Genomic DNA, 72,089 nt, shown 5'->3' on the forward strand with positions numbered 1-72,089 from the left:
CCGTACTACTACTGCTATAAGCTTATTGATACAATAACAACACTGCCACACAAACACATACAGATACCCAACAAGACCACCACCCCCCCCCCCAACACACCTACACCACCATATACAAAAAAAAACATGTATATTCTTAATAGATTTCAAGTGTCTTGTATCCCGTCAATGAGGTGATGTGAATAGAAGAGATCGCAACTTCAGTCTCAGCTGGTCAGTCACCTGGGACAGAATTAGGGGCTAAAAATGGAAGCAATTTTCCTCTAAGATGAGTCAGTTGAGAGTCTCAGGGAGCTGGGTTTAATGACACTCTAATGTGGATAAATTTACCCATTTCAATGGGAGACCATGGAGGGGATAATTTTTTAAATTATAATCGGTGGTTAAGTTAATTTGAACCTGAACTAAGGCCACAATCAGACATACAGTATGTCACTGAAGAACTTATGTCTGACGGGAGAGAGGGAGGGAGGGGCGGACTGGGACAAAAATTCTGCCCTGGCATCTTATCCACAACTGCGCTCACTTTAGATTAGGGACTGCAAAAATACTTTACCAATGATTAGTAAATAGTTTATTAATGTGGGAGTTATGATTAATAAATGGTGAACACTATTTATAAACGTCTTAAATGTTGTTGTTTTTTTACAGACTCTTAACATTAAGTTACCCATCCTAGTTGTGACTGAATAAACACATATTAGACAAATAAGAAAATCATAGAAATGATAAATGACCATTGGCTTTTTTAATACCATAACAGCCTAACTACAAATTTTAAATTATTGCCGTTCATGTGTTCCCCACTGCCCACTTAGCTAAGTGTATAAATATGAGTCTAAATATAATTCAATGGAAGAAAACAGAGAGAGAGAGAGAGTAGTTGGTAGAGAGAAAGAGAGAGAGAGAGGGAGAAAGAGAAAGAGAGAGAGAAAGAGAGAGAGAGAGAGAGAGAGAGAGAGAGACTGACAGTTCCTTAATGTTTTGGCTGCATGATACAGCCAATGGCTACTTTAAAGGACCTCTCTCTCTCTCCCTTTCTCTCTCTCTCTCTCTCTGTCTCTCTCTCTACCAACTACAATCTCGCTCTCTCTCTCTCTACCAACTACTCTCTCTCTCTCTCTCTCTCTCTGTATCTCTCTCTCTGTATCTCTCTCTCTCTGTCTCTCTCTCTGTCTCTCTCTCTCTGTCTCTCTCTCTCTCTCTCTCTCTCTCTCTCTCTGTCTCTCTCGCTCCCTCTGTTTTCGTCTATTGAATTCAATATAAAACCTTCTGTGTTTGTCATAGATCGATGCCAGCAATAGTTTATGTGGCTGCAGATAGATTTCCAGCATTGTGTTTCATTTGACATTGCTGCGAATGCAGATATTTCTGCCAAGATGTGATGGGCCTTTCAGTTATTGAAATAGGACGGAAAAGGGTGGGACTTTCCAGCCTCCAACAGTGGAGGCTATGTAATGTAATCCGACACCAGAGTCACGTGTTACTACAGCTCATAAACTAAGACCCACTCGCTGGCTGAAGAGAGAGATTCAGAAGCGAATAAACATTGATAAAACAATTAAAATAAACAGACAGTCCCCGAATTGACCTTTAGCAGAGAATAATTTAGCAAGACTGCACTGTCTTTTGCAGCAGCAGCTAGTATAATGGCTCCGCACAGACAGTCACAGTCGTTGCTCGCTGATCAGACAAATGCTCAAATATATTACTATCACAACAGAGAACTTGCGCAAAACTCATTAAAACAAAGTCTTAAGAGGCCCATAGGCCAATTCCGACCAGTCCACCCAACTAAAAGATGGTCCGACATCTGCCAGATGGCCAATCCGCCTTGTCTGTGGGCCCATGGTCTTTGTTGGATTTTGAAGAGGGCAGGAATTTATGTATGTCCTTTTATTGCATTGTAAAGGTGAGGTGGGGTGGAAACAATGTGAATCACAAAAGGGCAAATGAATTAACGATATAGAGAATGAATTGTTCCTGGTCATTGATCCCTTGTTCTGAATCTTGCTCTGGTTGGCATACCATTCCAAACCATCCATACCATTCCAAACCATCCATACCATTCCAAAATGCTGTCTTCATGCAATTCAATTGAAACAGAAGAAAAGTAATTAAAAACTGCAATCATCCATCATCAAATATCTTTTGTCTAGGACAAAACGACTTCAGCAAAGATGGGTTTCGCCTTCTTTCTATGATAATAGTCATAATAAACAATGGTCTTCTCTCACAATGACCTACCAACGAGAGCCTTCTACTGGGTTTGAGCAAAAGTGCATTTTACTGTGCAAAGGTGTTCAACTATGAATTAATGAATCACATTTTATTTTCGTGTCAAATCGGCAGTTGGCAACTCAATCCTTATGGGATTAATTGACACATAAACAAACTATAGACCTGTTTGACATGGACATTTTAACCAGGTATGTACTGTATTGTAAAGCTAGTTCGACAAACATAAGCTTTCACTGCTTGTATTGTGAATGCATGTTGGGACTGGACATCATGCAGTACAGATATATTCAAGTTCCCCTCCTTTTGCTGCAATGTGCTCATAGGTCTATATCACTCAAAACCATTGGAGCCAGTGACTCACATAAACCATCATATCACCCCTGGGAAGGCACTATGCAGTTCAGTGACATCCAATGAAAAGATCCATCTCCACTAGTTAGTGATTCCATTGACTGGCCAAGATGACTGTGAGTGGCATATAATAGGCAGAGTGTTCTTGTGAGGCCATTACTACATCTCATTGTCCTTGAGATCCTGGATTTAGCTCATCAATTGCGGTGAAAGATTGCCCGTTTCAAAGGGTTTGATGTTTGAAGCGACACTAGATTGGTGGTGAAGGTCGTAGAGGTGGAATGGTGGTGTACCATACCTTAAATTGACTGTAGTATTACCATAGATTTAGCATGAATTGTATGCCATTTAATAAAGGAAAGGATCTCTATGATTGATCAATTGGATGAAAGCTTGTATTGGTATAGTAGTAGCAGAACTGTATATGGAAAGACAAGGCCGTGAGTTTTTCCAGACCAAGTCAGAAACTCTGGGTCCTTCAGTGAGGATTTTTTCCAAGTCAGGTCACATGGTCATGGAAAAACTAAGGGTCCAAGAATAGAATCGGTTCTAATACAGTTAAACCCAGGGTTTGTGTTTGAAAGTCCATCCGCAACACACCAGATGCCCACACACTGTGGGTGCCTCCAAAATGGCACCCTATTCGTCTGGTCAAAAGCAGTGCACTATATAGGGATTAGGTTGCAATGGCTGTTACTGCTTCCAATGACTGACCTGAGGTCATAATTCTAACTCAACTAGTAGGCTGAGTCTTCAGTCAGCATTAAACACTGTTTTCATCTGAAAGGAATTGCATAATGGTTAGCAATACAATTGGGGGTAATAGCTATTAGCATTCAGGTATATGGGGATGATGAGGCTTAAACAATGACAGAATCAAAAAAACAAATCAGAAACTTGAATACTCAAATGTGTAACAAGCAAAAAAGCTTATAGGGATTCTGTCCTGTGGGCTCTCAAAGATTAACAAAAAGATTGGAATCACAAAAACCATACACAAATAAAGACCGGTATTGATTAGTTGCATTCTGCTAGTTTAATGTGACTTTAGTTGAAACTTTATTCACAAAACTGCCCTTGTTTCCTTGCTCACATTCTGGGCTCTAAATTTCAGCTGGCGTTATGGTAGCGCTTAGTGTCAAACGCACGTTAGTTTGCAAGTTCGTTATGTAAAAACTTTCCAGCCCTAACACCAAAGTTGGCAATGTACCTGTCCTATATCAGCTCGCAGGCGTTGAGGTGTGTCATTAAAAACGTGCGCCAATACGGCAATAATTCAGTGAGCACAACTAGGGACATTTAAAACCGACCAAAAACTTAGGGATAACGCAATTGGTTATGGCACTGATTTTGCCAGCGGAGACCCACACAGTAGCCTTATGTAGGCTACATCACCAATGTTTTATTAAAATATCACGAGCAGCAAAAACATTCAACAGACATTGTGCTTTTTATATAGGTCGTTCTCAATAGAACATCACAATACGGTGTAGAGTGTTTGATTTGGGTGCTGGAGGGCAATGAGACCCCCAGCTCCACTAAAACCATTGACAACTGTCAAGACCCGGTTACGAAGTCGGGTCTCCGGTGGGAGAAACAGTCACTTAGCAAACTGAGCCACTAATAGTCGGCAGAACCCAGAAGATGAGGCAGACACAGCAGTACTTGAGACGGTGTTTTAATAAAGTAAAAAGGAAAGTTCAGGCAAAAATATAAATCCACAACGTCAAAAGTAATTCCAAGAGAAAAAGGTCATCCTCCAAGTCAAAAGGTAAATCCACAAGGTGGTAAGCAGAAAGCAGAAAAAAAAGCCTCAAAAGATAATTTTAAAAAAATGAAAAGAGAACAAAAACAGAGTACCACAAGAGAGTCCAACTGGAGCAAGAAATGTTCACAGCATCGCTGGGGCTGGGTGCTAACATTCAAACACAGAGCAAAGAACTGAGGAAAACTAAGAGTTTAAATACATTCAAGGGAAACGAGGCACAGGTGCAAATAATAACTGGAATCAAGGGAAAACAAGGGTCAAAATGCACAATGGGGGCATCTAGTGGCCAAAACCGGAACAATCTTGGCCAGGTGCAAATAATAACTGGAATCAAGGGAAAACAAGGGTCAAAATGCAAAATGGGGGCATCTAGTGGCCAAAACCGGAACAATCCTGGCCAAATCCTGACAGACAACTACTATTTTCAAGGGATTGTTTAATAAATGTTAACTATTTGGTTTAATATCATCACCTCTTGAAGAGCAGTCAGAACTACACATTTCCAATTATTCCATGTTTAACTCTATCATCTGTGTTATACAGCAAGTAACTGCATGCTTTCATGATCAGTAAACATCAGTTGAACATGTAATTTTTGATAGGTGAGGGAAGCCTATCCATTTGGCATGTAGCTAGCTAGATAGTAAAGCAAACAACATGTCATTTAGCTTGCTTCATCAGAGATGAGGCTTTTGGAAAGAGCTAGACATCGTCAAGTCCTCGTCATGGTTAAGTTGTCAGTCGGACATCTGTCATCACCATTACAGATGACATGAAAATCAGAAAATATTTGGATATAGCCCTGTAGTTTATCCCCTGACAGTTACCTTAATTAGCCATATTGATGTGATCTGTTATTAGAGAGCTAGCCAATTTACTGCGGTCAAACTATCCTGGAAATGAAAAAAAACTGTGTCAAGCCATCTGCCCTATAGAATTTGCATGCACGCAGAATATGCTTGACAGGGAGAGACACTCCAATATCTGAACCTCTCAAGAGATTAAGTGTCGCCACACGATAGTGAATTGTGATATGATGATGTGATACGTTCATACCCAGTAACTTCATTCAAAAAGTGAGACAAATTGATTTGACTTGATTCACTTTAATTGGATGTTTGAGTGATATAAAATAAAAGTGAACCATACCTGACGAGTGGTTTAGGTTCATTTCCCAGGCTCTGACTGTCAAGCGCATTTGCCGATGTACTGTTAGTTGATGTTTACTTTGCAAGCTACTGGTAGAAACTTTGTACAGTTGACTAAACATAGTGGTAATTAGACCCAATGCACCTTTTTCTCCCAACAACGTAGGCCAACCTAGCGGGGTTAGCTAACATTATCCCCTTTTCAACATTGTTTTTAAAGAGTGTTTAATTTCCTATAGCTTTTGCTGACAGACATGATAGTCTACTTCGACTGATGGACAAAGTCAAATTGGCACTGCGGTCAACCTAAATGGAAACCTCGGTCAAGCCATCTGCACTGTAGAATTTGCATGAACATTATGGTATTATGGGAAATGCTTAACAAGGAGAGACGCTCCGATCTCTCAACCTCTTCTAAACAGATTTAGTGTCGCCAGTGAATTGTGTGATGTGATATGTTTATACCCAGTAAGTTCATTCAAAAAGTGAGACAAATTGTATTGACTTATTCAATTTGTTTTATTTTTTGGTTCGGTAGCAATGCACAGCATACACGGAAGTATATACCTTCAGACGGAAGTACAGTTGAAGTCACAAGTTTACAGACACCTTAGCCAAATACATTTAAACTACATTTTTCACAATTCCTGACGTTTAATCCTGGTAAAAATTCCCTGTCTTTGGTCAGTTAGGATCACCACTTTATTTTAAGAATGTGAAATGTCAGAATAATAGAAGGGAGAATGATTTATTTCAGCTTTTATTTCTTTCATCACATCCCCAGGGTGCTTTGCTGCAGTAGGGACTGGTGCACTTCCCCGAATGCACTGTATATACACTGAGTGTACAAAATATTAAGAACACCTTCCTAATATTGAGTTGCACCCCCCTTATACCCTCAGAACAGCCTCAATTTGTCGGGGCATGAACTCTACAAGGTGCCAAGCGTTCCACAGGGATGCTGGGCCATGTTGACTCCAATGCTTCCCGCAATTATGTCAAGTTTGCTGGATGTCCTTTGGGTTGCAGACCATTCTTGATACACACGGGAAACTGTTGAGTGTGAAAAAATAAACAGCAGCTCTTGACTCTCTCAAACCGGTGCGCTCGGCCCCTACCACCATACCCCATTCAAAGGCACTTAAATATTTTGTCTTGCCCATTCACCTTCTGAATGGCACACATACACAATCCATGTCAGCAAACTCAATGGATTAATAGAGAACTACTACTCATCTGTCTATGTTATGGACTAGAAATATTTTTACTGTACCATTTTTAAAAGAGAGGCCTCTAAACTACTTACATTACATACACGATAATGGCATTTGCAGTGCCTTAAGAATGTATTCATAGCCATTGATGTATTGAACATTTTGTTGTGTTACCACCTGAATTAAATCGATAAAAACATTTTTTGACCCACCTACACACAAAACACCATGATGACAAAGTGAAAACATGTTTTAGACATTTTTTCAAATGTATTGAAAAAGAAACACAGAAAATATTAATTGACATAAGTATCACCCTTGAGTCAATACGTTGTAGAAGCACATTTGGCAGTGATTACAGCTGAGTCTTTCTGGGTAAGTCTCTAAGAGCTTTCCACACCTGGATTGTGCAACATTTACCCATTATTATTTTCAACATTGTTCAAGCTCTGTCAAATTGGTTGTTGATCATTGCTAGACAAACATTTTCAGGTCTTGCCATAGATTTTCAAGTAGATTTTATTCAAAACTGTAACTCGGCCACTCAGGAACATTCAATGTCCTCTTGGTAAGCAACTCCAGTGTAAATTTGGCCTTATATTTTAGGTTAGTGTCCTGCTGAAAGGTGAATTCATCGCACAGTGTCTGGTAGAAAGCTGCATGAACAAGGTTTTCCTCTAGGATTTTGCCTGTGCTTAGATCAAATCCATTTATTTTTTGTCCTGAAAAACTCCCCAGTCCTTAACGACTGCAAGCATACCCATAACATGATGCAGCCACCACGATGTTTGAAAATATGGAGAGGGGTACTCAGTAATGTGTTGTATTGGATTTGACCCAAACATAAACACTTTTATTCAGGACAAAAAGAGAATTGCTTGGTCACATTTTTTTGCAGTATTACTTTAGTGCCTTGTTGCAAACAGGATGCATGTTTTGGAATATTTGTATTCTGTACCAGCTTTCTTCTTTTCGCTCTGTCAATTACGTTAGTATTGTGGAGCAACTACCATGTTGTTGATACATCCTCTGTTTTCTCCTATCACATTCATTAAACTGTAACTCTTTTAAAGTCACCATTGGCCTCATGGTGAAATCCCTGAGGGATTTCCTTCCTCTTTTTTCTTCACCATGCTCAACAGAACATTCAATGTCAGTTTAAATGTTTTTACCCATCTACCAATAGGTGCCCTTCTTTGCGAGGCATTGGAAAACCTCCCCGGTCTTTGTGGTTGAATCTGGATTTGAAATTCAGAGCTCGACTGAGGGACCTCAGATAATTGCATGTGTGGGGTACACTATTATTGCGCACATAATGAGTCCATTTAACTTATTATGTCTTATAAAGCACATTTTTACTCCTGAACTTATTTAGGCTTGCCATAACAAAGGGGTTGAATACTAATTGACTCAAGACATCAGTTTTTTATTTGTAATGAATTAGTATTTAAAAAAAGAAATAAAACAAAATTACACTCTGACATTATGGGGTATTGTGTGTAGGCCAGTGACCCCCAAAAAATCTAAATTGAATCTATTTTAAATTCAGGTTATAACACACCAAAATTTGGAAAAAGTCAAGGGCTGTGAATACTTTCTGAAGGCAATGTATATTTTGGAGCAGTAACAGCGAGTAGGCGTTCCCCTTGCTCTTTATATTGGACCGTTTCCAGCTCACCTGAAAAGTTTGGATGTGCATAAAACCCCCCACAGTCTACGTAGTTTTAGGCCTACAATTATATGCCCACGGGAAGCAATTATGGTGCCTGTAACTTTATTTAGACATAGGCTATTTCAAACCAGTTGTTTTATTTTATTCTAATTTGCTTAGAATTATTTGCTGTCTTTTTAAGTCTTATCATAAATTGCATGGATTGATGCGCCAAAGATTAATAGAATGACACATTTATAACATTAATGTGCACCAGTTTTATTAAATGATCCTTTCAACTACTACTACTAGTTTTATTGTATTAGCCATCAATTGTCCCATTAACAACCACCCATGTTAGCAAACTTATTTAATTCTAAACTTCACATTTCTCTAGTATAAGCTACTTATTGTAATGAATGATATCAGTAAAATGCCTGCAATAAGTGGTCGGTATGGTCGGTGTTGATAATTTTCTTTATAATTTTTGTTTAGTCTTATCAATAGTGAATTCAATCTTGCTTATTGACAACGTTAGGCATGTCCATGGCTCAGACATAATGCACTTTACAGTAGGCCAATATCAGTGTGAATGCTATGTTATCAATATATTTCCATATGGAAGCCATGCAATTACTGTTCAAAAACATGTTCAACATGTTTTGCAAATATGGGATAGATATACATTTAGTTTCTGTAGGCTATTTAACAAACTAAGCTACAACGGACTAACATTCAAATTGGAGTTGATGACAATGCAATACATAAAGGACCGTAAATACACAACTTGAAGCAACCACATATTTAGCCATGGAGCACGTCCCGATTGGCCCGTGAGGCATCAAGCCTCGACACACCTTCAACTGCTTACACATTTACCTTGTTTATTCAAGTTGCTGCGCCCCTAATTCTGGTTGTGAAAATAACAAAAGTATTTGACACACCCCTGAACCTATAGCGACCGCCAGAGCTTAAAACTTGACCAAACCGGCCCCACGCGTGCATCCGCCACCTTGCCATTTTTGTCTATCCCCACCAGACGCATTCAGGCAGATTAAAATACCAAAACCAACTGAGAAGCAACTCTTATTAACTTTGGGACAGGTCGGAACACACAAAACATTCATGGACATTTAGCTAGCTTACTGTAGATAACTCATTTGTCCTGGGAGATAAACAGTGGGTTGTTATTTTAACTGAAATGCATATGGTCCTTTTTTTTGTTGCTGGATCTTTGTAAGCAGTTTGGATGAAATAATTAAATAACGCTTGGACATGTAATGTGGCCGGTCTAGTCAGCATGTTAGATTTACCATTACATTGGGTTTGTTTAAATAGAGCCCTCCATGTCTGAACCATGGTAACTTAGTCTGGCACTTGTATTGAAATATTATATAATTTAGCATTAAATATTCAGCAAGTATTCCAACAGGGCTATGATATTATCTGCTGTCACCATGACAAACACATTGTGCCTCCCACAAAGGACAAGAAACACACAAACACATAACAGATGAAGTATTTTTAAAGATCTTTTGGGGCATAGGTAGGGCTGTGGCTGTCACGAAATTGTCGGCAGGGGATTGTCAAGCAAACAACTGGTCTGTCTCAGGCAATTGACCTGTTAATTAACATAAACACATTTAGCATCTCCTGGCTTCCACACATAGCCTACAAGCCATTTTAAAATGACTATGCCAAATGGCTGTGGGCTACACTAGTTCATTTATCAGACAAGATTTGCTTATAATTCTGTGGCATTATTTTATATTATGAAGAATACAATTAATCCTGCCCGAGATGGCATAGCAGTTCAGACGTCTTTTGTCCTCGTCGTGTCGTGTCGTGTATATATATATATTTACAACTTTTTTCACATACATTTTATTTTTATTTTCCATCACCTCATCTTCAATACACTCTCCTGCAACCCGCCTCACCAATTTATATTTATAAATAAGTATTATTTACCTCAAATCTGCAATCCTCCAAGAAGCTAGCCAGAAACTCCAAGAAGCTAGCCAGAAACTAGCCAGAAGCTAGCCAGGAGCTAGCCAGAAGCTAATCAGAAGCTAGTTAGCTTCTTTACTGGCAACTCGTTAGTATTCAGCTAACCACGGTTTGTGGTCATCAGCTATCCTTTAGCTCGAAAATCTATCGCCAGTTTTGTACGGCGCAGCGCGGCTCGGAACGGAACATACCGGACCAATTTTTCTCTCCATGTCCCTGAATTTCAACTGCTCTCTGGACATTCACTCCCGGATCTCACAGCTAGCTGGCTGCTATCCGTGTGTCTATCTGCTTTCGTCGATTCCGTAGCAAACATCAATTACTCCGGAGCTAGCCAGCTCCGTCAATCACTCCTGAGCTCCGTCAATCACTCCTGGGCTGCAGTCACCTATCCGGACCCGTTTTACTGCCTACGCGGAGCCCCACCGGGCCTTCACAACTGGACTGCCGACGTTATCTACCCGAAGGAGATCCGGCTGGCTCCTCCGTCGCGACGTTACCTGAACGCCCATCTGCGGCCTGCTAACCGTTAGCTGTCTTACCGGCTGCTCTCAGAATAGACAATCGGACAATTTTTTTTATTTTTTATTATTATTATGTTTCTTCTTGGGCCTCTATAACTATATCTATTGTTTTTATTTTTTTGTTGTTGTGTGATTTGGACTAATCCCCTCTACCACACGGAACCCCACTAATCTACTGACGGAACGCAAGAGGTGGCTAACAACAGACCTCCATCCTATGCTAGCTTGCTACCGATGTCCTGGCTAGCTGTCTAAATCGCCGTGACCCCCAAACCAACCTCTCCACTCCCTGGACCCTTTTGATCACTCGACTAAGGATGCCTCTCCTTAATGTCAATATGTCTTGTCCATTGCTGTTCTGGTTAGTGTTTATTGGCTTATTTCACTGTAGAGCCTCTAGTCCTGCTCACTATACCTTATCCAACTTATTAGTTCCACCACCCACACATGCAATGACATCTCCTGGTTTCAATGATGTTTCTAGAGACAACATCTCTCTTCATCACTCAATACCTAGGTTTACCTCCACTGTATTCACATCCTACCATACCTTTGTCTGTACATTATACCTTGATGCTATTTTATCGCCCCCAGAAACCTCCTTTTACTCTCTGTTCCAGACGTTCTAGACGACCAATTCTTATTGCTTTTAGCCGTACCCTTATTCTTCTCCTCCTATGTTCCTCTGGCGATGTAGAGGTGAATCCAGGCCCTGCAGTGCCTAGCTCCACTCCTATTCCCCAGGCGCTCTCTTTTGATGACTTCTGTAACCGTAATAGCCTTGGTTTCATGCATGTTAACATTAGAAGCCTCCTCCCTAAGTTTGTTCTATTCACTGCTTTAGCACACTCTGCCAACCCGGATGTTCTAGCTGTGTCTGAATCCTGGCTTAGGAAGACCACCAAAATTCAGAAATTTTAATTCCAAACTACAACATTTTCAGACAAGATAGAACTGCCAAAGGGGGCGGTGTTGCAATCTACTGCAAAGATAGCCTGCAGAGTTCTGTCCTACTATCCAGGTCTGTACCCAAACAATTTGAACTTCTACTTTTAAAAATCCACCTCTCTAAAAACAAGTCTCTCACCGTTGCCGCCTGCTATAGACCACCCTCTGCCCCCAGCTGTGCTCTGGACACCATATGTGAACTGATTGCCCCCCATCTATCTTCAGAGCTCGTGCTGCTAGGCGACCTAAACTGGAACATGCTTAACACCCCAGCCATCCTACAATCTAAACTTGATGCCCTCAATCTCACACAAATTATCAATGAACCTACCAGGTACCCCCCAAAAGCCTTAAACACGGGCACCCTCATAGATATCATCCTAACCAACTTCCCCTCTAAATACACCTCTGCTGTCTTCAACCAAGATCTCAGCGATCACTGCCTCATTGCCTGCATCCGTAATGGGTTAGCGGTCAAACGACCTCCACTCATCACTGTAAAACGCTCCCTGAAACACTTCAGCGAGTAGGCCTTTCTAATCGACCTGGCCGGGGTATCCTGGAAGGATATTGATCTCATCCCGTCAGTAGAGGATGCCTGGATATTTTTTTAAAATGCCTTCCTAACAATCTTAAATAAACATGCCCCATTCAAGAAATTTAGAACCAGGAACAGATATAGCCCTTGGTTTTCCCCAGACCTGACTGCCCTTAACCAACACAAAAACATCCTATGGCGTTCTGCATTAGCATCGAACAGCCCCCGTGATATGCAGCTGTTCAGGGAAGCTAGAAACCGTTATACACAGGCAGTTAGAAAAGCCAAGGCTAGCTTTTTCAAGCAGAAATTTGCTTCCTGCAACACTAACTCTAAAAAGTTCTGGGACACTGTAAAGTCCATGGAGAATAAGAACACCTCCTCCCAGCTGCCCACTGCACTGAAGATAGGAAACACTGTCACCACTGATAAATCCACCATAATTGAGAATTTCAATAAGCATTTTTCTACGGCTGGCCATGCTTTCCACCTGGCTACTCCTACCCCGGTCAACAGCACTGCACCCCCAACAGCAACTCGCCCAAGCCTTCCCCATTTCTCCTTCTCCCAAATCCATTCAGCTGAAGTTCTGAAAGAGCTGAAAAATCTGGACCCCTACAAATCAGCCGGGCTAGACAATCTGGACCCTTTCTTTCTAAAATTATCTGCCGAAATTGTTGCCACCCCTATTACTAGCCTGTTCAACCTCTCTTTCGTGTCGTCTGAGATTCCCAAAGATTGGAAAGCAGCTGCGGTCATCCCCCTCTTCAAAGGGGGACACTCTTGACCCAAACTGCTACAGACCTATATCTATCCTACCATGCCTTTCTAAGGTCTTCGAAAGCCAAGTCAACAAACAGATTACCGACCATTTTGAATCTCACCATACCTTCTCTGCTATGCAATCTGGTTTCAGAGCTGGTCATGGGTGCACCTCAGCCACGCTCAAGGTCCTAAACGATATCTTAACCGCCATCGATAAGAAACATTACTGTGCAGCCGTATTCATTGATCTGGCCAAGGCTTTCGACTCTGTCAACCACCACATCCTCATCGGCAGACTCGACAGCCTTGGTTTCTCAAATGATTGCCTCGCCTGGTTCACCAACTACTTCTCTGATAGAGTTCAGTGTGTCAAATCGGAGGGTCTGCTGTCCGGACCTCTGGCAGTCTCTATGGGGGTGCCACAGGGTTCAATTCTTGGACCGACTCTCTTCTCTGTATACATCAATGAGGTCGCTCTTGCTGCTGGTGAGTCTCTGATCCACCTCTACGCAGACGACACCATTCTGTATACTTCCGGCCCTTCTTTGGACACTGTGTTAACAACCCTCCAGGCAAGCTTCAATGCCATACAACTCTCCTTCCGTGGCCTCCAATTGCTCTTAAATACAAGTAAAACTAAATGATTGCTCTTCAACCGATCGCTACCTGCACCTACCCGCCTGTCCAACATCACTACTCTGGACGGCTCGGACATAGAATACGTGGACAACTACAAATACTTAGGTGTCTGGTTAGACTGTAAACTCTCCTTCCAGACCCATATCAAACATCTCCAATCCAAAGTTAAATCTAGAATTGGCTTCCTATTTCGCAACAAAGCATCCTTCACTCATGCTGCCAAACATACCCTTGTAAAATTGACCATCCTACCAATCCTCGACTTTGGCGATGTCATTTACAAAATAGCCTCCAATACCCTACTCAACAAATTGGATGCAGTCTATCACAGTGCAATCTGTTTTGTCACCAAAGCCCCATATACCACCCACCATTGCGACCTGTACGCTCTCGTTGGCTGGCCCTCGCTTCATACTCGTCGCCAAACCCACTGGCTCCATGTCATCTACAAGACCCTGCTAGGTAAAGTCCCCCCTTATCTCAGCTCGCTGGTCACCATAGCGTCTCCCACCTGTAGCATACGCTCCAGCAGGTATATCTCTCTAGTCACCCCCAAAACCAATTCTTTCTTTGGCCGCCTTTCCTTCCAGTTCTCTGCTGCCAATGACTGGAACGAACTACAAAAATCTCTTAAATTGGAAACACTTATCTCCCTCACTAGCTTTAAGCACCAACTGTCAGAGCATCTTACAGATTACTGCACCTGTACATAGCCCACCTATAATTTAGCCCAAACAACTACCTCTTTCCCAACTGTATTTAATGTATTTATTTATTTTGCTCCTTTGCACCCCATTATTTTTATTTCTACTTTGCACATTCTTCCATTGCAAAACTACCATTCCAGTGTTTTACTTGCTATATTGTATTTACTTTGCCACCATGGCCTTTTTTGCCTTTACCTCCCTTCTCACCTAATTTGCTCACATTGTATATAGACTTGTTTTTTTTACTGTATTATTGACTGTATGTTTGTTTTACTCCATGTGTAACTCTGTGTCGTTGTATGTGTCGAACTGCTTTGCTTTATCTTGGCCAGGTCGCAATTGTAAATGAGAACTTGTTCTCAACTTGCCTACCTGGTTAAATAAAGGTGAAATAAAAATAAATTTTAAAAAATTAAACAAAGCTGAATAAAATAGAAAGGACATTTTCTCCAAAGGATTTGAGGGAGTGTCACATGCGTCTATTCTGTGTTGAGCGCTTAACAAAGAAACAGGTCCTCCTATCTGCTTAATTTAGAGTTATTAATGTAACTTTAGTTGTTCTACAAACGTTGGGCTACATGTTTTGATTTATAAATACATTGTAATTCTTCCGTATGAGACTAATGATGATTTGAAAAAAGTTACTTGAAAGGCATGAGCTCAGCTGTTTTTTGTGCAGGCTGTACACACTTCAATAGTCACTTCTTCACAATTTGACAAGCACTTGAAAATGCCTCGAAGTTCACAGTGGCATTCCCTTTGTGGCCGTAATGCACACTAAAAAAATCCATGCCTTTTACATCCTGGAGTGTTGCGTTGTGCCCTTCTCCCTGAGTGTGCTGTGCAATCCGATGAGACTCTCACTCATACAGCTCTCCGTCACGTGATTGGGTCTTTCTCACAGGCTACAACTTAAGGCAGACACATCAGGGACAGAACTGCGCGTGTCCTTATCCAATTCCGAGGTGCATATTGAAGATATTGTATGACCTGTCCACATTTACTTTTCGTCAGCCAACAGGATAAGTAGGCCTAACGGACAGCAAAAGCACTAGCCTATGTGAATCTACCCTCCTGCTAGGTTCTAATGATCATAGTAAGAACTCAACGGACACTATGAAAGCTCAAAACAAGTTTATTCATCCCAGAGGATCGAACAGCTGTACCGACAAATACATGGTTCCACCAGTGGTGGTATACACACCCCACTTTGGGTGGAGTCTCCTCCTTCTCGCTAAACATTGTATCTTTATTGTTAGGCAGGAAACTAAGTGATACGGGCAATAAACTGTTCCTTCCCCTTAACGTGACCTGGACACCCTTCATCGCTAATTCATGGCTCTCTCCCCTTATCAATGCCGGCCACATGTGATCGTTTTCCCTACACTCAGTACATTCCAAGCTTAATTGCACCTTAATATACCTTCCTCCTAACCTCTGGTGTAGACCCTAGACTATGGCACCCCTCATGTCTCTAGCATAACTAATGATTAATAATATTTGAAGTTTAGAAATCCAAATTCATCACCTCCATAGTACAAAAATCAACCTATTCTATTCTGTGCAAGAAATAAATATTCCAAACATAGTCTGGGACAGTTGTGGGATGTGATAGTGGTTGTATTCATTTGGGATCTAACATCCCAAAAATATTTTTATGCAACGTGGCTGACGCAACAGATCAGCACTTTCAGCTTAAAATGTTGATAAACTATTAGGCTCTCTCTTCACATTATATGTGCAGCAATGCGCACATGGTAGTAGGCTATAAGCACAAACGTTACACTAGCGGAAAACACCATTATCAAAAGTGACCACAAATGCAGTTATGAATGTAATGTTTTTAACTTTAGTTGTGATACAAACCTTATTAAAACATACAGGCCTATAGGCTAGGCTACTCTGTCATGTACTTCTAGAAGTAGTGGGTGGAGGAGTCAGGCGCAGAGAGCAGGGTAGTTGATATGTGGAATGTTTATTCCCAAAACCACAGTGTCGGTCAACGCCACACACACAGGCGCAATAAGACCCAGTCCAAAACAAGTGTCGGTCAACGCCACACACACGGGCGCAATAAGACCCAGTCCAAAACAACAGGACGAAACGGTTCGAGAACAAAATACTTCCCCAGAAATCACACACATCAAATAACAGAAAACAAGCCTGCACAAAACCGGCGAGCCTACCGGGTTTAAAAAACCAAAACCTAAACAAGAAACAGGTGCAACTAATCAGACAAAACTAAATGAAACAGAAAAGGGGATCGGTGGCAGCTAGTAGGCTGGCGACGACGACCGCCAAGCGCCGCCCGAACAGGAAGAGGCACCATCTTCGGCGAGATTCGTGACATACATGAGGTGTGCGACTATGATTCGAAACATAGGGGGCATCATTCACAAGTAATAATTTAGAATTCACAAGTGATAGGCTAATATTGTCACTCATCAGACTATTCTTGATTTAATCTGGTCTTTACATATACTAAATAATATGTGTGTGACATTTACTTTAGAATGGATCATTATCATGCACCTGTATGGAAACGGGCAGTGGGAAAAAATACATGTCATCTATGCACTTAAATAGCGAAAGGAGGACACTTTCCCCCCGTGGTTTATTTTCAATTTAAGCAATGTTCTTAATATTAAGAAAGTTGAGAAATAAATATAGTAGGCCTAGCTTATAGAAAGCTGATGGGATCCTCCTCTTTTAATTAGCTGTTTTCTCCCACAATTGCATAGCCTATAGAAATGTAGCGTAACATGAGCTGATGGGCTCTCATGAAGTGTTTGATTAGATTTTCGAATACATTTTGCATTGATGTCAGAGTGATTAGAGACAATAAGTGTTGAGTACCAGGCAGTTAGCAAGTTTGGTAGGCTACTAATGACCAGCAGCAGCACCAGAGCTTGGAGAAGCCTAATTACCATGACTAAGCGGTCACGTAGAATTTGACTGGCTTCATGACTCGTGTCCGCCGGTGTGGCGGTAATATAGTCACCACAACAGCTCTAGGCATAGGGAAATGTACCTTAAAAAAAAAAATAGGCAGAGATCATATAGTACATACTTACAGTACCCCCTAAACAGTCGCCTTAGTAGGCTCTCCCAAAGTGCTGGTTGACTTTGACTGTGCTGATGTAGACAACCAGATTAATAAGGAAGAACTGTCTCTGTTCCTCCAGCAGCACCACGTCCATCTGTACCTACACACAATCATATGAAATAATATAATACATAAATTAGTATAATTATTATTCACTTTGGTAGAGAAACAAAAGTCACGGCGGCATCTGCCAATAACTGATCATTGAATAAAGCTAAAAACACACCTTTCCCTCTGCATCCTTGTACTTGATCAGGAAGTGCTGGCCCTGGTAGTCATAGGAGAAAGGCTCCTCATTGGCCAGCACCATGGAGACAGGCGTGCTGACACACCAGAAGGGTATCTGGGACTCATCCAGCAGAGTCAGGCTCATCATGCAGCAGTTCTACACACAGAGAGGAAAGAGAGAAAAACATCTGTTATTTCATTGCTATGTCAACGTTAGGTAGGCCTTATGACAGGTGGTTGCTGTAAACTAAACAAGTGAGTCAGTGTTCCTTTCCTGTACCTTCACAGTCCCCTCCAGAGCATCAGACCTCCAGGGCAGGCTGACCCTGGCAGAGAGAGGGGTCTGCCGAGACTGGTTACTCCTGATGATGGCATTCAGCTGGATGAAACCTTCATTGATCTGACCTGGAAAACCACAAGGACCACATCAAGACATCAACAGCCTATGGTCAAGTAGCTGTGTAGAGCAACTACAAGGCAGAGGAATGAAGACTTGACACAGTAACTTGATCGAGGGCACACAGTACTGTAGGAAGTTTCAGTAGACTTGATATTAAACAGTGTCACTAAGCTAAAAACCCAACTCGATCATTCTCCTCAGGAGCCCAGGCTTCTCACCTTCTGTTTGAATGCCTGGGGAAGTTCTCCTCAGTAAGAAGCTACAAAGGGGTAGAGTACGGTGTCTAGATGGAAAATGAACGCCAGCGCTTCCATTCAAATGTAAAATACAACACTTAAGCTCTCCAGACTTCCAATAGACGTGTCAATAAGACGAGATTTGGAAGGACGGCCACGCGAGACTATGATAACCCTGAGCCCTGTAGACAATGGTTTATTAACCTTTCCGGCAGAAGAGCTGAGGGAAGTGGCCAGACATGATCTCCGTCACAGTGTTGTGGAGGGTAATGTGTAGCGTGTAACCATGGAGACCGTAGTTTGGGTCCACATCATCAAAAAGAGGCTTGTTCTCTGGAATGGTGTAGGGGCTGGGAGAAAAAGTGATAGAGAGATGAGAGACAGAGACACAGACCGAGAGAGAATGAATGTAAAACAGAGGCCTATAAGACCATTCCCACCTGTCACCAGGAGAGGGAGTTAGCACACCATCTGCAAGTCTACAGCTCTGTCACATCAACCCAAAGAACCAACGTAGAGGCAGTGTGCAGTAGGCACACATCATCTTAGACATTTCTTATTTTATTCGGATCCCCATTAGCTGTTGAAGCAGCAGCTGTTCTTCCTGGGGTCCACACAAAACATGACAAAATACAGACCACTAATAAAAAAAGAACAGCAACAGAAATATAAAACAAAATAACATTTTAAAAAATCATGGGAGTGCGTGTGTCTCTTCACAGTCCGCATTGTTCCTTGTGTTGTTGTTTTATATGTTTTATTTCCAATTGATTTTATTTATTGCCTCGAGTTACTTTTCTCTATACAGTACCATGCGTCTCCCTGCCTCTGTTCTGACTTGGGGACTGTGAAGCGACCCCTGATTGCGTGTCTTGTGGAGTATGTATGGGTTTTTTTTGAGCTGACTGAACAGACATCTCGGTACATTCCTCACATCAATACTACTTACAAAGCAGTGATGCAGTCAATCTCTCCTCCACTCTGTGCCAGGAGAGACTGTCATGCATGTTATTGACATTGGCCCTAAGTGTACATTTGAGGGCCAGAAGAAGTGACTGATTTGTGTGCCATTAGTTTATCATTGTCAATAGCTGAACTCAAATTGGTTTATAGATGTTAAATATTGAAATTAACTATTTTCTTGACTCTCAAGAGTTTGAGAGTAGAGTGCCTAGAGTACACTTGGCAATGGGAACTGCAACAACACAAGCATTATATAGAAACTAACAGACTAATGTACTTTTAACAAATAAGCAGCAAAAATAATATATGAATAATGTATAACTCTGGGTTAAATAGTGGAACAAAGAATCTGACCCGTAGTCATGTTAGGGGACATCGGTCTTCAAAGACACTTTGAAGCAGCCAGCGGGCCATCTGTGGGTAATAAAGCTATGGAAAATGGTGAATACAGAGAGTTGCGGCTGGCCTGGACCCGGGTGGGGGCGGGGGAAGACAGGGGCTGCATACCAAACAGACGAGCCCAGGAGACTCCTTTCCAACAGCCTGTGGTAGTGGAAGGTGGCCATCACAAAGGCTATGGACGACTGGCCCTGTGGTGAGAAACGGGGAATAGACGTCATCATTATTCAATCATTAAGATCATATTATTCCCCTCCTAATCATCATCCTCTTCCTGATCATCATAATTATTATCATCAGGGAATAGAGAAACACCATCATTACTCAATATCTTCCTTCCCCTCAGAATTATCCTCATCATCATTGGGGAATAGACCAATACCATCATTATCACCCTCGTTATCATTCTCCTCTTCCATCATTATCAGCAACAGATCAACTCATCATCAGCACATACTGTGAATGTTGGCCTACCCTCCAGATGCCGATAACGATGCCTGGCGACAGCAGCACCAACTTGACCAGTCTATCTCCACCAATCACCTGGCTGCTCTTAGAGATGGTGTCAATATCCAACTGAGCCATCAGAGACCTCCAGCCTGGCCTGAAGGGTGGAGGTGACAGAGGGGACAGAGGGAGAAGGGGAGAGGGCAGTTGAAAGACGAGAGCTCTTTTCACTCAAAGGACCAAAACCTCCCAAATATGATCTGATATTGGATGGCTAGAAGCACGGGTGGTAGGAGATGGAGGGAACAAGAAAGAAATGGTGAGGAGGGAAAGAAAGCAAACTCACTTGATGGCGCTCGGGCATTTGAGGGGAACTCTCTTGACACCGTGAAGCTGTATGGTAGAGAGTTGGTGGAAGGAGGGCCATGAACCATTGGTCCAGCACAATGTCACTGACGTGTCACTGTAGTAGGTGTGGCTCTGTTCAAAAGTCCCCTCACAGACCGACCTGTCACACACTGTGATCTCCCAGGCCACACGCTGCTCTCTGAAACAGAGAACAAGAGGAGAACAATTTAATGAAGTGATACTGACATGGTTTTCATACATTTTAGTAGTTTTCAATACGGTCTGTAGCCAAAACAAAGTTTATTGGTCACGTGCACATGGTGCAGTGAAATGCTTACTTGCTAACCCTCCTCCTCAATGATGCAGTACAATATCAATCAAGAATCAAATACCAAATAGAGAAGTCCAAACATAACAAGTAATAAAAAGTAGAAGGAAAAAATAAATAAAAAGTTATGAGAAGTACAGTATGTACATAATATAATATACAAAGCATGATTCAGTGTCAAGTCACTAGATCTCGAGTCCGAGTCCCTAGCATTCCAGTCCAAGTCCGAGTCCTTTATGCTCGAATCATCAGAACTTTGTTAGTAGTCAAAGATACATTTTGTAACGTAGAAAGTTGGATATATGACTGTTTTGAACAGCTAATACAGTAGCCATCTGACATTTGCTGTTGTAGCTATAATGTTGAATAATGCAAGGGAGAGAGACTTTCTGACAACAAAGTCACTACTGGTTGAGTCTGGGTCGAATCACGCGTCACGAATCCGAGTCAAGTCCGAATCTTGGACTCGAGTACAACAACAATGATATGATTTCTAAAATGTGTCAAATTATGATGACTGTTTCTGTATATGTTGTTCTGACTATGTCAGTATTACTTAATGGAAAACATATCTATCTTTCTGTAAACTGTTTATGACTGAGCCCATACAATGTAAGCCAAATAAATTCCCATTCTACCCTCATTGTTCAATAAAGCATTTGAAGGAAGAAACCAACCAATGTGTTTTTGGCTATTGAAATCACAGCATTGACAATGACCCGCTAAAACTGAAATGACTTGCAGATAGCTGAAATTAAATCGCATGTATTAGGATACATTTCTGACCCAGTTCTTTCTACAAACACAGCCCAGGGATGCCCCCACATGATGATGTATACTGTGTCTGCTGGCAGCAGCCCCATCATCCAACATAAATTAAATAACAGAATAAAACGAAGAACCCCAACAGCCAGGAAGCCCTGGGAGAATTCCATTGACTCTGTGTTTTGTTCATCTGACTGTTGTCATATGAAATTATCATTACCTGGGTAAATCGCAACCTCCTGCATTGCAAGAACCCACAGGTCTCCAGAGGTAGTAGTCTGGGCAGGTGGGGGTGTAGGGAGGGGTGGGGGTCAAGTAATTTATTTAAACAGAAACACAATTATTTCTCCATATGCCGCAGCCACTGCCATGGAACTCAGAAGTTGAGTGCCAGCGTTGCTTCTAATCAGAGGTAAAAAAAAAAAAAACAGAGCTTAAAACAGCAGAGGAAATGCTAAATGAGCTTTCACCCATGTGTGTTCTTATCAGTATTCCCCATAGCACGGATCTCATTTCAGACAGAAACTCCCTCCCTGTGCTTTAATAGGAGGTCATTAACAGAGAGGAGAAAAACAAATGGAAGCGGATTGATCTCAGATTGTTATAAACACGTTTCTGTAGTTAGAAACAGATAAGATAAGCATTCCTACAACATTTTGTTGAAATATAATTTGATCTGAGAAATTAAGCTCATTGATTGCACCCAAATTGAAACAGCACCATCGAGTGGTCAAAATCTGGTAATATCAGGATGAAGGATGTGATAACTTCAATGACAAATGTCTCTGAATAAGGAATAAATAAACTGAGAATACTTTACATAGGATGAAGAAACAATACTCAGAACCGCAACTCCATACTACACGTCAGACATAGAGAACTGATACTATATAGTCATTGTTGGGGTGGGATTGGTGTGGGGCGGGGCGTGGGTCCTTGGGTGGCTTTTGACCATGTCTTTGGATTCTTCATGTCTTACTCATTGATAGAAAAAATGTTTGGTCCAAATCTGATGTTATTTAATTGATTATGGCCAAACTGGATGCAATCATTTATCGTAATTTCAAATTATATTTCAACTAAATAATGTTGCAGGAACAATTTCAGAACAATCTGAGATGGTGGGAATCGAAATCCTCTTTCTTGTGCTTTTCGGGGTGGAACGACCAAGGCGTTTTATATTTTGGAGGCTCGTATCATCTCCATTAGGGGTGTGCTGACATGGCCATAGTCGTATTCGTAACTGGATCTGTAAATTGACAGTTGATAGTCAGATTGGATATGCCTAAATAGATGTTGTCAAAATACCTAAATAGATGTTGTCAAAATACCTATCCCCCTGCATGTTTATAGACCAAACAACTGCAGATTAGGAGCAGCACGCGGAGGGATGTCTGTGTCCTAAACTTGCAGTGGGCAGACAAGCTTGCTGTCACTTAGTCAGCCTGTGCAGTTCACATTTTTACCCTACCCGCTTGTTAGATATTATGCACATTGATAGCTTGGTAGGCTAGCAAACGTCCTTCGCCATTTGATTTATCATAGCAGCAGGCTAACACGAGGCGGCAGCAATCTAAATGATCAGACCGAAACAAGTGAGAAACAAGTGAGAAGTGATCGGATTCAGGTGAAGTTATGAAGAGAAGTGAGTGAACTGAGAAATACACCAACACTATGTAAATACTTGGGATGCACGATATAAAAATCTGTGAACATATCGGAATCGGCCGATATTAGCTAAAAATGTCAACATCAGTATCGGCCCGATGTCTATTTTAAAGCCGATGCGCAAAACCGATGTCAAAGCTGACGTGCATACCTATATAAACATAGGTACATTACGTAATAACGGCATGTAAAATGTTGCGCTACACGTGCAACACAGCATTCCTAACCTAGCCCACAATGTCTGCTGTGTGGATCGAGCAGTCATCAAGTCGAGCAGTTATTTGAAAGAGTTAAAAAATTTCAGCGAGACAACTCATTTCCCTTGACAATCAGCCGTACTGTCGTGGGAAATATTGGCTTTCGCCGACTGGTCGAGCCCCGATACACATGTTGCCCTTCCGGAGTTACACAGTAATAGCGTCACTGCTATTAGCTTCACGACATACAATGGAACGCCGTTTGGGTCTTAGGGGTGTCAAAAAAGACACACGTCAAATAACACTATTTGAAGCGTTAAATAAGCTTTTAATTTGACACGTCAAATAACACAGTTCTATTATAGAATGTTGTGCGTCATGAATTTCCACGTGCAAGCCAAGCTATTTGTTCGACTACAACATCTGGGGTAGCTAGCTTTAGCTTGGTACCTAGCTAGCACCAAGACAACCAGCTTGAAAACAATGACCAGTAGAAACTGCAGTCATTTTCATTATTCTTAGCCATGATTTAGGAATCGTTGTAAGTATTAGCTAGGTAGCCAGGTAGCCATTAGCTAGGTTGTTGTTCACCTATTGAAATTGAACTTCAGTTCATGTAAATAAAGAGCTAGCCAGCTACTTAAACCCTGTTGCCCAAAGCTAATGTTATAAGCGGCCAGCTAGCTTCATCTGGCTAGTGATGCTCGACAAGACCGGGTTATGTATTGTGAAGCTAGCCATAATAAGGATTAGGCACAATACTGGAATTTGCGGTTTGCCTTCAAAATAAAAGTACCTCTGTGAAAGTGATGCAGAAGGTTACATTTGGTGGAATCATGCTATATTTAGACTAGATAATGTTAAACAAGGTTGGAATGTGAAGCAATGAAATGGGGTAACAGTTTACTCAATACCCACAATATTTTTTTCCAACGTCTTCCTCAGAGTTAACAGACTCAGAGATAACATCCACGCAGTATTGCTTTTCCTCGGGAATAGTGTTCAATACATATAGGTTGACAATAAATGTGGCTAAATTCACAGTTGTTTCAGAGTCCCGCAATAAGAGCTACGATGCTAATGTTCTCTGTGTGTCAGAGAGTAGACTGTTAACCCATGTCATTGATCCACAATCCATAGGTAAGGCTGTACAGTGAAATAAGTATGCCCCCAATGCAATTCTAAAGTATAATACATCCAGTGTGATTTCAACTGATTTTTGTCAAATTAAAAACATTTTTTTTGTTGATTTTATATAACATTAAACACCTCGTTAGCATGATCTATTCAATTATGGCATAATTCAACCATTTGTATTCATTTGCGTCACTGTCAATACCACTTTTATTTTGAAGGCTAACCGCAAAGTCCACTATTGTGGCTAATCCTTATTGTGGCTAGATTCACATAGATGGGTCTGACCACCATTAATCAAATAAAAACTGTCTTATAAATGTGGGTTATTTTAGATGAAGACACCTAGCTATATAATTAGATAGCTAACTATAGCTACTGAAACAGATTGACGTTTTGCTATGTTTTGGGGGAAGAACATTCTTTGCATCCATGAGCTAGCTAGCTTTTTTTATGACCAGCACTGTAGGTGCATGAGATAACTTTACCAGCATATCATAACTTTACCAGCATATCATAGCATACGTTTTGATGAATCGTTGTGACATATGAAATATGAGTGATAGTGTAATCAACGTGTAATAACTACGTAAAACATTTATGAAAGCGTTAAAATATTATGTGACGTGCAGTCATATTCAGGTCCTGATTGGTCAACAAGCTTATTTAAATAGCAGACCCAAACGGCGTTCCATAGTATGAGAAACGACTGAACAAATGAACAACGAAACAGCACAGCAAGTAAGTGAAAGAAATAGGTTTTGATTATGTTTTACTGGTAATGTGGGCATACGTAAATACCAACAAAATAACTTTTTGGTCAGTGTGGTGTGTGTAACCTTTATTTAACTCGGCAAGTCAGTTAAGAACAAATTCTTATTTACAATGACGGCCTACACAGGCCAAACCCGGACGACTCTGGACCAATTGTGCACCGCCCTATTCACGGCCGGATGTGATACAGTCTGAATTCGAACCAGGGACTGTAGTGACGCCTCTTGCACTGAGATGCAGTGACCGCTGCGTCCATGTGTGTGTTTTAACTATTTAACTGAACTAGAATGCTTAAAAGGCCGCTAAAATGTTGTTGTTATTGGCAAGGAAAATATTGGATATTGGTATTGGCCAAAAATGTCATATCGGTGCAGGCATAGAAAATAGTAGCCAAATAACTGGTTGATGTGTAATAAGTTCTTAAAGGCTCAGTGCAGTCAAAAATGTTATTTTTCTTTGTGTTTTATATATATATTTCCACACTGAGGTTGAATAATCCTGTGAAGTTGTGAAAATTATGATAATGCCCCTTTTTTTGTAAGAGCGGTTTAAAAAAACTGCCTGAAATTGCAACCTGTTTTGGAGGGATGGAGTTTTGGTATGCCTGGTGATGCAGTAAATTAGTTAATACCAATAAGACAATTCCAAACCCCTCTGCCAATAACAGCTAGTTTTCAATTTTCCCCTCCTCACTCAAAACACTCCCAGACAGTCCTAGCAAAAATTTTACTTGAGAAATGACTCCTTGCTAAGCCTAAGCATTTTATTTTAAAGCAGTAAGGTACCGTTAAACTTCCCTTCATAGCCTTGGCGTTTATTTGTTACAATCACTCTACACAAGAGGCGATTATTAGAGACAGGCTTCTATTTTCTTAAATCAAACAGCTTTTGCTCATTTGCATAGTTAAAGCTGCAATATGTAACTTTTTGGGTGACCTGACCAAATTCACATACATCTATAACACATTTCTAGCATTCTCATTGAAAGCAAGTCTAAGAAGTGGTAGATCTGTTCTATGTATTTTTATGCTTCTATGTTTAGTTTTACTTTCGATTTTGTACACCAGCTTCAAACAGCTGAAACAGCTGAAAATACACCATTTTTGGTTATGGAAAATATATTTCAGTGGGTTTAGATGGTACAATGATTCTACACTATACTTCCTTGTTTTGTCACAAACAGAAATTAGGCAAACTATTAGATTTTTTTGCAACCAGGAAATAGCGGATTTCTGCATAGTGCATCTTTAATTGTTTAATTCCAGCATTCACTTCCAGCATTTTAATAAATTTCTTCATTTCCTGCACTAATGTGTTATCATTTACACACTGTAACCACATTTACAACCACAGTTACATATCGTTGAAAAACTAATCCAGAAAGATGTGATTGAAATGCAGACAGATCATTTGTTAATTTGACATGGTGGGATCGATTTGTGTCTCTACAATTAATAATGTCACCAAATGAAGGTGGAAAAACCTTTATGCGCAAATATTGATATAACAGCCAACATATTGAAGTCAACTTGGAGTTAAGCGACGATATGGTGTGTGGTCTTCCCATTACAACTCAGGAAACCATGCAGTATATTAGGCTACAGATTAAATAAGTGATAAACTTCACAGGGTGGTGAAAGTGCAAGGTGATGGGCTTGATGCTCATTTCCAATAAATATTGAGGGTCTTATTCTGGTGACATGATGATCGATGCTTGACTACCGTTTGACAAATACAAATATTCTCCCTCTTATCCAGAATAATAATAATCTCAACATGTAGACTGTATCTGCGAGCTGTTGACTAGAGTAGTCACATTTGCGACAAACCTATCGGTAGAGATGCGATGGAAGCACATTGAACTTTAGAATTGTATTCAGTCCATGAAAATGAAAAAGTACATTGTGTGTGCACTAGGACATCACACGCTGATTTTTTATCCACAACCTGAAACACACCACTGGTGGGAAAATGCACATATTTTCTTTATGTGGATTTTAGGATATTCGCATGAAAATCTGTCACCAATTGGATGGAAACCTAGCTTGTGTCACATTTATTTTGTCTTAATATTCCTTTTCCTTGACAGGATAATTATTTTCCTCTTTCGCTACACCCGCAATAACATCTGCTAAACATGTGTATGTGACAAAAACATATATTTTTTACTTTCGCCACTAGAGGTCAATCAGCTGATGTCTGGGGATTTGTACCACAATCTATGGTCTGTACTCCCAAAGTAGACTCTTTTTGTGCTAGGTGTTCTCAGCTGTTAGCAGCCAATGGCTGGAAACTACAAGTGTAATGGAACTTACAAATGTAGATCCTTCAAAACACCCCCAAAACAGGGAAACAGATCCCAATCAAAGGTGTTATCATGTGCTCCACTAAGGCAGTTATTTATCTTATAAAAATGATGTGGGCGAGCGCAAATTAAAAGTACGAATCTCGGAGCACCATTAGGTGCAAAACTCGATTTACCCAGTTGCGGCCCACTTTTTGGAAGCGACCACTCGATTTCGTCCCTACGTTATATTGGCATTGAACATGTCACCCTCTCTAGGAGCGGGGGTGACCTCGACAATTATTTGCTAAACGAGAGGCTGTCTGGATCTTTAATTTTAAGACCCTTGCGACGATATGGTGTGTGGTCTTCCCATTACAACTCAGGAACTCGGTCTCAACGTAGACTTTGATCTGAAACCATTCATGACAAAAAATATATATTTTACCTTTATTTAACTAGGCAAGTCAGTTAAGAACAAATTCTTAACTTGTTCTCCCTCTTTTGTTCTACAAACTAATAGTTTGTAGGCCTATGTTGCCAAATTGTATCTATGATCGTATGCTATCCATTCATGTTTTTTGTATGTTATTCTTATATCTGAGAATTAACCAAATGATATCAGGCCACACCTGGCCATGATTACAGACATGTGTCCTTTGACACTATATAAACTAGTGACCCACAGTGTTTGTCATTAAACCCTGACGAAGATGTTGGATATTAGGTTAGTGTGCGGCTCTCCTTTTCTTTTTCAAGCAGCCAATGGTTAGCAGCTTCATAGTCGCGATAAAAATGGATGACTGCCGTCATTTTTTTGAGTCATTACTGAATTATTTAATGTAACAAATAAAAACATTAAACCTTGTAAACAATTCATGGTAATTCAATGGTAACGTCGTAAACAATTAATTTAGACCCAGGTGTGTATTTGCTACAGCGTGCTGTTGGCCAGCTATTAAAAGGGACAGGTGGCTATTTGAGACTGCGATTAAAACAAGTTTCACAGTACTTCAATTGTTAGCCAGAAATGATTTGATATTGAGATAAAAATGGCTGCATTGGACCTTTAACAAAGGTATTGCATAGCCCAAACATTACATATTGTTTAGGCTATGTAAGGCATTCTGGCTTGTGAGTTTCAAATAGTATGTTCTGACAATACTGGTATTGGAGTCTGTTTGTTTCTGTACCTACAGTGTAGCCTCAGCTACAGAGCCAGTACAGTTACTAACCTGAGGACTCTCTCTGTGTGGCTGGGAAGACCTGTGAAGGGATTGATGGTTCTCAGCTCCTTCAACCACTTGGTGTGGTTGTAGCCAGCTACGGTCCTAAAGTACAGCCTTCTCCAGTAGCCCCCTGGTCTCTCCTGAACTTTCATCACACTCAGCTTCTCCACAACCTGAATGGAGGAGCAGACACATGATAATACATTTGGTTCATAATGCTATATTAGTACATACAAGCATACAGTATTCACTTACATACTAAATCATGAACCATTCACATACTCAATACATTGAGGGGGAAAAAACTGCTGTATTATGTATACTGTGTGTACAAAACATTAGGAACACCTGCTCTTTCCATGACATAGACTGATCAGGTGAATCAAATCCAATTTTATTGGTCACATACTAGGGTTGCACATTTTGGGGAATACTGGAAACTTTCCGTGGGAATTAACAGGAATATACGCAAATTAATATTAATACCATTTAAATGTAGATGTTTTTTGCATTGGATATATTTACCATATCATATGGAGACAGAAACATAAAAATTTTACCTTAACATAAGTAGACGTCATAGCAAATGATTAAATCCTTCCAAATGGAAAATAAATGTAGTTACTAATTTAACTTTAATTAAATGAGTTGACTCTTCACATGGAAGGATTTCACTGAACAACAAAATAAAGGGAATATTGAATGATCCCCAATGATCCATTGCATCTCCCAAAAATATTTTCAACATAAAATGATAATCTAGAAACTAAGCTTTGGTTGTCTTCCATGTCTTCTCCCTGAACTTCCTCAATGTCCACCTCTTGTACATCAGATTCTGAGGCCTCGTCTTCACTGTCACTTTCCAATCTTGTTGAGGATGGCTCGTTGTCCGGCAAAAAAAAACCCTCAAATTTGCCCGGACGGCCACCAATTTTTCAACCCTTGTATTGGTCTGCGTGTTGCGTGCTTTGGTGTGTGTTCCCAAACAAGGACCAGTTGCACTCTGAGGCAGCTGATGTTGGTGGGATTTGGAGGATGATGATCGATGCAACAGAGAAATAAGTCTTAGATCCACAAAGTCCCTTCCACCAGGTGATATGATATGTTGGCACGACTGCCATATTACATCTCAATCCCAAAGCCCTTGCTTGGAAGTGTACTTCGCCAGACTGCCAAGAACCTTGCCCTCATCCAGGCCAAGGTGGCGAGACACGGTAGTGATGACACCATAGGCCTTGATCTCCGCACCTGACAGGATGCTCTTGCCAGCATACGTGGGGTCCAACATGTACGCTACGGCGTATATGGGCTTCAGGCTTCAGGCACACTTATTGATGCATTTTAGAACTGCAGTTTTCTCTGCTTGGAGCAACAGTGAAGTGGTCAGGGCAGGACCGATTTCTTCTCTTACATTTGCACACTCAAAATTAAAGTGGAAAACCACACTACAGGCTGATCCAACTTTGATGTAATGTCCTTAAAACAAGTCAAAATGAGGCTCAGTAGTGTGTGTGGCCTCCACGTGCCTGTATGACCTCCCTACAACGCCTGGGCATGCTCCTGATGAGGTGGCAGATGGTCTCCTGAGGGATCTCCTCCCAGACCTGGACTAAAGCATCCGAAATGCCACCCCACACCATGACTGACCCACCGCCAAACCGGTCATGCTGGAGGATGTTACAGGCAGCAGAACGTTCTCCACGGCGTCTCCAGACTCTGTCACGTCTGTCACATGTGCTCAGTGTGAACCTGCTTTCATCTGTGAAGAGCACAGGGCACCAGTGGCGAATTTGCCAATCTTGGTGTTCTCTGGCAAATGCCAAATGTCCTGCACGGTGTTGTGCTGTAAGCACAACCCCCACCTGTGAACGTCGGGCCCTCATACCACCCTTATGGAGTCTGTTTCTGACCGTTTGAGCAGACACATGCACATTTGTGGCCTGCTGGAGGTCATTTTGCAGGGCTCTGGCAGTGTTCCTCCTGCTCCTCCTTGCACAAAGGCGGAGGTAGCGGTCCTGCTGCTGGGTTGTTGCCCTCCTACGGCCTCCTCCACGTCTCCTGATGTACTGGCCTGTCTCCTGGTAGCGCCTCCATGCTCTGGACACTACGCTGACAGACACAGCAAACCTTCTTGCCACAGCTCGCATTGATGTTCCATCCTGGATGAGCTGCACTACCTGAGCCACTTGTGTGGGTTGTAGACTCCGTCTCATGCTACCACTAGAGTGAAAGCACCTCCAGCATTCAAAAGTGACCAAAACATCAGCCAGGAATCATTGGAACTGAGAAGTGGTCTGTGGTCACCACCTGCAGAACCACTCCTTTATTGGGGGTGTCTTGCTAATTGCCTATAATTTTCACCTGTTGTCTATTCCATTTGCACAACAGCATGTGAAATTTATTGTCAATCAGTGTTGCTTCCTAAGTGGACAGTTTGATTTCACAGAAGTGTGAATGACTTGGAGTTACATTGTGTTGTTTAAGTCTTCACATTATTTTTTTAAGCAGTGTACATATGAGATGAGTAATGCGAGATATGTAAACATTCTTAAAGTGGCTAGTGTTCCATTTATTAAAGTGGCTAATGATATCAAGTGTGTAGGTAGGCAGCCACCTCCCTGTGCTAGTGATGGCTGTTTAACAGTCTGATGGCCTTGAGATATAAGCTGTTTTCAATCTCTCGGTCCCAGCTTTGATGCACCTGTATTGACCTCGGCTTCTGGATGGAAGTGGGGTGAATAGGCAGTGGCTCGGGTGGTTATTGTCCTTGATGATCTTTTTTGGCTTCCTGTGATCGGGTGTTGTAGGTGTCCTGTGGAGGGCAGGTAGTTTCCCCAGGTGAAAGCAGGTAGAATCCAGGTGAAAGCTTTGATCCCTTATTGATATCACTTGTTAAATCCACTTCAAATCAGTGTAGATGAAGGGGAGGAGACAGGTTAAAGAAATATTTTTAAGCCTTGAGACAATTGAGACATGGATTGTGTATGTGTGCCATTCAGAGGGTGAATGGGCAAGACAAAATATTTGAACAAGGTATGGTGGTAGGCGCATCGGATTGAGTGTGTCAAGAACTGGCGCACCGGATTGAGTGTGTCAAGAAGTGCCATGCTGCTGGGTTTTTCACCCTCAACAGTTTCCTGTGTGTTTCAAGAATGGTCCACCACCAAAAGGACATCCAGCCAACTTGACACTACTGTGGGAAGCATTGGAGTCAACATGGGCCAGCACCCCTGTAGAATGCTTTCGACACCTTGTAGAGACCATGCCCCTAAGAATTGGGCTGTTCTGAGGGCAAAAGGGTGTGCAACTCAATGTTAGGAAGGTGTTCCTAATGTATTGTACACTCAGTGTATATTGGGTATGTAAATATTTCATGTTGTAAAGTAAATAAGTAGTGTGTAATATGTATGCTGTGCATGTTTGTATCTGCTTCTTGTATTTGAATTCACACTGCTTTGCAAGCTTGCCCTCTACTTTGTCCCTAGTGGGATAATTAAAAGTGTTATTCAATTGAAATTATACTGAACCTCGTCCATGTGCTTGGCCTTCAATTTCTTACTCTCCCCATAATTTGCAGAATAGATTTTACACCACATTGCACTGCAAGAAAATTAGACAACATATTCAACTATTATGTGATTGAATAGGGTCGATAGATAGTGAAGAAGAGTCTTACTGCCTCCGGATATAAAGTATCCTTACTTGTTATTGGCCAGCTTATATAATAGCTTGTTGACGTAGCCAATGCAGTAGAGAGAAGAGGCATCCAGGTTCCACAGGATCTTCATTAGGATCTCAGGTGGCAGTCTAATAGAACACAAATTACAATAAGGCTGGGTCAAAAAAAGGCATGAACTGGACACTTGCTAGCTGTCTCCTTGCCTAATAAATATACTTTTATACCAATACTTGATATAGTCTAAAACAGCAATGCAAAATTGTCAAGGTTTTCCATACAACCCAGAATATTTAATATTTAATAACATTACATTGGAACTTACTCTACCGGTTTGTCCTTCAGCCGCTTGAAATTTGAGACAAAATATCCACAGGAAAGTATTGCTCACCCAACATTTAGAGCGCCGGTACTGCCGTTTAAATGTATATAACCTGGCACATGCTCAAAACCATGTAAACACATGCAGACTTCGGTTACATGCATGCGCCGCCTGTACTTCTGTCTTGTGCATGTGCCTTTGGTCAGGAGCAAACAAATCTTGATTATCACACAGAGAGATGCGTTTTCATGTCGGGTTAATAACACTTTCCTGTGGATATTTTGTCAAAAATTTCGACCAAAACCACAGACAATCGGCAAAGTAGGTTCAAATGAAGTTTATTCAATATTCTGACTTGTAAAGGGACTGTTTGGAACTTCTTTAGGGAAATGAGTCAGTAATAATTTGAATGCATCACCACGTTTCGTACCTAGCGGTCTCCAAGTCCACACAGCCAAACACGTTGTACTCAGGATACTTACAGCGAACACATTAATACAAACACAGACTGGATAGATTTGTCAACTGTTTATGAACACCATTTTGAAGAATTAAATAAAATACTGTATAAAATAAATGTATTCTAATTTCAATTCTAACCGTGGGACTTGGAGACAGTAGCAACTCTGCCCTTTCTCTCTGCAGATTACAGAACAGGACATGGATCATAGGAAACAGGTGGAGGTGCATTCTTGTCATACCTGCAACCAATCAGAGCATGCAAACAATTAATTCAAATGGACTAAAGCTCACACTTCCAAATCACACAATGATTACTGTAATGCACAAAGCACCTACACTCTGTTACACATTAATTAAGTGTCAAAGTAGTTTGCTAGCTACAGTAACAAATGATGGAGAAGATGGCGGGAAGAGGATGTGGATCTTGAATCGGATAGCGGTGGAAGTGAGGAAGAAAGGACTTTTGTACAAAATAATGGTAAAAGAAGCTAAATTGAAGGGGGAAAGGAAACTAGTGTTGATAATAACCCATCATATATCTGGTACGACTACATTTTCTGGGAGTATTGGTGCCAAAATGTGGTGACTCCTTTGAAAATATGAAAGCTCTCGGTAAAGTAAAGTTGGTGAAGATCACACATTTTTGTTTTGTTTTGGGGTCTCAGGCAAGTTTGTGATTATGATGTGTCATGTTTTGAGCTACAGAAAAGGGCACCTGTCAAGGGAGTAATTTCTGGAGTCTTGAAAGAAAATTGACATTGATGTACTGAAGAATATTCTTGGAAGTGGTCAATGAACATAGGATGAATTGTTTGGTTAATGGCAGGAAAGAGAAGAGTTCATCTGCTCTTGTGTTTTTGATGTGGAGCCCCACCTGACCCCAGTGAACTATGTCCTATCCAATCAGAGCTTTTATATCCAGGTCTTTGCAATGTCGTCGTTTTAAAATGTTTGGACATGTAGAAAGTGTCCCCAGTAAGAAGAAGCCCGAGAAGTGAGAAAGATCACTTTGAAGGGGTTTCCGAATGTGTAGCAGAAGATAACAGTCAAGGAGTAAGGTGTTGTAACTGTAGTGGAGAACATGTGGCGACATTCTTGGAATACCTGAATAGGGTGAAAGAGACTGAGGTTGCCAAACTCAGGGCAGTTGAGTCTCCTATGCAGAGGCGGTCAAAAGGGTAGAAAGAATGAGTATCTCTGAAGTTCTGGTGGTAGTGAATAACGAGCAAGACCCAAAAATTATTCATGTGAAGAAAGTGGACTGTGTCTCTTTTATAGTGATGAATCAATTGCAGCTGAAATATTTCTGGATTAAAAGGTTTCACATCTGAGGAAAGGATGGTCATTGCTCACATCAACACCATTATCCCAGAAACCCTAGACCCACTCCAATTTGCTTACCGCCAAAACAGATCCACAGATGATGCCATCTTTATTGCACTCCACACTGCCCTTTCCCACCTGGACAAAAGGATCACCTACGTGACAATGCTATTCATTGACTACAGCTCCTTGTTCAAAAACATAGTACCCTCAAAGCTCATTACTAAGCTAAGGATCCTGGGACTAAACACCTCCCTCTGCAACTGGATCCTGGATTTCCTGACGGGGCACCCCCAGGTGGTGAGGGTAGACAGCAACAAATCTGCCACGCTGATCCTCAACACTGGAGCCCCTCAGGGGTGCGTGTTCATGCCCCTTCTGTACTCCCTGTTCACCCACGACTGCATGGCCAGGTAAGACTCCAACACCATCATTAAGTTTGCAGTGGTAGGCCTGAACACCGACAACAACGAGACAGCCTATAAGGAGGTCAGAGACCTGGCTGGGTGATGCCAGAATAACAACCTATCCCTCAACGTAACCAAGACTAAGGAGATGATTGTGGACTACAGGAAAAGGAGGACCGAGCACGCCCCCATTCTCATCGACAGGGCTGTAGTGGAGCAGGTTGAGAGCTTCAAGTTCCTTTGTGTCCACATCACCAACAAACTAGAGTGGTCCAAACACACCAAGACAATCGCAGAGAGGGCACAACAAAGCCTATTCCCCCTCAGGAAACTAAAAAGATTTGTCATGGGTCCTGAGATCCTCAAAAGGTTCTACAGCTGCAACATCAAGAGCATTCTGACTGGTTGCATCACTGCCTGGTACGGAAACTGCTCAGCCTCCGATCGCAAGGGACTACAGAGGGAAGTGCGTAGGGCCAGGACATCACCGGGGCTAAGCTGCCTGCCATCCAGGACCTCTATACCAGGCGATGTCAGAGGAAGGACATAAAAATTGTCAAAGACCCCCACGCACCCCAGTCATAGACTGTTCTCTATTACTGGAGCACCAAGTCTAGGACCAAAAGGCTTCAACAGGTTAAGCCATAAGACTCCTGAACAGGTAATTAAATGTCTACCTGGACAATTTGCATTGTGCCCCCCCCCCCCAACCCCTCTTTACACTGCTGCTACTCTCTGTTTACCATATATGCACAGTCACTTTAATTAAACATTCATGTACATACTACCTCAATTAGCCCGACTAACCGGTGCCCCCACACATTGGCTACCCAAACTATCTGCATTGTGTCCCGCCACCCACCAACCCCTCTTTTACGCTACTGCTTCTCTCTGCTTATCATATATGCATAGTCACTTTAACCATACCTACCGTTGAAGTTCGGAAGTTTACATACACCATAGCTAAATACATTTAAACTCAGTTTTTCACAATTCCTGACATTTAATCAGAGTAAAAATGCCCTGTCTTAGGTCAGCTAGGATCACCACTTTATTTGAAGAGTGTGAAATGTCAGAATAATAGTAGAGAATGATTTCTTTCAGCTTTGATTTCTTTCATCACATTCCCAGTGGGTCAGAAGTTTACCTACACTCATTTAGTATTTGGTAGCATTGCCTTTAAATGGTTTAAATTTGGTCAAATGTTTCGGGTAGCCTTCCACAAGCTTCCCACAATAAGTTGGGTGAATTTTGTCCCATTCCTCCTGACAGAGCTGGTTAACGGAGTCAGGTTTGTTAGCCTCCTTGCACGCACATGCTTTTTCAGTTCTGCCCACAAATGTTCTATAGGACTGAGGTCAGGGCTTTGTGATGGCCACTCCAATACCTTGACTTGTTGTCCTTAAACCATTTTGCCACAATTTTGGAAGTATGCTTGGGGTCATTGTCCATTTGGAAGACCCATTTGTTACCAAGCTTTAACTTCCTGACTGATGTCTTGAGATGTTGCTTCAATATATCCACATAATTTTCCTTCCTCATGATGCGCCATCTATTTTGTGAAGTGCACCAGTCCCTCCTGCAGCAAAGCACCCACACAACATGATGCTGCCAGCCCCGTGCTTCACGGTTGGGATGGTGTTCTTCTGCTTGCAAGCCTCCGCCTTTTTCCTCCAAACATAACGACGGTCATTATGGCCAAACTGTTCTATTTTTGTTTCATCAGACCAGAGGACATTTCCTTTCAGGTTATGTCGATATAGGACTCGTTTTACTGTGGATATAGATCATTTGTACCCGTTTCCTCCAGCATCTTCACAAGGTCCTTTGCTGTTGTTCTGGGATTGATTTGCACTTCGCACCAAAGTACGTTCATATCTAGGACACAGAACGCGTCTCCTTCCTGAGCGGTATGATGGCTGCGTGGTCCCATGGGGTTCATACTTGCGTACTATTGTTTGTGCAGATGAACGTGGTACCTTCAGGCATTTGGAAATTGCTCCCATGCATGAACCAGACTTCTGGAGGTCAATTTTCTTCTGAGGTCTTGGCTGAGTTCTTTTGATTTTCCCATGATGTCAAGCAAAGACGCATTGAGTCTGAAGGTAGGCCTTGAAATACATCCACAGGTACACCTCCAATTGACTCAAATGATGTCAATTAGCCTAATCAGAAGCTTCTACAGAAATACTGAAATGTTCCAAGCAGGACACTCAACTTAGTGTATGTAAACTTCTGACCCACTGGAATTGTGATACAGTGAATTATAAGTGAAATAATCTGTCTGTAAAAATGATGTCATGCACAAAGTAGATGTGCTAACCAACTTGCCAAATCTATAGTTTGAAAGAAATGGAAAGAATTTTGTGGAATGGTTGAAAAACAAGTTTTAATGACTCCAATCATTTGTAAACCTCCGACAATAACTAAGCTTCATATCACAAGCCACTGATCCTCAATAAATAATTTTCTGAAATGTTCCAAGCTCTCCAACAGCTCCATTTTAAAGCTTGGACACAGTCAACTTAGTGTATGTAAACTTCTGACCCACTGGAATTGTGATACAGTGAATTATAAGTTAAATAATCTGTCTGTCAACAATTGTTGGAAAAATACTTGTGTCGTGCATAAAGTGCATGTCCTTGTAATGGCGTTCGTCTGTTGAAAGAGAGTCGGACCGAAATGCAGCGTGTAGGTTACTCATGTGCTTTAATAAAGGAAATAGCGATACATGAAATAACTATGAGAATACAAAACAACAAACGGAACGTGAAACTATACAGCCTATCTGGTGAATACACAATGACAGGTACAATCACCCACGAAATACAACGCAAACTCAGGCTACCTAAATACGGTTCCCAATCCGAGACAACGAGAAGCACCTGACTCTTAATTGAGAACCGCCTCAGGCAGCCCAGCCTAACAACACCCCTACTCAACCGCAATCCCAACTATACAAACCCCAATACGAAAACAACATATAAACCCATGTCACACCCTGGCCTACCCAAACATATAACAAAAACACAAAATACCATGACCAAGGCGTGACAGAACCCCCCCCCTAAGGTGCGGACTCCCGGACGCACCTCAAGAGCATAGGGAGGGTCCGGGTGGGCGTCTGTCCATGGTGGCGGTTCTGGCTCGGGACGTGGACCCCACTCCATTAATGTCCTAGTACCTCCCCTTCACGTCCTGGGATCATCCACCTTCTCCGCCGACCATGGCCTAATAGTCCTCACCCAGATCCCCACATAACTGAGGAGCAGCTCGTGACAGAGGGGCAGCTCGTGACAGAGGGGCATCTCGGGACAGAGGGGCATCTCGGGACAGAGGGGCATCTCGGGACAGAGGGGCAGCCCGGGACAGAGGTGCAGCTCGGGACAGAGGGGCAGCCCGGGACAGAGGGGCAGCCCGGGACAGAGGTGCAGCTCGGGACAGAGGGGCAGCTCGGGATAGAGGCTCAGCTCGGGACAGAGGGTCAGCTCGGGACAGAGGGTCAGCTCGGGACAGAAGCAGCCCGGGACTGAGGGGAAGCCCAGTACTGAGAGGACGCCCAGCACTGAGAGGACGCCCAGTACTGAGAGGACGCCCAGCACTGAGATGAAGCTCAGACAGGTAGTAGGCTCTGGTAACTCCTGGCTGGCTGGCGGATCTAGCTGCTCTATGCAGACTGACAGCTCTGACTGCTCCATGCAGGCTGACAGCTCTCTGCAGACTGGCAGATCCTGGCTGACTGGCACTTCTGGCGGATCCTGGCAGACTGGCACTTCTGGCGGATCCTGGCACTTCTGGCGGACCCTGGCAGACTGGCACTTCTGGCGGATCCTGGCAGACTGGCACTTCTGGCGGATCCTGGCAGACTGGCACTTCTGGCGGATCCTGGCAGACTGGCACTTCTGGCGGATCCTGGCAGACTGGCACTTCTGGCGGATCCTGGCAGACTGGCACTTCTGGCGGATCCTGGCAGACTGGCACTTCTGGCGGATCCTGGCAGACTGGCACTTCTGGCGGATCCTGGCAGACTGGCACTTCTGGCGGATCCTGGCAGACTGGCACTTCTGGCGACGCTGGGCAGACTGGGAGCACTGGCGGCGCTGGGCAGACGGGGAGCACTGGCGGCGCTGGGCAGACGGGGAGCACTGGCGGCGCTGGGCAGACGGGGAGCACTGGCGGCGCTGGGCAGACGGGGAGCACTGGCGGCGCTGGGCAGACTGGGAGCACTGGCGGCGCTGGGCAGACTGGCGACGCTGGGCAGACTGGCGACGCTGGGCAGACTGGCGACGCTGGGCAGACTGGCGACGCTGGGCAGACTGGGAGCACTGGCGGCACTGGGCAGACTGGGAGTACTGGTGGCGCTGGGCAGACTGGGAGCACTGGCGGCGCTGGGCAGACTGGCGGCGCTGGGCAGACTGGCGACGCTGGGCAGACTGGCGACGCTGGGCAGACTGGGAGCACTGGCGGTGCTGGGCAGACGGGAGACTCCGGCAGCGCAGGAGAGGAGAAAGGCTCTGGCTGCGCAAAACTGGCGGGAGACTCCGACAGCGCAGGAGAGGAGACAGGCTCTGGCTGCGCTAAACAGGCGGGAGACTCCAACAGCGTAGAAGGGAAGGAAGGCTCTGGCTGTGTAGAACAGGCGAGGCGCACTGAAGGCCTGGTGCGTGGTGCTGGAACTGGTGGTATTTGATCGAGGACACGCACAGGAAGCCTGGTGCGGGTAGCTGCTACCGGAGGACTGTTGTGTGGAGGTGGCTCTGGATAGACCGGACCGTGCAGGCGCACTGGAGCTCTTGAGCACCGAGCCTGCCCAAGCTTACCTGGCTCGATGCCCACTCTAGCCCGGCCAATATGAAGGGCTGGTATGTACCGCACCGGGCTATGCTCCCGCACTGGAAACACCATGCGCTCCATAGCATAACACGGTGCCTGCCCGGTCTCTCTAGCCCAACGGTGAGCACAGGGAGTATGCGCAGGTTTCCTACCTGGCATAACTATTCTCCCTTCTAGCCGCCCCCCAATATTTTTTTTGGGCTGCTTTACGGGTTTCCTTGCCAACCGTGTTCCCTCGTATCGTCGGCTCCTATCTCTGGCTGCCTCTGCTCTCCTTAGTGCCTCCACCTGTTCCCATGGGAGGCGATCTCTTCCGGCCAGTATCTCCTCCCAAGTGTAACAACCTTTACCATCCAACACGTCTTCCCATGTCCATTGTCCGAATAGTTCTTCCTCCTTTTGCTGCTCCAGCTGTCGCTGCCTGTTTATACCAGCGCCTCTCTGTTTTTGCCGGCGTGTCTTCCTTTTCGACTCCATTCGTCTATAGCCCTCCTCGCATTGCTGCAGCGAATCCCAGGCGGGCTCCTGCACTCTCTCTGGGTCGTCCGGCCCACCTGTCGATTTCTTCCCACGTCGTATACTCCATGCCATTGATATCCATAACGTCCTCTCTTCGCTTCTCCTGCTGCCTGTTAACACGCTGCTCGGTCCGTGAGAGGTGGGTGATTCTGTAATGGCGTTCGTCTGTTGAAAGAGAGTCGGACCGAAATGCAGCGTGTAGGTTACTCATGTGCTTTAATAAAGGAAATAGCGATACATGAAATAACTATGAGAATACAAAACAACAAACGGAACGTGAAACTATACAGCCTATCTGGTGAATACACAATGACAGGTACAATCACCCACGAAATACAACGCGAACTCAGGCTACCTAAATACGGTTCCCAATCCGAGACAACGAGAAGCACCTGACTCTTAATTGAGAACCGCCTCAGGCAGCCCAGCCTAACAACACCCCTACTCAACCGCAATCCCAACTATACAAACCCCAATACGAAAACAACATATAAACCCATGTCACACCCTGGCCTACCCAAACATATAACAAAAACACAAAATACCATGACCAAGGCGTGACAGTCCTAACCGACTTGCCAAAACTACAGTTTGTTAACAAGACATTTGTGGAGTGGTTGAAAAACGAGTTTTAATGAATCCAACCTAAGTGTATGTAAACTTCCGACTTCAACTGTACATACTACCTCAATTAGCCCGACTAACCGGTGACTGTATACAGCCTCGCTATTGTTATAGCCTCGCTACTGTTATAGCCTCGCTTCTGTTATTATTCACTGTCTTTTTACTGTTGTTTTTATTACTTACTTATCTATTGTTCACCTATTACCCATTTTTTACTTAAAAATGGCACTGTTGGTTAGGGCCTGTAAGTAAGCATAGACTACCAGTACCTGTGTACAGTGAATGCTGCTGAGGGGATGTTGGCTCATAATGGCTGGAACAGAGCAAATGGAATGGCATCAAACACATGGAAACCATGTGTTTGGTGTGTTTGGTTCCATTCCACCGATTCCGCTCCCGCCATTACCCCGAGCCCGTCCTCCCCAGTTAAGGTGCTACCAAACTCCTGTGTCAGCAACCCACTTACTGCTCTATGTGGTTCTGGGTGCAGCCAGCTGGCCTGGCAGCATGTCTAGTAGACCTTGGTAGCAGAGAGGTGAGTCTCTTTGTTGGTACCCTGCTTGGTACTGGACAGCTGGGTACAGTGGCCTTTTTCTGTGTCAGTGGCACACGTTTTGCATTGTTGGTAGCCAAGCATCTAGAAAGACACAGATGTAAGACATTTAGCTAGTTAACCAGCTAACTAACTAGCAAACTAGACAACTAGTATCTAGCTAGCTTTACATTAGTTATATGCATAATGCACCACAAGTAAGTTAGCTAGAAAGCAATCTGACAAAAAAAGTCAACAAAGGTGTTTCTCTGTAACTAGCTAACGTTAGCTAGCTACGTAAACGAACTGCAATTAACTACAGTCCTACGTTAGTAAGTTAGCTAGCTAAGGTAGTCTGAGCAGCGTTTGTTGACACTCGGTCCACGCTATACCCACCTTTGAGGGCTCGTGCCCGGGGATTTTGTGGTCATGATTTTCTTATTTTAGGACGTCTGCACTTCTTTTCGCCTGTAGGTCCTCTACCCTCGGTTGGCGGTGCCTTCATCCAAGCCCTCTCTGAAACTGCGGAAAAGTTGTCTAGCTTCGTCCAGTAGTCATGGTTACAGATAGGCTGCACGCATAGACATAGGAATTAGAATACTAGAATGGCTTTAGCCTTTTTATGGTTCTCCAAATGTCAGCCATGTTGGTCAGGTAGATGGTCACACATGGTTTGCTGGCGCTGAGATATTGTGTAAAACAATAAATGTGAAGAATGTATCTTCACTGTATGTGTGTTAGCTAGCTAGCCAGACAGTTATAGAGGAATGATTCCATTAATGTTTCAAATGAACTGCTAATATTCCAACATTCCATTCAAACAATGCAGTCAATCCACAACCATACACTGGCTGTAATCAGTTGATGATAGGACAAGTTGTTAATGCATCAAGTACTGAATATTGTATCATATAATAGCACTCACAGCTTTCCAAGAAAACAAAATCTGAGACATTGATGGTCTGTTTCCATATATTTTAGAGGCTATTTATACAGCACATTTGTATAAAACCCAAATAAACTGTATTTATAATTATATGACAATATTTTAGGTTGACTATAATTCCATGACACAATTTCTGATACATCACATGCCTTACTTTTATTTTTGTGCATAAGTAAAAGCAGGAAATGCATCACCTATGCCTCTACCATTCCTTCCAATTAGACTGTTTTTGGATTTCTCCCTGACCAAGATGGCTGCCATTTTCAACACCATTATGGAGCTTACAGGGTTTATGACAAATCCCTCTAGTAATTTAATAGGATCTCTATTGTGGCATGTCTAAAGTTTTGAACACACTGCCTCCTAGGGGTTTGGCATTTCTTGACCTGCAGACAAATATGTTTTGAGTACAGTATACTGCCATTCACTTGGTATAAGTCTATAGCGAATCCCATTCCCAAATCTTCAAAAAATTACCCAGAGTGCACTGAACTGAGGCATACGTTTATTAAGTACGGTTTATAAATTATATTCATCCATCCTCAACAATAGGCTAATTACATTTTTGGAGGATCAAAACATTCTGGCAGAAGAACAAAATGGTTTTGGTAAATCCAGAGCCTGTATAGATCATATCTTCTCGGTCTGTACAATAAATAGATTACATAAAGAGAAGCCTACTTTTGCATGTTTCATTGATTTCCAGAAAGCTTTGTAAATAGGGATCTTTTAGCCTATAGTTTGTTAAAGACAGGGGTTGATGAGAAATTTTATCAAGCAATCCAGTCTCTTTACAAAGTACCAATTGCTTGTGTGCGTGTTAATGAATATCGTACAGATAAATATTGGAGTAAGATATGATGATGAAATGCTAAGTATCCTTTTATATGTTGATGATATTATTTTGATGGCAGAAACAGAACAAGACCTGCAGAACATGTTATTATGTGCAGTCAATTGGTGTAAAAGATGGAGACTCACGATTAACCAGACAAAAACACGGATAATGCATTTAGAAAACCAGCTACTAAGAGAAGTGTTTTTCAGTATTGTTTTGGTGGAGACATTTTGGAGTTTACTAGCATTTATAAATATTTGCATCTTTTTATTGATTAACATATGACCTTTCTATACGCCAACATCTGCGCTGGCCGACTCAGCAAGTAGAGCTCTTGGGGGAGTTATGGGAAAAACTAAACCACTCAAAGATATAGGTTATGCCTCATATTCCAAACTGTGTCAGACATGTGTGTGTCCTGTTTTGGACTATTCAGCAAGAGTGTGGGGTGCTAAGAGGTGTTTTAAAAATGAACATGTTCATAACAAAGCAGTACGTTACTTTTTAGGTGTCCACATGTTTGCACCTATACTTGCATTAACAGGGGACATGGGCTGGGAACCCTGTGAGGTGAGATGGAAGGTGTGAATGGTGAGACTTTGGAATAGACTGTTGAATATGCCAACTGCCAGAATAGCTAGTAAAGTTTTTCAATGGGATCTAACCATAGGGCGAGCCTGAGAAACTGAAATGTCTGACCTTTTTCAACAGTCTGACTGTGAACATCTGTATGAAAACCAAATTAAGGGAGACATAGATATGATTTTTTTTTAACTGTTGATGCAATATAAAAAAAGAATGGGTGGAGGAGATGAATCATAAACCCAAATGGATAACTTTTTGTTTGATGAAGGGTGAATTTGTGTGTGAGAGAAATATTATGTATAACCTACTTAAAAACAAGAGATCGCTATGTGCACAGGTAAGATCAGGGATATTGCCTCTGCGTATTGAAACAGATAAGATCAGGGATATTGGCTCTGCGTATTGAAACAGGTTAGATCAGGGATATTGTCTCTGCTTATTGAAACAGGTTAGATCAGGGATATTGCCTCTGCGTATTGAAACAGGTTAGATCAGGGATATTGTCTGCATATTAAAACAGGTTAGATCAGGGATATTAAAACAGGTAAGATCAGGGATATTGTCTCTGTGTATTGAAACAGGTAAGATCAGGGATATTGTCTCTGCATATTAAAACAGGTAAGATCAGGGATATTGTCTCTGTGTATTAAAACAGGTAAGATCAGGGATATTGTCTCTGTGTATTGAAACAGGTAAGATCAGGGATATTGTCTCTGTGTATTGAAACAGGTAAGATCAGGGATATTGTCTCTAAGATCAGGGTCTGCATATTAAAACAGGTAAGATCAGGGATATTGTATTAAAACAGGTAAGAAGGGATATTGTCTGTATTAAATTGTAAGAAATTGAAACAGGTAAGATCAGGCATATTAAAAAGATCAGGGATATTGTCATATTAAAACAGGTAAGATGTATTGAAACAGGTAAGATCAGGGATATTGTCTAAAACTAAGATCAGGGATATTGAAACAGTTAGATCAAGATCAGGGATATTGTCTGAAACTGTCAGGGATATTGAAACAGGTTAGATCAGGGATATTGTCTCTGTGTATTGAAACAGGTAAGATCAGGGATATTGTCTCTGTGTATTGAAACAGGTAAGATCAGGGATATTGTCTCTGTGTATTGAAACAGGTTAGATCAGGGATATTGTCTCTGTGTATTGAAACAGGTAAGATCAGGGATATTGTCTCTGCGTATTAAAACAGGTAAGATCAGGGATATTGTGTCTGCATATTAAAACAGGTAAGATCAGAGATATTGTGTCTGCATATTAAAACAGGTAAGATCAGGGATATTGTGTCTGCATATTAAAACAGGTAAGATCAGGGATATTGTGTCTGCATATTAAAACAGGTAAGATCAGGGATATTGTCTCTGCATATTAAAACAGGTTAGATCAGAGATATTGTCTCTGCATATTAAAACAGGTAAGATCAGGGATATTGTGTCTGCATATTAAAACAGGTAAGATCAGGGATATTGTCTCTGCATATTGAAACAGGTAAGATCAGGGATATTGTCTCTGCATATTAAAACAGGTAAGATCAGGGATATTGTCTCTGCATATTAAAACAGGTTAGATCAGGGATATTAAAACAGGTAAGATCAGGGATATTGTCTCTGTGTATTGAAACAGGTTAGATCAGGGATATTGTCTCTGCATTTTGAAACAGGTAAGATCAGGGATATTGTGTCTGCATATTAAAACAGGTAAGATCAGGGATATTGTGTCTGCATATTAAAACAGGTTAGATCAGGGATATTGTCTCTGCGTATTAAAACAGGTAAGATCAGGGATATTGTCTCTGCGTATTAAAACAGGTTAGATCAGGGATATTGTCTCTGCATATTAAAACAGGTAAGATCAGGGATATTGTCTCTGCGTATTGAAACAGATAAGATCAGGGATATTGTCTCTGCATATTAAAACAGGTAAGATCAGGGATATTGTCTCTGCATATTAAAACAGGTAAGATCAGGGATATTGTCTCTGCATATTAAAACAGGTAAGATCAGGGATATTGTCTCTGCATATTAAAACAGGTAAGATCAGGGATATTGTGTCTGCATATTAAAACAGGTAAGATCAGGGATATTGTCTCTGCATATTGAAACAGGTAAGATCAGGGATATTGTGTCTGCATATTAAAACAGGTAAGATCAGGGATATTGTGTCTGCATATTAAAACAGGTAAGATCAGGGATATTGTCTCTGCATATTGAAACAGGTAAGATCAGGGATATTGTGTCTGCATATTAAAACAGGTAAGATCAGGGATATTGTCTCTGCGTATTAAAACAGGTTAGATCAGGGATATTGTGTCTGCATATTAAAACAGGTAAGATCAGGGATATTGTGTCTGCATATTGAAACAGGTAAGATCAGGGATAACAGGTTAGATCAGGGATATTGTGTCTGCATATTAAAACAGGTAAGATCAGGGATATTGTCTCTGCATATTAAAACAGGTAAGATCAGGGATATTGTGTCTGCATATTGTTGAAACAGGTAAGATCAGGGATATTGGTCTAGGGATATTGTCTCTGCATATTAAAACAGGTTAGATCAGGGATATTGTAAAACAGGTTAGATCAGGGATATTCTAAGCAGGGATATTAAAACAGGTAAGATCAGGGATATTGTCTCTGCATATTAAAACAGGAAACAGGGGTTAGATCAGGGATATTGTCTCTGCATATTAAAACAGGTTAGATCAGGGATATTGTGTCTGCATATTAAAACAGGTCAGATCAGGGATATTGTCTCTGCATATTAAAACAGGTTAGATCAGGGGGATATTAAAACAGGTAAGATCAGGGATATTGTCGTATTGAAACAGGTTAGATCAGGGGGATATTGTCTCTGCATATTAAAACAGGTCAGATCAGGGATATTGTCTCTGCATATTAAAACAGGTTAGATCAGGGATATTGTGTCTGCATATTAAAACAGGTAAGATCAGGGATATTGTGTCTGCATATTAAAACAGGTAAGATCAGGGATAATGTCTCTGCTTATTGAAACAGGCCGGTATTGTGGTGAAATGGAAGAGGAAAGACTATGTAACTATTGTGAAATCGAATAAATAGAGAATGAAACTAATTTGATCCTTTATTGCCCTTTCTACCACGATATACACTTGATCTTATTCCAGATATACCCTGGCATTATGTGGCTGAGTGATGAGGAGAAATTTAAAAGTTTTATTGTCCATTGTGTATTTCTGTTCGCAGAATATTTACATAAAGCATAGAATAAAAGAAAAAGGGCTACTTATAATTAAATAGTACAAATATTTATCTTCTATGTGGTTAATGGAGTGTGCATATAGATTGTGTATAGGCTTGTCTCCCATGTGAATCTTCTCTTTGTGTCAGACTGGGTTCAAGTGACTTCTGTTTCTTTTTTCTGTATTTATTTGTCTGTTTATGGTATGATCAGTTGAAGTTGGAAGTTTACATACGCCTTAGCCAAATACATTTAAACTCAGTTTTTTTACAATTCCTGACATTTAATCCTAGTAAAAAACTCCCTGTTTTAGGTCAGTTAGGATCACCACTTTATTTTAAGAATGTGACGTGTCAGAATAATATTAGAAAGAATTGTTGATTTCAGCTTTGATTTCTTTCATCACATTCCCAGTGTGTCAGAAGTTTACATACACGCAAAGTATTTGGTAGCATTGCCTTTAAATTGTTTAACTTGGGTGTCAAACATTTCGGGTAGCCTTCCACAAGCTTCCCACAATAAGTTGGGTGAATTTTTCCTTCCTTCTGACAGAGCTGGTTTGTAGGCATTGCAAGTATAAACACCATAGGACCACGCAGCCGTCATACCGCTCAGGAAGGAGCTGCTTTCTGTCTCCTAGAGATGAATGTCCTTCACTGCTCCAACCGCCATGGGGACAAAGATCGTACTTTTTGGAGAAATGTCCTCTGGTCTGATGAAACAAAAATAGAACTGTTAGGTCATAATGACCATCGTAATGTTTGGAGGAAAAAGGGGGAGGCTTGCAAGCCGAAGAACACCATCCCAACCGTGAAGCATGGGGGTGGCAGCATCATGTTGTGGGGGTGTTTTGATGCAGGAGGGACTGGTGCACTTCACAAAATAGATGGCATCATGAGGACGGAAAATTATGTGGATATATTAAAGCAACATCTCAAGACATCAGTTAAAGCTTGGTCGCAAATGGGTCTTCCAAATGGACAATGACCCCAAGCATACTTCCAAAGTTGTGGCAAAATGGCTTGAGGACCACAAAGTCAAGGTATTGGAGTGGCCATCACAAAGCCCTGACCTCAATCCTATAGAACATTTGTGGGTAGAACTGAAAAAGCATGTGCGAGCAAGAAGGCCTACAAACCTGACTCAGTTACACAAGCTCTGTCAGGAGGAATGGGCCAAAATTCACCCAACTTGTTGTGGGAAGCTTGTGGAAGGCTCCCCGAAATGTTTGACCATAGTTAAACAATTTAAAGGCAATGCTACCAAATACTAATTGACTGTATAAACCTCTGACCCACTGGGGATGTGATGAAAGAAATAAAAGCTGAAATGATACATTCTCACTCCTATTATTCTGACATTTCACATTCTTAAAATAAAGTGGTGATCTTACATTTTTACTAGGATGAAATGTCAGGAATTGGGAAAAACTGAGTTTAAATGTATTTGGCTAAGGCGTATGTAAACTTCCGCCATCAACTGTATAATTTTGAAACAATTACAGAGAATAGCTACTTGGTTGCATTCTCTCAAGTGGTAAAGTGGGAGGCACACACACACACACATGCATACGCATACGCACACGCACACACACACTTCTGGGTCAACATGAGATTGAGAATTTGTGTGTTTTAAACAACCTGCAGCTGTCTCCAACTCAGCCAATTCACTGTGAGAGTACACACACAAAGGAAAGATCTGAAAGAGTGGTCAGGGAGGAGGGAGTGGGGGAGAGAGACGAAGAGAGGGAGATAAAACAGCTGGTGAACAAATGTGTACAAGTGCCGAGATTCATATCCATCCGTACCCCATGCCTTATAGTTTAGTTTTGATGAGGGATTCCTACAGATATTAGGGAGAGATAGATAACAATAGAGAGTGTGAAAGAGAGGGGATGGGGGGGTTGTGGCTAGGCCCTATTGGAAACAGTTAACTTTTTAAATGAAAGCAAAGCAAGCAACCTCCAGTGCAGGCCAGGGATGTGTATCTCTCAAGGTTAACAATATAGCACTCAGCGGGTAAGCTAGGTGTCAAAGGTCAAACTACTGCAGAGGAAGCTGGGAAATGAATCTTATTTTGCTACGGTGTCTCATTGATGTGGGGTTCAGAAGGGCGAAGCAACACAATGGAAACCTTATCTCTTTTTCCTTTGTTTTTCCTTTGAGGATGCTTTTGGACTCACAGGTTTAAATGGAACCTCTTTGGCCTCGTTGGACAGGCGCACACACACACACACACACACACACATGCCTTGTTCTCTCTAATGCACTGCACATGGTATTTGGCATCTCTGGAGGATAGAGTAGTGAGGTACTCTGTAGAGTGGTAGGTATATTTCCTTATATGCTCTGATCTACAGACAAATATATATCCAAATAGAGCCAAGGTAACTAGAGGAATGAACAAATGAACATCCATTCATCTTTGCCACAGCAGCACTCATCATAACTATCACAACCCTGATTGCTTAATCAACGCCTATCTCATCAAATCCCTCCACCAGGGGAAATCCCACCACCACCATGGTTTCTAATCTTTCTGGATTTACTAAGCCGAATGCGTTCTAAATTACGCCTATAGATAAACAATGGCAGCCAGCCGCCAGCAGCAGACTGACTGACTGATGCTAAGTCTCTTTTCATTAGAGCAGATGTCTGTGCTCTCAGACAGACATGCCAGCACACGGCGAAGGGTCGGGATCCCCCTAGCACTGGGAGCTGGTCTGCTCTGCTAGCTGTCACTGCAGATAGCTGTAACATCCCCCCCTACTGCCAGTCCCTTCGCCTCATTACAGAGCCTTGGTCCATGGCGGGCCCCTCTCAGAGCAGAGGCAGCCTCTGGTAATGGGAGTACCAGCCCCCCCCCCCCCCCATTTCCCCATGCCTCTGCTTGACATTTGATGTCTGTTGCTCTAGCTTGGTGTCCTTCTGCAGGCCTGCGGGTCGGTCTTAGCCCTGGAGTGTCTGATGGCTTGCTCCTGCATGGGTTGTCACTCACTGACACTGTGATGTTTGTCAAATGAAGTGGGAAGGAGGGAAGAGGGGAGTAAGAAAGGGAAGGATGGAGCGTGCATGTTGGGTAGCTGTAATTAAGATGTCTATATAGCTACAAGTGCATAATAATGTCTGGTGTTTTACTACTGCAAGGCAAGTGGGTCACTAGATAATGTGACATGGATAACTGGTGGATGTTAACTGTTTAATGTCATTCTGTGTTGTCTAAGGATATATGGTTTCATTCCAACACAGATTAACAAAATACAGTGTGATAGGCTATTTGTTGAATTGTATACCGTGGATGTTTGGCCTATCACTGCTATATATACTGTGTACTGTATGTAGACAATTGCTTCCACACATATTATCAGTCAGGCTACACTGTTGAACATGTTTATTCCCTTCATGACAGTTTGAATAGTGGTTGGATGAGCGGTTGTAAAAGCACAGATGTTTCAATGTAAAGGAACATGCATGTGGAATATAAGGCTTCCAGTGTGTTGATGGTTCTGATGTCAAGAGATGTCAGATTTCGTCTGGCGTTTCAAAATGTTCTATGATGTCATTACGGATGGGTGGATGAGGGTGGATGGATGCACAGATCAATTTAAATGAATGAATAAATAAATGGATGAACAGATTAATAGATGGACAGATGCCAATGCCGAATGGATAGATAGATGAAATTCCAACACAACCTCCGGTCAGAAAATCTAGTTTTAATTGCATTTAAAATATGGATGACAAACCTAACAGAACCTTAATGATACACCTACCACCCCCCCCCCTCCCCCATCCCCTCTCACTCCTCTGGGATAATCAGTGGAGTCAAATGTATCATGGTATATGAATCTGAACTCCTTGCATAATCTGGCCAATTAGTAAAGTTTAGAGCGAGTGGAGTGACAGCTCATTACGAAGTTTAAGTGAAAGTTCAGCAGTTCTGAGGAAGTCAGATCCATCAGAGACAAGGAGCCATGATAGGGACCCTTCCACAGAGTTCTTCAGAGGTATTATGACATGTTTGGGCAGGGCTGGACAGAGATGGTAGGAGTGGGCTAAGGTGAGGTGTACAGGATGTATACTAATACATTGTATATAGGGTCCAGAGTTTTCCTGGTCCGGGGTGGGAAAACCCTTGGCCCTTGGAGTGGGGGATTCTATGTATGAACTGTTTTAAGCCAAATTAATAAATACAATTAATCACACATGTTGCTGTACTGCACATTTTTTATGGGAGACGCATAAATGGAACTGAATCCCGACCTCTCAGCCCTCCAGCTAATATAAGCAATAGTATCAGATATGCACAAGATCAATATTAATATATAGCATAACTATTAAATAAATGTAAAGTTGCAAAGGAATAGCTTGCTGAAATTCCACCACTGCTATACTCCCACTGCTTTAATTAATGACACAACTGAAGGAAAGACTGCAAGGTGCTGCTCACTTCCACCTAATGATTTTGCCTTAGAAACACAAGCATTTTTAATAAAAACAACAGGATATTATGGTAGTTTGAAAATTGTCCTCATTAGTCTAACACAAATTCACCATGCACCTGTGGTGAGAAAAAAAAAGAACTGACAGTACCACCTTTATACCGCTGGGTGTCGCACAAGTATCTATGTGGCTCCTGTAAAACTGCCAGTTTTGAGCTCAAATTAGTGACATACATATCCAATTATAGGAACAGCGCAAAAAGCAATGATATCCGCTGTTCTGCCACTTTCATCTCTGATTAAGCGCGCGAGAAGAGAAGGGGGGATGGCGGGGTATAAATTGCGGGTACAGATTGGGAGGCAGCCATGAACTCCGCTGTCCCGGGAGGACCACTGATATGTAAGTCTCACAACATTCAACTGGTTATGTAAACAAGCGAATCAATCAATACGTGTGCTTATTCTACTGTTCTAGCCTACTAGTGAGCGAGGTGCCCTTATACGCAGTGCCTACGACATTACTACTGGACTTGTACTTCAATAAAAAGGATGGGCGTAAGTCGCCTTTGAAAGGGAAACGAGGGGCGATCCCCTTTCAGCACAGGATGCGAGCCCACCGCTCAGTTCACTCTGCGCGCTGCTTCCTATGCGGAATGAGAGACTGACTCCACGCTATGGATAGGCCTATTACAGGTAACGTCCAGACGTCTTTTCGGGAAAACATATATTTGGGTTTTTGATAGTGTAAAGGAGTAAGCTAGTATAAGAGTGACCAAATTAAACTTGAGGGGAAGAAAAATTTAATAAATAATTGCTCACAATGATTGTTTTTAGGATTTCCAAATTGCATGAGTATTTAACGTTAATTTAATAATGGGAGGTGATACATCTGACTAATATTTACTCATTTGAAAACTATAGCCTAAATTAAATATCCTATATTTGACGCACTTACTAGATAGGCTACCTTAGAATTCCGTGCGTATTACGCACGAGTTTTTGTATAGTTCTATGGATCCCAATTAATCATTTTTAGCACTCATTTTAGTATATCTTAAACACCTAATAGTCTGTCATACATCAATTGATATTTGTTTCTTAAATCACCAGGAAACACCACCACACCGTATGTTTGAAGACCAGCCTAATATCAACTGAGACGCACAGGAGGAAGGGGGTGTGAGAAAGAGAGAGCGTGTCTGTGCGTGTGCTAAAAGTGTGCGCGTGTGTCAAAGTGTGTGTGTGTTAGAGAGAGAGAGAGAGAGAGAGAGAAGGGGAAAGAGAGAGAGGAAAGGAGTAAGGTTGGTCCAGGTGATCGCGTCCTATCAAACCTCCAAGGAGCTGCCGTGTAGGATCAGTGTGCACAGGAAGGATCAGAGTTCCGACCAGACCATGGTGGTGTCAGCCCGCTGCCCGGGCCCCTGTGCCATGCTGGCGCTCAGCCTCTTTATGGGATACGGCGTGGTGCTCTGCGTCGCCGGCCAGAATGACACGGAACCCATCGTACTAGAGGGGAAATGCCTGGTGGTCTGCGACTCCAACCCTTCCTCGGACAGCGGGGTGACCTCTTCGCTCGGGATATCCGTCCGGTCCGCGGGCGCCAAGGTGGCTTTCTCTGCTGTGCGCGGAACGAATCACGAGCCCTCCGACATGAGCAACACGTCTATGACCATCTACTTTGACCAGGTCAGCCGTCCCGGGAATTTGCATATGCAAATATTGTCCCTATCTGGACAGATACTTATTTTGGAGATTGATAATATGTTTAATATATATTTTTTCTGATGCGGCGTACAGAATAATGTTTTAATGCAAATGGGTTATGATAACTTGACCTGGGTTGCGTTTATGCGTTGGGAGATTTCTTTCTCTCAAAAACTTGAGAGCAGTTTTGGGGAGCCTCTGCGAGAAAATGTTGCAGTATGATAACGGGAACATTGTGATCGTTGCGCGTAATTACCCCAAATATGCATAAAAGCTGCAGCTTGATGCAAATGTTGTGATTTGAAAATACGTAGGCTATTGTACTTATAGTCTGTCTTGTGTAGGTTTAAGGGACGCGCAAGCACTGCGGCGCAACAATAGATGTGACTGCTGCTGTAAATGCTCCAACCATCAAGTGGAGTATTTTTACGCCCAGCTGGTGCGCTGGAGCATTATGGACAGTATTATGTTAATTGATGCCCCCCCCCCTTCTCTGACAAACTAACGTGTATAGATTGAAATCAATGATTCGACCACTACGTTTATCGACTTCAACAAAAAACATGTATTGTCCAATTGGAAAACTGAAAGTGACAGGCGAGCAACATTGGGTAATGTGCGTCGCGCCTTTACAGGACCGCTCTATTACGCAGTGTGTAAGTGCTTGGTAATTTGGCTAGTTTAACCCTTGCGGTGTCTCAGTCTGTTATATGGTGACTCTGGGTTCTGCACGTGCGTTATCTTGTCGCTTTGTGTTGCAGGCTTTAGTGAACATCGGCAACCATTTCGATCTGAAAGCGAGTGTCTTCCAGGCGCCAAGGAGGGGCATATACAGCTTCGGCTTTCATGTGGTCAAGGTTTACAACAGACAAACCATACAGGTAAGACCAATGGTCAACATTTGCTTTACTATGATCGCTATTCAAGGTTTTCTGATGGTTGGCCTAGTTGGGCTATAGTGTATTGTTGTAGGCTATGCCATGGAGAAGCCATCCCAAATGTGTACATTATTTGTCATAATTAGAGTAGGCCAACCGTACGATGTAACAGCTCTGAATTCTGCGCGTGCTGTTTCCGTTACCCCAGGTCAACCTGATGCAGAACGACTACGCGGTCATATCAGCTTTCGCCGGTGACCAGGACGTTACGCGGGAGGCCGCGAGCAACGGCGTTCTTCTGCAACTGGAGCGCGAGGACCGGGTGTATCTGAAGCTGGAACGGGGCACACTCATGGGTGGATGGAAATATTCCACTTTCTCAGGCTTCCTAGTGTTTCCACTATAATTTAATATGCGATCACGGAAATCGCAAACGTGACTCCTCTACGGTTGAGGAACGATAAAGACAAAAATTTGCTCTTTTATTTGAACTAAACTGTCAGAGGAGGAAGAAGACAGACACATATGTGTACATACACACACTATACAGTATCTATTTAATTCAAACATGAACGTTTCCTTGGAGTTCATACATCCAAATCCATCGACCAAACCCAATCTGGAAGGATAACCGAATCGATCGCTCCGTGATGTATAGGCTACCACTTGTCGATTATTTGGATTTTATCACTTGGGAATCAATTAACTTTTGTCAACAGACAGACGAGTCAGTGTACCTCTGTGTACCCGGACTACTGAACAGATGAGAAGAAGGTTATATGAATCGAAGAACTAAAAGTCCCGAGCTAGTCTACATGTATCTTCCAATGCTCTATTTTGTGTTTGTATAGCCTTTGGCATAGAACTAGGGTTGCCGTCAAGTGAGGTGTGTGGAATTATAACGGACGTCCAAGAGAAGAAGAGTGCTTTCACGCCCAAAGCATTTTTTGCACGAACGGAAGAATGTTTTTGTTTTGTGCTGTCTATGGTGTTCCATTTTGGATGCTGAACATATTGAAAACAAGCCAACTGTAGGCTGCCTAACTATCCAGAGATGACATGAAAAGAGAAAAAAGGCAACATATTTCAGCCAATGGAGACATCTATAGAAACTCTTTTACAAAAAAACATTTATCGAATTTATAAAGTACATATTCACATTATGGTGTGTTCTACTCTACATTTCGAATCTGCGTAGCTTTGACTGATTTAGTGTCCAGTGACGTTGCTCACAAATGTACATTGTGAAAATAACAACAGAAAAAATCCCTATATATGATGTCCCGCCTAATAAAAAATATTGTATTGTATACGCGTATCTATTCACTTTTATTCTATACCATTTTGAGCTTGCAAATAAAACAAGTTCGAAAAGACATCAGGTCTGAAGTAAGTTAATATATTTACGTTCAAAGTCAAAGTAATCGTGACAGAATAAAGTACTGGACAGCGAACGTCCTTCTCAGACCTGTAGCTCACTATAGATTGGCGCTGTCCATGGTTCTCATCTAGCAGCCGCTTGAACTGAATGCAATGCTATGCTCGTCACGACACACTGAAGCCCACACCAAACCCCATTCAACTCTCGTTGTTGAAAATAGTAAATAGATCGCTATCAACTTTTCATGTTTCTTTATTCTAAGATCAAAGCAGAGAAATAACATGACAATACAATAGCATATTGACATGGTCAAAAACGCTCTATTTTGATGTGAGTAGTGATAGTTATTCACATACTGTAATTATCTTAGCCAAATAATTATGCAATGCAGAAACAATGAGATATTGTTTTGGGCCTGCTGTAGAAAAACAACCCTCCAGCACACACACACACACACACACACACACACACACACACACACACACACACACACACACACACACACACACACACACACACACACACACACACACACAGAGAGAGAGATCAAGGTTGTTTTTCAGCCACGATGTACAGGGATACATTCCTATTACATCTTCACGGTTGAACAATCAATAGTAGATCAATGAAGCCTACTCTATTTCTAGAGCTTTGATTTAATCAAGATACTGCATGGATATGGGAGCATCACAAATGTTCAGATATGTCATGTGCTAAACGATGCTATCAAAGATGTACCCCAAACAAGTCCACATAATTAAACATGCATTGTGGTACATAGAAACCAAGGAAACAGGAACTGAAGGATATGTAAATGTCTGGTCTATTTCCTGTGTGTGTGTGTGTGTGTGTGTGTGTGTGTGTGTGTGTGATAGCAAGTATATTAATAGATGCTATAACTAATGGTGCCTACATGCTGTATATAGGCCTATACCATGCAGGTCTGATTGGCATTCGTTCTTTGATCTAGGTTAAAGGGGAACAAAATAAAACAAACGTTGATATAGATTGAAGATATTGGCCATGAATGAAACAGATAGTAGAACAAAGGGAATTGGTGTGGTGTAGTTAAAGTGTAGCCTAATAAGAAAATAAGGGAGATGGTAAGTACACCTATACCTGTCACTGTTGATTTCCTCTGGGCTGCATGGCCAGGTGCAGTGTAGTTTTCAGCAAGGCTGGGATGTGGATCAATGGAATACTTAAGTTTTTTGCATTGGAGACTAGGTCTCTGTCTGATTACGAGACTACTGATTACGAGACCAAACCCACTTTTTTGACTGTTGCTACAAGATATTAAACAAGTCATGGGTTGTTTTGAATTGTTATAAAATTAGTACATTGTTTTAAACAGCTAAAAGTTGTGTTGATGCTATCAGGCATCTATTGTATTATAAACTGTAGATTGTGATGCTTTATCTGATCTCATAAATTTACATTGAGAACAGTGAAACACCATTTTGATAATGATGTAGGTGGGCACTGCACTGTAAGCCAAGCAGTCATGACAACAGCAAGATGGCTGACTTTAGGAGGTGGAAAATGTGATTGGTTGAGATCTACTCTGCTCAAGAGAATGCTGAAATGTTCTTATGCAGACATAATTTCTAGACTTGTCAATACAATATTGATTGAAGTTCATTAGCTCACCAAGATCTCCTAACTATGGATACTTTATATTCAGCTATCAACAATGGCACAAAATACTGAGATTGTATAGCCTATTATTCAGAAAATCTTCTAAAATTGAATGTCCAAAAAATCCAAGATGGCAGCAGGATTGGCCGTGGCAGTGGAACCTAGCTGGCAACTGCCTAGCGGATTAGTGTCTTAACTAGTTCAATCCAGTTTTTATATTCAACATGCCACACACTAGGCAGGTTTCAATTGACCCAGATTTATTAGACAAAAGCAAAGTCGCAAACAAATAAATAATTGTGACATGTGTAATGGAAGCAGCAGCTGTAGGAGAAAGGTTCTAAAGATCAACAACATTTTTATCTGTTACAAAGCGGTGCATTTTTATTTTGTCAAACTTTCTTTAGAGCAACAAATGATGATGGAAACAAGTGTTTTTCGAATAATGATGATTGCCGCTCATTTTGAAGGTACGCAGTGCATGTGATGACATGAAGTAACTACAATACTCCACATTTCATTCTGAATGCTTACTGATTTCTAAATCTATTTTTCAACTATAAAACGTAATGTTTCTTTGCGGGACAAGGATTATCTGATCTTTCAAGAATGCCTGGATTGCTTTGCCTGGTTTTTCTGGTTGGCTGGATGCGAGATTCGCCATCCAATTATTTCAGATCTAACGGAATGCATGTTTCACCATGGCGCTGACTGTGGCAGTTATTATAATTATTAGAGTATGGCAAATAGAAGTAAATTCTTGCATTCTGTCCATGCTGGCTTTTGTGGGCTACCTGAGACATGAAACAGGTGAGAGGGCATACAGCCTGTCACCAATTTATTGAGGCGCAGTTTTCCACATTTTTATTCCACACTAGGTTTTTAGCAAAACATATTTTTTTTTATGTGTGATGTCATTACGTCCAGCTGTTATTATCGAGACAAGACAGTTCAACGGAAAAGCACTGGACAAGTTAATGGAAACGTAGCTAGTGCGTGAAGGCAACAGGCACTTTGAGTAAGCTAACACTACCTACACATCAGCGTGGATATCGACATCCATTGGTTTCTACTAGTTACCATAGCCACAACGTCAAAATTGGCTATATTGTAAAATAATAATAAAAACAAAAATAAGCATTTTGGCCTTAATTTAAGGTTAAGCATACGGTTATCAGGGTGGTTAAGGCTAGGGTTAAGGTTAGGTTTAAAATCTCATTTTAAGAAGATACATTTATGACTTTGTGGCTGTGGTAAGTAGTTATGACGTTTTGCGGAAACGAGACCAAAATCTTCTAATTAGACTCCAACAGCTGAGAACAGAGCAGAGAGGCCTGCTGTTACTTCTGCAGATGCCAGGCCAGGGATAATGTAGCATAGAGTAAAATGGCCCTGGCAACCAACATACCACTCACCACTTCACTCTCTCTCAACAGCTTTTTGGACAGCATTTTAAAAAGCCCTATAAACTTTTGATTAAGCCCATACTGACTCAAACAGTCTATTTTTGGATAATTTATTTTCCTAATTATGTCTGTATCTCATTCTCTTATCTTGTCATGGCTTGATTACTCAGAAATTATTCTACGTTGTTGGTGGTCAAATGATCCCAATCCATAGAGGCAGACACAAATATATAAAACTAGAAGTAGGGTTTGTGTACCCTAAAAAAAGATTGCAGTCAGAGAGCAGTATAACTGCAGTACGCTGCATTATAACTGCAGTCAGAGTGCAGTATAACTGCAGTATGTGACAAATACTGCATCCAAAATAAGTTCACATAAATTCCACAATCTGATGCTAGCACATGATGAATCCTAAACACCGTTTGGCACGACAGGTGCCAGATGAGTGTATTTGATGTTACCAATATATAGCTTTGATGAACGTTAGCCATCTAGCTGACATGTACATCTTTATGCCCTTATGGGTGTGAACCATGGTTAAAGTAGCCTATTGCGTGTTTTCCACAGATATCAACAACATTTATCAAAGATGTGAAATGATAACACCACCATGTGTCCACCCCAATAGTACCATCAATCCCTGTGTATGGGGGACACTTTTATGGATGTACAGATGGCAGTATATTGTTCTTTGTGGGCCTGATATAAATAAGGATACAACTGGTACCACCCATTAAAAAACACTGAGCTAATATGGCCTTTTAGTGTTTAAAGACGTCTTTGTTTCGGAGTTAGTCTCTTGGAGGCAGGCATGCTTCTTGTTAAATATCCTTTGTGGCCTCGTCTTTGGGCTCGTGTTTCATTTAAACAGCTCACTCAGCAGGATCGTAGACTTCAATGTGGGCCCTCACGGCACGCAGCACTGCAATACTTTATGCATTACAGTCTAAATGACATATTAGAGTCATCAGAGGCATATTATCTGTGGGTTCAGCCTGTCATAATGGATGTCAGTTGCAGTTATTCATTAAACTGTAGGTTTGGTGAGGAGTCTTAAACACACACATATATAGACACACACACACTCGCTCCCCTCAGAGAGACACAGCTGTAATTTCTACCCAGTCAGGCTTGAACAAAATGGCACATATCTAAACATTTGAAAACTCTCAGAGAAAAAAAATAATTAAATCGATTACAGCAATCAGATATTGAAGTCCTCTGGTGTTGACTTGAAGGCTGTCACCCAGAGAGCATCGTAACTGTAACTCATATTAGACAGCATTGGAGTTTACACATCTAATTTAATTGCTTCAGCTTGCAGTTAATGGTAAATGTAGCAAAACCAAGTAAATATTCTGGGAGAAAACAGTGGAGTATCTTTGCTTCGTCCTGCCCAAAGTTTTGATCTTTACAGCTGAAATAAAACCATTCATTGATTATCATTCTCCTCCCTTACCAACAGTGCTCCAACAGTGGAGTATACAGGTGATTAACTACTGACAACTTAATGAAAACCATAACAAGTAAATACCATGGAACGAAGATTGATTTTGTTGGCAATCACCATTAGTCTTCGGATTTCCTTAAAATAAAATAAAAACTTAGTGACTTCAGCTTTTGAGTCCTGCCTAAGGGTAAGGCACAATAAACACAGTTGGAACATACTGTATACTTCTCTGTGCATGTGTCGCTTTGCTGAAAAACCTTGTGGACCTCATGAATCAACATACACAATTAGATTGTGAGGGGCTCTTTGCTGCCACTTTACAGAATGTAATCTGGTTCTCTGCAGAGTCCTCTGAATATTGAAGGACCAAACTGCTTCTAGAACAATGACAAGCCATCAGAAATCCTATTTGAGTAGTTTTCTATAGTTTGAAGCTATTAGACACACACAAAAGCCACAGATTGGCAAATTATCCCTCTGTCTCTCTGAATTTGGCAGAAGGAGTTTGCATCCCCCCACTGGGCACAGACGTCATTTCAACGTCCATTCCACGTTCGTTCAACCTAATTTCATTGAAATGACATGGAAACAATGTTGCTTCAACCAGTTTGTGGCCCAGTGGGCAGGCTTTGTATGTTCTAATGTCCCTCAAGGGGAACAGTAAAGAAAAACTCAAACATCACAATCACAAGAGACCAACTAACAATGTACAGTATCTTTTTATTTAACAATGAACAGCCAAGTAAATACATGTAGTCACAGCAACTAAAATCCCTCACACAAAATTTCTCCTCTTCCACTCATTTTCTCAAGTGTTCCTCAGCTATCCATTTGTGGCTAAATTTGCCCTTAGTGTGATTCTGGGTGAGAATAATCCTTTCACAGCAGTATTTTTATATTTAGTGTGCTTTCAGGCAAACCTAGCGGCACTTCCGTCTGGGTTGAAACAATGCTTAGTCCCACACTCAATCTAATATCTAATGTGGAGGCAAGTTAAAAAGGAAATGCATACTGAATGTCAAGCTTTATCGCTAGCTGTAATGGCCCGCCCTCTTTATATCATATTAAAACCTCCTTCCATAGGTTTCTCTCCAGACAAGCTCTGTTAATTTCATAGTCCTGCAGTAATGGCATAGCAATAGGAACATAACCACCTGTGCCCTTCCCTTCCCCTCATTAGGAATAAAACTAACCAATGCTTTGACAAGGGAGGGAGGGAAAGTGGCAGGGAGGAAAAGAGGGCCTCATCAAGGTGAATCATGCCTTTCTATTCAAACATTTCTATTCTTTAATCACATATTAGTGCTAAGACCCCTCATACATCTTATCAAGATTATAGTTTAAGCAACAAAAAGGTCAGAGCTGATGAAACACCAAGTGGAAATTTTGTCTTACTCTAATGAAACACACTTGGGATCCTCCCTACTGTGCTGTGGGACATTGATTCATTTATTGATAGCACCTGTTCATAACCATTAGATGTGCTGCATCTGTAGCTTCTATCCCTTCTCTTGAAGGGGGTTCAAGACCCCTGCGATAACTGCCATGGCCGCCTGATGACCTGGCCAATTTACACTTGAATGAGAAGACACGGTAGCAAACCGGGAGAATACACAGAGAGGATAGATAGAATGCACGCACGCACAGCAAGCACTGCACAGTGGCTGGTTAATAATGCATCTGTTTGCCTAATAAGTAAAGAGACTCATATTACAGACCCAAACATCAGACAGACACCCGCCTCTGTGGATGGACCCCTGTGTCAATCAGCTCCCTGAAGAGATGGAGAGAAGGAGACCGAAGAGAGAAAGATGGAGAGGAAATAGAGAGAGATGGGAAGTCTGTTTATTCCTTCTGTCTTTCCTCCCAACTCTGCAATATCCATACTGCTGAAATGTGCAATTCCCCAAAGATGCACCCCCCTCTCCCCTACCCCGCATCCCTCCTACTTATAGAGACAGTACAGTAGACTATGCAAAGCTAGGCAATGCAAGCCAATCTCATATGAGGAACTTCCATGATGATGAGAGTCTCCAATATATCATCTGTCTACACATTAGATTCAGTCAGTGTCCCAGCCCCACAGCCTAACCAATTTAACCAGATTCATTAGAATGGGAAACACTGTGCATCAGCACTACTCTAGCACTACTGTAGCAATAGGTGGATGACATAAATACACTGCGATGTGAGCTGGGAGATGCTCTGACACAGAGGTGGGTGTCATACTTACAGCATGTACTATCCTTTGATTGTTCCGTGGTTGCCATGGCGCTGAGGTGCGGTGAGGCTGCCTAGGAAGAGAACTCCTGTACATTTGTAAGTATTTTATCCATTTTTAAAAAGCTTTTTTTTTCAATCATTTATGTTTGTTTTTGATAACTTATTGAGGGTTGACCTAAAATATCTGGTGATAACCCACGTAGTTGCAGGACTAGTGATGGCAAGTCCATTTATGTGGCTTGGCTAGCTAGCTAACTATTTGAACGATACAGCAACACAGAGCCATCTTTCCACCTGCCCCAGTTTCTGGAAGGAGGTTGAAAGCGGTGTGCGGGATGAGAAACTACAAGCTTGCCTTCGAAGGGGACTATTCCGTATACTACCAAGGTGTGGTGGTCTTTTCTGGCACTTTTGCAGCCGCTGAAGCCTCATCCAGGTTGGTGCTACATTTTTGGGAGTTGACAATCCAGCCTATGCACAATGTTGAGCTGAATATCGTAGACATCAAAGTGTCTGGTGAAGAGCTCCTGTGGCCTGACTAACATTTCTCCCTGGCTGCACCATCATTTGAATAGGAAGATAGTACACGAAGGCCACAGAGGGACCAAACCAACAGTTGATTTAAAGCTAGCTCATGGATGTCCATAAATATTCAATATTACAGAGGTTTGTGCCAGTTTAAGTTCAATAATATAGTAATGTTGTTCTTTATGCTGGGTATGTTTATTTATGAAGAAGTAATTATTTCATTTTAAATGTAGCTAGTAGGCTACACGGGCAGAATTTGAAAAGTGGTGTGCATTTCTAAGACATAGACTGAAGAGTTTGGGACTGTGAGAAACTGCCACTATCCAAGCATTATCTCCTTTAACAAGCAGCAAAACTAAACTAGCAGAAACACAATGAATATTTATTTGAGATTTGCAGGTTTGACAGAGTCATTGTAACATGCATGACTATATACTCACACTGAATGTACAATCATCATAGTTAAAGCAACACCACTAAATGAATAACAACTACTCACATGCACATAACTGGTCATTTAAAGCAGAAGTCTACCTTACAATACATATGTTACTTCAACCACATACAGTGCCTTCAGAAAGCAGAAAGCACACCTTTTTCCACATTTTGTTGTGTTACAAAATGGGATTAATATGGATTTAATAGTCAAATTTGGTCAACGATCTACATAAAATAGTCTGTAATGTCAAAGTGGAAGAAAAATTATAATATTTATTAAGAATGAATGAAAAATAGAAGACAAATTAATCTTGATTAGATAAGTATTAACCCCCTGAGACAATACAAGTTAGAAACACATTTGGCAGCATATTTCTGGGTAAATTTTCTAAGAGATTTGCACACCTGGATTGTACAATATTTGCCCATTATTCTTTAAAAAATTCTTCAAGATCTGTCGAGTTGGTTGTTGATCATTGCTAGAAAGCCATTTTCATGTCTTGCCATAGATCCTCAAGCCGATTTAAGTCAAAACAGTAACTAGGCCATTCAGAAACATTCAATGTCTTCTTGGTAAGCTTGAACATATGAAGAGTGGTCCTAAGTCATGTGTTGTTTTGGATTTGCCCCAAACACAATGCTTTGTATTCAGGTCAAAAAGTACAGTTCTTTGCCACATTTTTTCAGTTTTACTTTAGTGCCTTGTTGAAAACAGGATGCATATTTTTTGAATATTTTTATTCTGTAGATGCTTCCTTCTTTTCACTCTCTCATGTAGGTTAGTATTGTAGAGTAACTATAATGTTGTTGATCCATCCTAATTTTCCTCATATCACAACCATTGAACTCTGTAACTGTTTTAAAATCACCATTGGCTTCATGGTGAAATCCTTGAACGGTTTCCCCCCTCTCCGGCAACTAAGTTAAGAAGGACATCTGTATCTTTGTAATGACTCTGTATTGTTGCACCATCCAACGCCTAATTAATAACTTCACCATGCTCAAATTGATATTCAGCGTCTGCTCAACCGATCTACCAATCGGTTCCCAATCAAAACCTCCCTGGTCTTTGTGGTTGAATCTGTGCTTGAAATTCACTACTCGATTGAGGCACCTTACAATTATCTATATGTGTGGGGTGCAGAGATGGGGTAGTCATTCAAAAATTATTTTAACCACTATTATTGAATATAGAATGAGTCCATTTAACCTATGTGTTTAATTAAGCACATTTTTACTCCTGAACATATTTTGGTTTGCCATAACAAAGGGGTTAATTTTTTTAATTAATTTCTCTAATTTTCTACAAACAAAATACATTTTTGGCATCATGGTGTAATGTATCGGTGACTGAAATTCTTAGCCTGTAACACAACAAACTATGTGAAAAAAGTAAAGGGGTGTGAATACTTTCTGAAGGCACAGTAAATCATGCATTCGTGTCAGTGCCAAAATTGGGCCAAACATTCAACTACTTATGCCAATGAGAGATATTGGGGTTACACGGTTGTATCATTTATTCTATTTAGTCAGGATAGTCCACACAGAAACACATGTTTTTCAGGGAGTCAATTTACAATCCAGCCCTGAGTTGTCCGAAAACAAACATCAAGCTATTGAAGATGTCTAGACGATCCATCATTGATCAGAGCAGTCTCTCTGCCAACCAGTAAAAATACAAGTTTGAACATGTCAAGTCCAACCTCAGTTCATCATATCACCAACATATGAGGTGAGTAGCATAAAGCTTGCAGGAAGGATTGCCTTACATTCACTGGAGTCAGAATAGCCTGGGGCTCCACAGCCGACTTGGAGGAGCGCTACAGGCATGGTAAAGGGCAAAATAAAGAACAGATACTTCTATGGAGGCTTCCGTTTCATCTACGATCAATCCACTGAAGAGAGAGAATGGGAAATACATTTCTCAGATTCAAATATCAACTGCCCAGTTTCTTTCACACCCCTATCTGATGCTATATTTAAGCAATAAGGCACGGGGGGGGGGGTATATGGCCAATATACCACGACTAAGGGTTGTTCTTAAGCACGACGCAACGCAGAGTGGCTGGATACAGTCCTTAGCCGTGGTATATTGGCCATATACCACAAACCCCTGAGGTGCCTTATTGCTATTATAAACTGGTCACCAACATAATTAGAGCACTAAAAATAAATGTTTCGTCATACCCGTGGTATACGGTCTGATATACCACAGCTGTCAGCCAATCAACATTCAGGTCTCGAACTACCCAGTTTATAATGTGAATTATGGCATCATATTTCAGATAAGTAATAAAGCATTTGTGTTAGCTCCCTGTCGTTACAGCAAGCACACACATTTTTTGGTCTGTCCCAGACAGTGTGTTATGGCTAAGCATGCCAGTTTTAAAGGATGCATTGGATTTGTTGTGTTGCCGGGTGGATCAATGCCAGGCATGCTGATGAGCAGTGGAAAGGTGTAGCCAGAGGCAATGTGATGATGGCCAACACATGCAGAATCACACCACCAGCCATGAGAGTCTATGGGGAACCTTATGCACGTCTGCACATCCAGTATAGATAGACTGCAGGCATGCATGAAGAGAGAACTCACAGAAGCACACAGACACGCACACACACATGCCTATAGGAAAGCCAAAACCCACACACACACACACACACCATGCACACAGCACATTACATTGAGTTGCACGAAGGATCACACACACACACACACACACACACACACACACACAGACACACACACACACACACACACACACACACACACTCTGTCCCAGGTGTTTCCATCACTCGCGTGATTTAATAATGTACAAAGAACGAGATAGAAAGACAGACAGGCCTCGTCGGTGCCTCCCTCCCCTCACCCCTAGACTGCTGATATTTATAGCCCTTAACATTATTTTTAATATGAGATCTGATCTCCCAACTTCTCACCACAATTGTCTCTCTTCAGCTAACTACAATCCCCCTGTAAATCCCATCTGGAGAATATAAAAACATGCAAACAGGCCAAATTGGCTTCCAGGAGAGCTAAAATCAGCCTTCTGAGGGAGTAATGAATCTGTTGCAGTTAAAGGGGTCAAAGGGGAGCCCTCAGTCTGATAAATGACTGATATGCTGTGTTCCCTGGATATATGACCTGACTTCCTGATGAATGGAGGATTCTATGCCTGGAAACAAAGCTATCCTGCCATAGCTATGTTCATACAAACCCCTGCCTGCAAACACACACACACACACCACACACACACACACACACACACACACACACACACACACACACACACACACACACACACACACACACACACACACACACACACACACACACACACACACACTACTTCTGAACACTGGAAGCATGTTGACTATATTAAATACTGAATCATACTGAATGTAAGTTCCATTGATTTGAGCCCTAGCTATCTGGGATACATAGAATTTGTGCCTATAGTTCAACGTTTTCCACTGATCATTTTGTATACTGTATCATATTTAAATTCCTAAACGACCTTTTACGACGACAAGTTAGCAGAGTAGCAGGGTGCTTAGGAAAGCCATATTTTATAACTAGGGGAGTAGAGTCTGATGTGTGTTGAAGATAGCACATTTAGCCAATCAAAGTCTCTATCCCCTTCTCTTCCATCCGTCCTGCCCCAGTTTTGGTGAGCTCCCCCATCTGGTTTGACAATCTGTTTTGATGAAAATCATCAGTTGTTTTTACAGCGCTCTCGTCTCCTCTCTCTGCTTGCGTCTCCCCGCTTGAAGTTTCCCTGAGTTCTCTTCTCTGAAGCGGGGATGAGGCTCAGCAACGATCACAGTCTTCTCCAACGTCAACATCAACAGTGTGTGTGTTTTAGTGTGTGTGTGTGTCTTACTGTGGTGTGTACGCACGCTTGTGATCCCTGGGGGAAAGTGTCCTATAACATCCAATAGTCCAAGGCAGTTTTCATAGATAATTAAGAGGAAGATCAGTCTCTTCTGTCTGTGAACATGATTTTTATGTCTGCTAATTTTCAAAAGCTAGTTTTGAAAATGGTTCCCCTCCTTGGTCTTCTGCCAGTCAAGCTAACATCATTGTCGATATGATGTCTAGAGTATCCTGCCATGATTAACACAGATTTTTCTACTCACACGCCCCTCTCCCTTAATCATGTTACATTATATGTTCGTATCGCTGTTGGGACTGTCAGTCAAGTTGGGTTATGCTCTCATTAAATTTAAATCAGTAAAGTATAACCTCATGTCAGATTCACCAGCTTGATATTTAAACTGATAAGATAACTTGCTAGGAATGTGTGTGTACACATCATACTGTATAATTGCTGGAGTTGTTTATCCTGAATGTCTACTGGATATATAAAAATACTGCAGATACATTTTCAGTGCACTGACAAACCATGAGGGAGCAGAAAGTTGAACAGCACGGGTTAACTGAGTATTATATACCTGTTCTCTCCGTCATTGAAGAGAACGATTTGAATATGAGATGGAGGTAAAGTTTTACGAGCGAATAGCTCTCGTTGTTTGATGTCAGAGGTGTGAGAGTAAACATTGTTTAGAGAGATGGAGGAGAGGGAGTTGAGGAAGTTCACTTCCCTCTCTTTATTTCTCTCTTTGTCTCTCTCTCTCCCTCTATCTCTATGGAATAACAGTGACTACCTCTGCAAAGTCTGTCAACAATTGCCACTATATCTTCTGACATCTAAGATATGATGAGCGTCTTGACACTCACCCTCAAGACACATTCCTTTTTTTTTCCTCTGGAATTGTAAATATTCCTTTGTGTCCTGCTTTTCTGCTCCTGCCTTTTATATCCTAAAGTTTAGGTTTTTAAATGCAAAGATGCTGTGGATTTCTTCTCACAGAGTGTAGCCTCATCCCTTCCTCCTTCCCTCCCTCTCCCCACTGCCCCGATTTCTTTCTTCCTCCTCTTTCTCTCGCTCTCTCTCCTGCTAGTCCTCCAGATGACGTCTGTGTCTTAACTCTCTCTTTATTCCCTCTTCCCCCTCTCTGCACACATCACTTTTCCTTCTGACTTTACTTCACAGGAGTTTAAGAGAACTAGCTTGACTTTTTTGTCTTTTATCTTAGTGTGCAGTGTGACATGTGCGTGTGTGCTGTGTGTGTCCTAGGATGTACCTAGCTAGCACATTTGGTTCCTTGGAAGTTGTGGGAACATATGTTTTTGGTTTCACGTTGGTTGTGGGAATGAAGCCATATGTTTCCTGACCGGTCATTTAAAAGATTACATTCTGACAGCAGAAGTGAACATTTTGCCTGTTCTGGGAACGTTTATTTTTAGGTTGCAGGAAGGATCTGAGAACGTTTTACTCTGATTCCTTACATTTTGTCGCGGGACGTTTCATTAACACTCTATGAACGGAAATTATAGGTTATTTGGAGGTTTTTGAATAACTTCCTTCAAACTTTTACTGAATGTTTCAATAAGACTTTTAATAACACTGCTAGCTTATTTTAATAACACTGCTAGCTTATTTTAATAACACTGCTAGCTTATTTTGGGTTAAAAAAAATTCAGCTCCAAGCACAAACGGAAATACATTTCCTTACGCATTAGAAATTTCCTTAGGCAAAATAAGAAGCATTCATTTTTTATTGTGGCAAGGCGTCAGAGAGATTTGAACCTATGATCTTCTGTTCTCTATCCATGGAATTAGTGCACTGTGACACAAGGATGGAGCTAGCATGCCTTGTTTTTATTACGCTTATAAAGCTGTTCATTTTGGTCTATACAAACAAACCCCAATTCAAAGAAAAAAAGCACTCGTTAATATCAGGTGGCTGTGCCAACACACCTGGACACACTTAACAGGATAGAATATAGAGAGAGTTTTGTTTATGCTGAGAACGGAATGTATATGTTTTAAAATAACATTCTTGTAACAGTCTCTGAACATAACTACAGTTTTCTTGTTATTTCTATGGACCATGAGGAAACCTGTAGGAAAGATTATGCTGAAGTATTGAAATTCTGACAGAGGAACATTGTATTTTAATGTTCTTGGAACAATTAGAGAACATGACTTTACATAGAAGAACAATTTCCCACAGAAGAACAATGTTTCTTAACATTCTCTGAACTATTTGAGACCATTCCCAATGCCAAAGCAATTGGAGAACGTTACTAGAACATTACACTTGTTTCAATTAAATGTAACCATGTTTGAACTTTTAGGAAACTTTTGTTTCCTTTTGTAAATGAAATACCAAGAAATAGTTTTTTTCCCAAGTTGATTAAATATGCTGAGAGTGTTCCAAAGCCAAGCAACTATCCTGCACCACTCCCAGAAAGATGCAAAAAAATACCCATAGGACAGCCACGCTCCCACCAAGCTCTAAGAAACATATAGTTCTCAGAACGTTATGTGCTAGCTGGGTAGTCAGCTGTATTAAGGAGACATAGCAGAGTCTCCCCACTGCCATGCTCCAACAGCACACAATCTCACAATTCCCCACCTGTCAGCGAAGATACACACACATGTACTTAGATGTAGACACACACACATCGTACACATACCCGCAATCTATACAGTATCTTTCTCTCTCACACACACACACACACACACACACACACACACACACACACACACACACACACACACACACACACACACACACACACACACACACACACACACACACACACACACACACACACACACTCTCTCTCTCTGTCCCAGGTGTTTCCATCACTCGCGTGATTTAATAATGTACAAAGAACAAGATAGAAAGACAGACAGGCCTAGTCGGTGCCTCCCTCCCCTCACCCCTAGACTGCTGATATTTATAGCCATTAACATTATTTTTAATATGAGATCTGATCCCCCACTTCTCACCACTGTTGTCTCTCTTCAGCTAACAACAATCTCCCTGCAAATCCCATCTCGAGAATATAAGAACATGCAAACAGGCCAAATTGGCTTCCAGGAGAGCTAAAATCAATCTAAACTGAAAATTGCAGGGAGAGAAGCCTTGGGATGTTTTGGAGGAAGAGAGATGAAGAGATGAAGGGATGGAGAGGGGGGAATGAGCTAAACCAAGGCTGTTTTGGGTAATGTGAGTGTGAAATGCCACAGCATCACTTACTGAATGATTGAAGACAATCTAAGTGTAGCTGGTGAAGAGCATCTAATGGATACACACTGATTAAGCTCTAGTCGTCTAGATTTATCGTGTTCATATTTACATTACACTGTATGCCCGTACTGTATTTTGGTACAACAACATCTGTGTTATGGCTTTGAGTGCTTTATGCACTTTATGATTATATGAGTTGTTGTGAAGTTGTCTGACGCACCTTGAGATTTGCAAGATAGATGGGTAAACATTGTGATTTCCCGTGCTTAAATCGCTAGGCATTTATGATTGATTTATTGTCAAATTAAATCAAGGCAAAGTTAGTCTTTGAATGTTTAAGTTTGCTCACTGCACACTTGGTGCTTGAGGGCTGCACTGTCTGCCGGTTTTAATCCTTACATTTTAATCAGATTCTTAGTTATACTTGACTGACCAGGTAGCCAATGTGAGATCTCTGGCCAGTCAATGATATGGATAAATGATTTGCCTTGGAGGAAGGAAAACCAGCATGACTCTAGCCCTCTGAGACACCTGCTTCAAACTGTGTGGAGAAGAGAAAAGGAGAAGTTCATACATGCCAAGAAGTTGATCATATCTCTCTCTCTCTCTCTCTCTCTCTCTCTCTCTCTCTCTCTCTCTCTCTCTCTCTCTCTCTCTCATCATCTCCCTCTACCCCCCCCACATCTCTCTCTGTCTCTCCGTCACTCTCCCTCTCTCTCTCTGTCTCCTCCTCTCTCACCGCCACTCTCCTTCGTTCTGTCTTTCTTCCTGTCAATCTACCCCTCTCTCTCTCCTGCTTAGTTAAGCTAAGTGATAGGCCGTGGCAAGGCCGAGCCGTTCAAAAGCGAGCCTCATCATTAGGGATCTCCAGAGAGCAGCTCTCAGAGCTCTACCTGCCCCCAGGGGAAGGATGACAGTTCGTCACAGCCCTCGGGGGTTACCTTCCACACAGAATATGGAAATCGAAGAAGGCAACCATAAATATGAATAGAATCAAATTAAATGATTTCAAACTCTTTATTTTTTTTGGTACCGATAATTATTACCTGAAAAAAGGGACGGGCGGAAAAAGAAAGAGATGGTGAACAAAAGTATTCACACCGTTTTGAACTGATAATGATTCATCATGGAGTGGATGGTCTAGGTGTTTCAAAGTGGAAGCTGTGAGTGTTTGAGGATTGGCTTGAAAACAATGTAGAAATGGAGTGTCGTTCTTGAACTACGATAGCATTTGAGCATGGCATTTTGGAAAATAGTTTAAATATATTTGGGTACATCTTCCCATTCTATAAATCAACTAATATGGTAGCTTAATGACTTTGAATCATGTTGACCATGATGACTTTATGCCACCAGTAGCACACCAATGATGGTAACACCCGTGAGAATATTTAGGTCAATTAGGATTTTCTTAAACGGAAACCACAAATGCTCATATTGAAGGTCATACATCCTTTAAAAATAATTGACTAAAGTAATATGATTAATCATTTTGCTCACAATGTTATTTCCTTTCATTCAAATTGACACAAAGTTACTCTTTGGATTTAGACACACCCAAATGATCAATGACAACCTACAATTTATGA

At 41.7% G+C, this 72,089-nt stretch overlaps 2 protein-coding genes across 3 annotated transcripts; one reads left to right on the plus strand and one right to left on the minus strand.

Moving 5' to 3' along the window:
* Window positions 1-6,009: 6,009 nt before the first annotated feature.
* On the minus strand, window positions 6,010-42,288 carry fbxo15 (F-box protein 15). Of its 2 annotated transcripts, XM_029625943.2 has the most exons (13): window positions 42,105-42,288; window positions 41,643-41,813; window positions 32,713-32,817; window positions 32,538-32,610; window positions 29,017-29,183; window positions 20,630-20,830; window positions 20,311-20,440; window positions 19,945-20,027; window positions 18,679-18,824; window positions 18,119-18,243; window positions 17,837-17,995; window positions 17,579-17,710; window positions 6,010-6,561 (listed from the first exon to the last, which is right to left on the minus strand). In XM_029625943.2, exons 1-12 carry the CDS (start codon window positions 42,137-42,139, stop codon window positions 17,600-17,602), a joined length of 1,506 nt encoding a protein of 501 aa, XP_029481803.2. In that variant the 5' UTR covers window positions 42,140-42,288; the 3' UTR covers window positions 6,010-6,561; window positions 17,579-17,599. The 2 variants fall into 2 exon arrangements, with proteins under 2 accessions (XP_029481803.2, XP_064863150.1); XM_065007078.1 differs by lacking the exons at window positions 6,010-6,561; window positions 17,579-17,710; window positions 17,837-17,995; ... (7 more) ...; window positions 32,713-32,817; window positions 42,105-42,288 and adding an exon at window positions 37,893-40,717 and having other exon boundaries at window positions 41,643-41,733.
* Window positions 42,289-52,139: 9,851 nt separating this feature from the next.
* Window positions 52,140-55,636, plus strand: cbln2b (cerebellin 2b precursor). The gene is made up of 4 exons (XM_029625944.2): window positions 52,140-52,443; window positions 52,861-53,436; window positions 54,216-54,335; window positions 54,541-55,636. The coding sequence occupies exons 2-4, from the start codon at window positions 53,143-53,145 to the stop codon at window positions 54,736-54,738; spliced, it is 612 nt and encodes a 203-aa protein (XP_029481804.1). The 5' UTR covers window positions 52,140-52,443; window positions 52,861-53,142; the 3' UTR covers window positions 54,739-55,636.
* Window positions 55,637-72,089: the final 16,453 nt, after the last annotated feature.

Source organism: Oncorhynchus nerka, linkage group LG22 (genome assembly GCF_034236695.1).
Source record: "Oncorhynchus nerka isolate Pitt River linkage group LG22, Oner_Uvic_2.0, whole genome shotgun sequence".
Taxonomy (NCBI): Eukaryota; Metazoa; Chordata; class Actinopteri; order Salmoniformes; family Salmonidae; genus Oncorhynchus; species Oncorhynchus nerka.

Bases quoted from the DNA above. Each gene is read 5' to 3' on its own strand.
- fbxo15 (XM_065007078.1), bottom strand. From the start codon at position 40,624: ATGGCATGGAGTATACGACGTGGGAAGAAATCGACAGGTGGGCCGGAC.
- cbln2b (XM_029625944.2), top strand. From the start codon at position 53,143: ATGGTGGTGTCAGCCCGCTGCCCGGGCCCCTGTGCCATGCTGGCGCTC. The intron at 53,437-54,215 runs GTCAGCCGTCCC...TTTGTGTTGCAG, and splicing joins TGACCATCTACTTTGACCAG to GCTTTAGTGAACATCGGCAA. The intron at 54,336-54,540 runs GTAAGACCAATG...CCGTTACCCCAG, and splicing joins ACAACAGACAAACCATACAG to GTCAACCTGATGCAGAACGA.